Source organism: Hemitrygon akajei, chromosome 1, assembly GCF_048418815.1.
Source record: "Hemitrygon akajei chromosome 1, sHemAka1.3, whole genome shotgun sequence".
In the NCBI taxonomy this organism is placed as follows: Eukaryota; Metazoa; Chordata; class Chondrichthyes; order Myliobatiformes; family Dasyatidae; genus Hemitrygon; species Hemitrygon akajei.
This window is the reverse complement of record NC_133124.1, coordinates 200330545-200402633: the sequence shown is the minus strand read 5'-3', so window position 1 is coordinate 200402633 and position 72089 is coordinate 200330545. Positions and strand designations below refer to the sequence as shown.

General features: G+C 47.0%; 1 protein-coding gene across 1 annotated transcript; it reads right to left on the bottom strand.

The window, feature by feature from the left end:
- Positions 1-43898: 43898 nt before the first annotated feature.
- LOC140729082 (matrix metalloproteinase-21-like) lies at positions 43899-67263 on the bottom strand. The gene is made up of 7 exons (XM_073048459.1): positions 67120-67263; positions 65539-66211; positions 59015-59154; positions 53646-53787; positions 51612-51869; positions 49509-49681; positions 43899-44195 (listed from the first exon to the last, which is right to left on the bottom strand). Exons 1-7 carry the CDS (start codon positions 67261-67263, stop codon positions 43899-43901), a joined length of 1827 nt encoding a protein of 608 aa, XP_072904560.1.
- Between the last annotated feature and the right edge of the window lie 4826 nt (positions 67264-72089).

The window sequence follows — 72089 nt, the reverse complement described above, 5'->3', positions numbered from 1 at the left end:
AATTGGCTGGCTGACAGGAAACAAAGAGTAGCGATTAACGGGTCCCTTTCGGAATGATAGGCTGTGACCAGTGGGGTACCGCAAGGTTCAGTGCTGGGACCACAGCTGTTTACAATATACATTAATGATTTAGATGAAGGGACTAAAAGTAACATTAGCAAATTTGCTGATGACACAAAGCTGGGTAGCAGTGTGAAATGTCAGGAGGATGTTATGAGAATGCAGGGTGACTTGGACAGGTTGGGTGAGTGGGCAAATGTATGGCAGATGCAGTTTAATGTGGATAAATGTGAGGTCATCCACTTTGGTGGCAAGAACAGGAAGGCAGATTACTATCTAAATGGAGTCAAGTTAGGAAAAGGGGAAGTACAACGAGATCTAGGTGTTCTTGTACATCAGTCAATGAAAGCAAGCATGCAGGTACAGCAGGCAGTGAAGAAAGCTAATGGCATGCTGGCCTTTATAAGAAGAGGAATTGAGTATAGGAATAAAGAGGTCCTTCTGCAGCTGTACAGGGCCCTGGTGAGACCCCACCTGGAGTATTGTGCGCAGTTTTGGTCTCCAAACTTAAGGAAGGACATTCTTGCTATTGAGGGAGTGCAGCGTAGGTTCACAAGGTTAATTCCCAGAATGGCGGGGCTGTCATATGTTGACAGTCCTGCACCTACTGTCTATTGTCTATTGTCTAGTGTCCCAGATGGTGAGGGTGCTTGAAGATGCGTGCCTCCTTTCTGAGGTACTACATTTTAAAGATGTCCTTAAAGGTCAGAAGCTTTGTGCCTGTGATGGAGCTAGGCAGCTCCAAAAGCGGGAAGTGGACTGTTGACATTTGGGGTCAAGGCCCTTCATCTGGAGGATCCAGCCCAAAAGTCCTTTGGTGGTTCTATAAAAGCACCATGTCCCCCCCTGCATCTTTTCAAACAAAGCTATTAATGTCCACTGTGCCTGAGATTTGATTGAAGCCAGAAGGTTATACAACCAAGCCACACACTTAAAGAACATGTTGTCATCTGGGCTGCTGTTGGTTTAAGAATCAAACACTGGGTAGTACTGAGAGAGAACTGCACCATGGGGAGGCAGTAATGAGTGAGAACTGAATAGTGAGTGGGGCAATAGTGATGGCACACTGCAGCGCGGACAGGGAGTACCGAAGGAGCTCTACATTGTGGAAAAGGCAATACTCTGGGAGCACTGCAGTCTGGGAGTGGCCATAGTGAAAGAGAACTGCACAGTGAGAGGGACAATACTGAGGTGAGTGTGCAATCTAATACTAGCAGCACTAAGAGAGCACTTTAGGACGGGCAGTGCTGAAGGAGCTCTGCATTATGGGAAGGGCGGTGCTGAGGGAGCTCTGCACTATGGGAAGGGCGGTGCTGAGGGAGCTCTGCACTATGGGAAGGGCGGTGCTGAGGGAGCTCTGCATTATGGGAAGGGCAGTGCTGAGGGAGCTCTGCACTACGGGAAGGGCGGTGCTGAGGGAGCTCTGCACTATGGGAAGGGCGGTGCTGAGGGAGCTCTGCACTATGGGAGGGCGGTGCTGAGGGAGCTCTGCATTATGGGAAGGGCGGTGCTGAGGGAGCTCTGCACTATTGGAAGGGCGGTGCTGAGGGAGCTCTGCACTATGGGAAGGGCGGTGCTGAGGGAGCTCTGCATTATGGGAAGGGCGGTGCTGAGAGAGCTCTGCACTACGGGAAGGGCGGTGCTGAGGGAGCTCTGCATTACGGGAAGGGCGGTGCTGAGGGAGCTCTGCACTATGGGAAGGGCGGTGCTGAGAGAGCTCTGCACTACGGGAAGGGCGGTGCTGAGGGAGCTCTGCATTACGGGAAGGGCGGTGCTGAGGGAGCTCTGCACTATGGGAAGGGCGGTGCTGAGGGAGCTCTGCATTACGGGAAGGGCGGTGCTGAGGGAGCTCTGCATTACGGGAAGGGCGGTGCTGAGGGAGCTCTGCACTATGGGAAGGGCGGTGCTGAGGGAGCTCTGCACTACGGGAAGGGCGGTGCTGAGGGAGCTCTGCACTATGGGAAGGGCGGTGCTGAGGGAGCTCTGCACTATGGGAGGGCGGTGCTGAGAGAGCTCTGCACTATGGGAGGGCGGTGCTGAGGGAGCTCTGCACTATGGGAAGGGCGGTGCTGAGGGAGCTCTGCACTATGGGAAGGGCGGTGCTGAGGGAGCTCTGCACTATGGGAAGGGCGGTGCTGAGAGAGCTCTGCACTATGGGAGGGCGGTGCTGAGGGAGCTCTGCATTATGGGAAGGGCGGTGCTGAGGGAGCTCTGCACTATTGGAAGGGCGGTGCTGAGGGAGCTCTGCACTATGGGAAGGGCGGTGCTGAGGGAGCTCTGCATTATGGGAAGGGCGGTGCTGAGAGAGCTCTGCACTACGGGAAGGGCAGTGCTGAGGGAGCTCTGCACTATGGGAAGGGCGGTGCTGAGGGAGCTCTGCACTACGGGAAGGGCGGTGCTGAGGGAGCTCTGCACTATGGGAAGGGCGGTGCTGAGAGAGCTCTGCACTATGGGAGGGCGGTGCTGAGGGAGCTCTGCATTATGGGAAGGGCGGTGCTGAGGGAGCTCTGCACTATTGGAAGGGCGGTGCTGAGGGAGCTCTGCATTATGGGAAGGGCGGTGCTGAGGGAGCTCTGCACTATTGGAAGGGCGGTGCTGAGGGAGCTCTGCATTATGGGAAGGGCGGTGCTGAGAGAGCTCTGCACTATGGGAAGGGCGGTGCTGAGGGAGCTGTGCATTACGGGAAGGGCGGTGCTGAGGGAGCTCTGCACTATGGGAAGGGCGGTGCTGAGGGAGCTCTGCACTACGGGAAGGGCGGTGCTGAGGGAGCTCTGCATTACGGGAAGGGCGGTGCTGAGGGAGCTCTGCACTACGGGAAGGGCGGTGCTGAGGGAGCTCTGCACTATGGGAAGGGCGGTGCTGAGGGAGCTCTGCACTATGGGAAGGGCGGTGCTGAGGGAGCTCTGCACTATGGGAAGGGCGGTGCTGAGGGAGCTCTGCACTACGGGAAGGGCGGTGCTGAGAGAGCTCTGCACTATGGGAAGGGCGGTGCTGAGGGAGCTCTGCATTATGGGAAGGGCGGTGCTGAGGGAGCTCTGCACTATGGGAAGGGCGGTGCTGAGGGAGCTCTGCACTATGGGAAGGGCGGTGCTGAGGGAGCTCTGCACTATGGGAAGGGCGGTGCTGAGGGAGCTCTGCATTACGGGAAGGGCGGTGCTGAGGGAGCTCTGCACTATGGGAAGGGCGGTGCTGAGGGAGCTCTGCACTACGGGAAGGGCGGTGCTGAGGGAGCTCTGCATTACGGGAAGGGCGGTGCTGAGGGAGCTCTGCACTACGGGAAGGGCGGTGCTGAGGGAGCTTTGCACTATGGGAAGGGCGGTGCTGAGAGAGCTCTGCATTATGGGAAGGGCGGTGCTGAGGGAGCTCTGCACTATGGGAAGGGCGGTGCTGAGAGAGCTCTGCACTATGGGAAGGGCGGTGCTGAGGGAGCTCTGCACTATGGGAAGGGCGGTGCTGAGAGAGCTCTGCACTATGGGAGGGCGGTGCTGAGAGAGCTCTGCACTATGGGAGGGCGGTGCTGAGGGAGCTCTGCACTACGGGAAGGGCGGTGCTGAGGGAGCTCTGCACTACGGGAAGGGCGGTGCTGAGGGAGCTCTGCACTATGGGAAGGGCGGTGCTGAGGGAGCTCTGTATTATGGGAAGGGCGGTGCTGAGGGAGCTCTGCACTATGGGAGGGCGGTGCTGAGGGAGCTCTGCACTATGGGAAGGGCGGTGCTGAGGGAGCTCTGCACTATGGGAGGGCGGTGCTGAGGGAGCTCTGCACTACGGGAAGGGCGGTGCTGAGGGAGCTCTGCACTATGGGAAGGGCGGTGCTGAGGGAGCTCTGCACTATGGGAGGGCGGTGCTGAGAGAGCTCTGCACTATGGGAAGGGCGGTGCTGAGGGAGCTCTGAACTATGGGAAGGGCGGTGCTGAGGGAGCTCTGCATTACGGGAAGGGCGGTGCTGAGGGAGCTCTGCACTATGGGAAGGGCGGTGCTTAGGGAGCTCTGCATTATGGGAAGGGCGGTGCTGAGGGAGCTCTGCACTATGGGAAAGGCGGTGCTGAGGGAGCTCTGCATTACGGGAAGGGCGGTGCTGAGGGAGTTCTGCACTACGGGAAGGGCGGTGCTGAGGGAGCTCTGCATTATGGGAAGGGCGGTGCTGATGGAGCTCTGCACTATGGGAAGGGCGGTGCTGAGGGAGCTCTGCACTATGGGAAGGGCGGTGCTGAGGGAGCTCTGCACTACGGGAAAGGCGGTGCTGAGGGAGCTCTGCACTACGGGAAAGGCGGTGCTGTGGGAGCTCTGCACTACGGGAAAGGCGGTGCTGAGGGAGCTCTGCACTATGGGAAGGGCGGTGCTGAGGGAGCTCTGCACTATGGGAAGGGCGGTGCTGAGGGAGCTCTGCACTGCTGGACGGGCAGTGTATGAGAGGCAGTGAGAAAGGCAATAGTGAAGGTGCACTGTAGTCTCTGAGGGGCATTAGTGAGTGAGCACTGCATTGTGGGAGAGGCAGTGCTGAGGGAGCTGTGCACTGTGTGAGAGGCTGTAATGAGGGAGCACTGGTGTAGGAAAGGCAGTGCTGAGGGAGCACTGCATTGTGGGAGAGGCTGTAGTAGGGGAGCACTACACTGTGTGACGGGCAGTCATGAGGGAGACTGCACTGTAGAAGGGGCTTTACTGAAGGAGATCTGCACTGAGGGAGGAGCAGTACTGAGGACCAAGACGTCATATCTGTAGCCCCATTGCACAGTCAAATGTGAAACCCAAAGAAGCATCAGCATTATTAAAAGTACTACTAGCTGCAAATCAATCAGATTGTTAGACACCTCCAGAATCACTCTTCTACTCCATGAATAACACTCACTCCCTGTTTAAAAAAAAGCTTATCCATATGGTCAATGGTTTCACCCCTCTCTCCATCTCTGTAAACTGTAATCCTGCAAGTTCTCCATTGAAATTCTGGTCAGTCGTTCATTCCCACATTTACTCCTCCACTCTTGGTGAGTGTCCTTTTTAACTTCCTGGATGCTGAGCTCTGCAACTCTCTCTCTTTCTCTATCTCTATCCCAATCCCTCTCTCTATCTCGGTCTCTCTACCTCTCTATCTCTATATCTATTTCTCTCTCTCTCTATCAATCCGAGTCTCTCTGCGTTTTTCTTTCTTTCACCCCTCCCCCTCTCATTCTCTTTCCCTCTTTATCACCCTTTCTTTCGCTCCTGCCCTCTCTCTTTCTTTCTCTCTATCTCTCTCTATGTCCTACCCTCTCCCTCTCTCTTGAAATCTGCAACTGACCATGTCCTTTGTCAAAGTTATTGGTCTGTTAGTGTCTAGACAAGATAGGATTTTGGGCATAAGTAGGCGTTTTCGAGTACAGTTGACAATCCCATCTTAATCACTACAATAAAATTTGTTGCTAGTCCCTATGCTCTGTACAGGGCTAGCAAGTACATACTTGGTAAAGAATGCTAAGGAATGTGGAATAAGGACTCCAAATCTTGTGTTCTCGATATGCATTGCTTATTTTTTCTCTCTCTTTAGTATTTGCACAGTTTGTTGTCTTTTGCACACTGGTTGTTTGTCCGCCCTGTTGGGTGTGGTCTTTCATCGATTCTGTTATGGTTCTTGGATTTATTAAGTATGCCCACAAGAAAATGAATCTCAGGGCTAGGTATGGCAACATATATACTCTATAATAAATTTACTTTGAACTTTGAACTTTCTGAACTTCCTGATTTAAATGAGTTATTTAGCTTGTCAAAACACAGGCTGAAGGTTGGGTGTTAAGATGGTTTTATAGAGAATTCTAACAAGGCCTTGCCAATAAAAAAAACTCCTTTACCCAGAGAGCAAAGAAGACAGAGAACTCATGCCTATAAGGAAAGGGTAAGATGAATAGCTCAGATACATTTAAGAGGAAATTGAATAAACAGAGGAAGATGCTAATGGAACGTGGATCTAAGTGCAAGCTCAAAGTTCAAAGTACATTTATTTTTAAAGTGCGTATGCAGTATACAACCTTGAGATTCAACTTCACAGAGAGCCACGAAACAACGAAAACCATGGAACCAGTTCAAAGACAAACATCAACCCTCCCTCCCCCCAGTGCAAAAAAAACAAATTGCATTAACAGCAACAAGAACATCAAACCCCCCCATCTAGTGCAAAAAAAAGAATTGTGTAAACAGCAACAAGAACACCAACCCCTCACACAAAAAATCAAATCATGTAAACAGCATCAAGAAAGATCGAGCAAAAATACAGAACATAAAAACACAAAATCGAAAGAGTCCAATCCACAATCTGCAGACCCAGAACTTCGATACCATCCTCCGACAGCTCAAAGTAAGTTCAAAGTAAATTTATTATCGAAGTATCTATACCATATACAACCATGAGATTCTATTTCTTGCTGGTTCCCACTGGAAAATAAGGAAATCCAATAGAGTCTATGAAATATCATACATAGCAAACACTGACACATTCCCAATGTGCAAAGGAGAACAAATCATGCAAATAATTTTTTTTAAGTAATACTAAGAACATGAGCTGCAGAGTCACAGAAAGTGAGTTTAGAACCAAGGCGAATGAAGTCATCCACTCTGGTCCAGGAGTCCAATGGTTGTAGGGCAACAACTTTTCCTGAACCTGGTGGCGTGGGACCCAAGGTTCCTGCACTTCCCACTCAATGGCAGTAGCAAGAAGAGATGGGACGGGCTCAGGTGCACGATCTTGGCTGGCACAGAGTAATGAGGCTGAACACCAGTTTGTTGTCTGCTCTCGGGCCTTGATACTTTAATCTGGAATGAGGTCCACCCCAGTGCCCTTTCTTCCGGCGTTGGCCAACTTTTGTCCACTTCAACATGCCGTACCTGCATTCCTGAGAGACAGGTTCACCGAATCTTTCAGGAGATCGTAACGTCACTACTTTGTTCAGATAGTTCGAAAGTTCATTTATCAAAGAGAGATTACAGGAATCATAGTTCAGACAAAGTATATCTAGAAGTTTTGTGAGCTGCCTGCATAACGTCACCGTATATCACCATCTTGAAATAGAATGGTGTACAGGCAGTCTTGTGGGGAGAATGAATGCTAACATGGATCAGAAGGGCTGAATGGCCTTCTTCACAGTAGATTTCTGTTGCCTCTCAAGATTGTGGGGAGTTATTAAGTGAGCTTCCCCTTTCTTTACTGCATCCCGCTTAGTTCCGCTGGAATTCTCCCTGACTTGGGAGGTCTGCTATTTGTTCAGTTTTCTGAAGAGGAGAGGAATTGCTCATTTGAAGTTTTTTGGTTTATTTAGATTATGCAAATCAAAGATTAGAATCAGATCCCTTTTCCTCTCCGATCGTGCTGCCCCACCTCTTCCCTGGTTCTGACCCAGATTTGGAATCTCCGCCTTCTCTCTCCCTCTGTCTTTGTTAATATTTGCAGGCACCATTTCCCACCCTCAAATGCTCTGAGGAATGGGCTCTTTCCCTTTAAATGGAGTAGCTAGTTGATCGGGGAGATGTCTGAACAGGCGTCCATAACGTAAAGTAATTGATATTGTTTGCTTTCTTGTCAGCAGTTTATTGAGTGGATCGTTAGTAACAGGGTTATGGGTTCTGCAAGATGGTCAGTACCTCCAAGCTCCTCATTTTCTATCTGGATAATGACACTGCACATACATTTGGGTGAAAAAGCACCTTATTTTCTCTCCAGCCACTTTTAAACCTTCAGGTCTTCGTATTTAATGTAATTATTTAAAGTTACCTCTCCATTTTCTACTCTCTGCATAGAGATGGCTGTATCCTTCAGCTGCATTTGCCCCTCCCTTCATTTCTGCCTGCAAATTGTCAAATTTTAAAGTAACTGTTATCTGGACCACTGTGTTCTATACCTATACAGGCACACCCTTTGTTTACTCAACCCCTCTTATTTTCCATCCTTCGCAAAGTGGCCTTTGACTTGAACCCACTGATGCTGCCTGACCTGTAGAGCGTTTCCAATGTTCTGTACCTCTTTCTTGGATTTCCAGCATTTTTGTTCCAAATTCGTGGAGAGAGGTGGATTCAAATGTGGCCCTGAAAGGAAACGCCCTTCAGGCTGATGTATTGGCACATGAACTGTGGTCATTTTCTTGCCTCTGAACTGAAAGCAGGTCACACTCCTGCGATGCAGTTGCAAAATCTTACACTACCTGCTGTCATTTCAGAGAAGTGGATTTTCACTGCAACTTGCTTTATGTCTCCAATGTGATAGGCGTGGTGGAGAGCGGAGCGTTGACCTCAAACGCCACCTGCTGGCCAGTTATCATACTGCACCTCTGTCCCGCTGAAACGTTGTCTGTCTGTTCGTTTCCGTAGATGCTGCCTGACCTGCTGAGTTCCTCCAGCATTTTGTGTGTGTTGCTCTGGATTTCCAGCATTTTGTGTGTGTTGCTCTGGATTTCCAGCATTTTGTGTGTGTTGCTCTGGATTTCCAGCATTTTGTGTGTGTTGCTCTGGATTTCCAGCATTTTGTGTGTGTTGCTCTGGATTTCCAGCATTTTGTGTGTGTTGCTCTGGATTTCCAGCATTTTGTGTGTGTTGCTCTGGATTTCCAGCATTGGCAGTCTTTCCTTATGTTTATAAGAAAGAGTTGCATTTCTCTAACGTTGTTTCACGGCCTCAGTTTACAGCCCACAAAGTAATTTGAAGTGCAAGTCATAGAGAGACACACAAAAAAAAAAATCAGGCCATTCGGCCCACTGAGTCGATGCTGACCATTAAGCCCCCATTTAGACTCAGCAATTTTATTCTTCCCACATTCTCACTAAACCCTCCTCAGATTCTATTACTGACCTACATAATTTACAGTGGCCATTTAACCTATCAACACACATGCAGGGAGAAGCTTGAGGAACCCCTTGCGGTCACAGGAAAAATGTGAAAACTTGATAAAGAAGTCAGGATTGAACCCAGGTCGCTGGAGCCTCGAGGCAGAGGCTCTCCCAGCTGTGCCACCTTGATTTTTCTTCAGTCTCCAGTCGGAAAAACAGCTGCCAATTTGCATGCAGCCAAAAAGATAAAGCAACGTGATAAAGAGCAGACAATTTGTTTTGGTGATGTCTACTGAAATAAACTTTAAGTCAGAGTCGAGTTTATTGTCATATGCACGAGTGCACGTGTGCCCAGGCGGCAACGAAAAACTTACTTGCCGCAGCATCACAGGCGCCCAGCATCAGATAATCAACGGTCACCAGGATCGCAGGGAGAACACGCTGAATATTCTCTTCTCACTCCTGCCTTCCGGGAGGAGATACAGGAGCTTTAGGTCCCACACCACCAGGGTCAGGAAGAGTGGGATCTAAACCATTAAACTCCTGAACCACTATGAATAACCTCACTCACCTCAAATCTGAACTGATTCCACAACCTACGGACTCACTTTCAAGGACTCTACACTCATGTTCTCAATGTTATTTATGTCCTTTTTCTTGTATTTGGATTCTGTTTGGGTACCAAAGGTCCACAGGTTCATTTTATCATCGGAAGTGTGGACACTAAATACAACTCTGAGATTCGCCTTCTCCAGATAGCCATGAAACAAGGGAAAACCATGAAGGTCCCCGAGAGACATCAACACCCAATCCGCCGCATGAAAAAGGAAAAGGGAAAAAAAACTCACAAACCCGAAACCCCTCCAACCGCTCCCTCACACAAAAACTAACAGATCACCCACCCAGACACGGCAGCTTAAGCACGAAACCCCCAACACCCAAGCCCATCCCATGCAAAATAAAACACAGTGACAAGAACATCAAACCCCTCCTTCACCAATACCATTGTCCAGTGTAGTGTGTAAATCTCTCCCAGAAACCAGAATACCAACCACATTTACCTGGGAATTCAATCTCATAGAGTTCCCTTGATGAGAAATGGTCGCTCCCGGGATAACCATGTCTAAATATTGTTGTATTTGTACATTTGCGTCTTTGACCGCCACTCTTAACCTATCCATCTTCCCTCTGACCCCCATCAATGAACCTCTGATTGTCCCAATGCTATTCACCCCAAATCAAGTCTACAGCCACTGGTCCTTTGTGATTTCACCCCTTGCCCCCAACTGACCCAAATAACCTCCCCTGAAATCAGCCTTGATTGAGGATTAGCAGTCGAGATGCCTGTTCAGCTGCGGTTTGTGTTCTTGGGCCCCGGCCATCTCAGTCCATTGCTTAATCTAGTCGTAAATTCAATTACTGCAGCAGCAGGTTCACAGCAGCCAAGTAATGTTGTAAATTCTGCAGCCCACGGTTACAATGCCTCTATAACATGATCACATCTGCTGATCTAAAAATATTTCCTGACGAAGACTTACTGCAACGTTGTGCCAGAGGTGCAGGCGTTGACAGCCACGTCGAATCATGAAGAAGGAACGCCAGCAGCTGTACCTCATCGGGAGTTTGAGGAGATTTGATACACCCAAGACCCAACCAGATTCCTACAGATGTACGGTGGAGATCATTCTGTCTGGTTTCATCAGTCATGGTATGGAGGCTCCATTGCCTCGGATTGAAAGAGCCTGCGGAGAGTTGCCAACTCTGCCAGCTCCATCACAGGCACAACCTTCCCCGTCAAAAGGTAGCACCCATCGTTAAGGACCCTCACCACCCAGGACGTGTCCTCCTCTCGTTACTACCATCAGGGAGGAGATGCAAGAGCCTGAAGACCTTCAGTGAGTGTTTGAGGAGCACTTCTCCTCCTCCGCCATCAGGCTTATGAACAGTCCATGAACACACGGTCCTTATCTCGTCATTAGCCTTTCGCACTACTTTAATTGTGACTTGTAGTAAATTTTTAAATGGTTTTTAATGAGCACCACAGACCCACTGTCCAAAGACGTGTAGGTTAGTTGGTCATTGTAAGTTGTCCCATGATTAGGGTAGGATTAAATCATTGGGGGGGGGAATTGATGGGCGGTGTAACATCGACGGGCCAGAAAGGCCTATTCGATACTAGTAGTAGGCCTCCGTTAGTCTCGATAGACCATGGATTTGCACCTTGGAAAGTTTTCCAGGGCACAAGCCCGGGCAAGGTTTTTTTTATGGAAGACCGGCAGTTGCCCAAGCTACAAGTCTCCCCTCTCCACGCCACCGATGTTGTCCAAGGGAAGGGCATTAGGACCCATACAGCTTGGCACCGGTGTCATCGCAGAGCAATGTGTGGTTAAGTCCCTTGCTCAAGGACACACACACAAGCCACAGCCAAGGCTCGAACTAGCGACCTTCAGATAACTAGACGAACGCCTTAACCACTTGACCATGCGCCAACACTTCCATACCATATGTCAATAAATCAATAAATAAATCAAAAACAACAAACTTCACGGCATATGTCGGTGACGATAAACCGGATTCTGATTCCAATCTTGGTTTTGTTTTGAGGGGGCAGGCACGGGGCATTTCCATTTTCATGTGGCCCTCTCCCATGGGATGGAAACCTAGGGAGCAGTGGAGGATTCAGGAGAATCTCTCTCTCTCCCGGAGAGCACCGGGAATGCGGGACTTGTTACCATGGAGAGCGGTGCAAATGGCAGATGCACTTACAGGGAGGCTGGGTGAGGGAGAGGAGAGAAAGGGGTCGAATAGAGAATTAACAGTGATGCTGAATAACCTGATTCATGTGTTTCCTCTGCTTCTGTTCAGCACCACAGCCCCTTCAGCAAAGGTCCTGTTCCACTGCAGATCACCGCCGGCAGCCCCTGCCTCTCACCCACCCAACAATCTGCTGCCTCTTTCGTTTATTGGATTGATTTCAGTCCCCGTACAATTTTCCATTTATCAGACAAATGCACTTGAGGGAGCATTAAAAGACAGCACAGGCATACTGCATTGCTAATGTAATTTGTGAAATGGCATTAGTCTGGGCTCAGTAATAAATGCTTGCCTCTTATTAATGAATGATGGTACTGGGTCACAGGCTGTTTCTTGGATTCTACAGTGTTTTACGATGCAGGTCTGCAGGGGGACAGTGACTCAACGGTTTATCGCAGGCCGGCAAATGATGAAATCTTAAAGGCACCGTGCCTTGCAAACTTCCAACTAAGCGAGCAGCTCTCCCAATCAGCAGCCTGCGGGCCCACGCCACTAATGGGCCCATCTCTGCTCCCTCTGGGGAGAGTAACTTAATCTGATTGACTGCGCTCTCCTGCACTCCCCTTCCGCTGTGAGGGAGACAGCCGCCTGTTAGCAGGGCGGACCGCAGCCGCTGTTCAGATGCTGAGGGAGGGGCTTTGCTCACGATCGATGAAGATGGAGAAAGGAAATATTGTTCAGTCAAGGCGTTGATGACCCGACATGTCATTCTCAGCACAATTTGGGAGGAAGCTTTTCTCTTATCATCGTCCCAAAGGATCCCTAAGCCTCCAACCCCCCCCCCCCCCCACCACCACCAAACCTTGTGCAGTTTTATCTTGATTAACGAGGAGAGACAGAGTCTTCAGCTTTGCCCATCTCCAACTTCCATTCTCCTGCAGTTGTGAGGTTGTGAGGGGGGGGGTGGCGGGGGCTAGGATGGGTTCCCATACAGTGACCAGAATTTGAATGAGTTAGCCATGGTGTCTTCAGTTCATCCTGTAGACGCAAGACACCGTGGATCCTGGAGTCCGGAGCAAAGAAATAAACTGCAGGAGGAACTCAGGAGGTCAGGCAGCATCTGTGGTGGAAGATGAACAGCCGACATTTCGGGTCAAGACCCTTCATCTGGACTTCTCACTTTTCAGATCTATTGGAATTGGTTTATCATTGTCACATATACCAAGATACAGTACAAAGCTAGTCTTGCATATGGTTTGCACTGATCAAATCATTACACAGTGCATTGAGATACAGTAGAACAAGATAAAACAATAACAATGCAAAATAAAGTGTAAAATCCAACAAGATAAGTGCAGTTCAGGTAAATATAAGCAAAAGTGCAAGAGGAAGTTTGTGTGGTCAACTGTCCATCTTATCGTACAGGAAGTCCATTTAAGAGTCTATTAACAGTGGGACAGAAGCTGTCGTTGACCTTGGTGGTACATTCTTACAGACTTTTGTACCTTCTGTCCAATGGGAGAGGGGAAAGGAGGGAATATCTGGGATGGTGTGGTCTTAGATTGTGCTGACTGCTTTACTGAGGCAGTGGGAGCTGTAGACAGAGTCCACAAAGAGGAGGCTGGTTTCATGAAAGTAAGCGTTCAGCACGGACTAGAAGGGTCGAGGTGGCCTGTTTCTGTGCTGTAATTGTTATATGGTTATATGGAAGTATGTCCGAAACTCTCTGCAGTTTCTTGCGGTCACGTACAGAGTAGATGCCATACTTCACCATTAAGCATCCAGTCAAAAAGCTTCTATTTCAATAAAGGACTCCATTTTGCGTTTGAACACCAACCGTTCCTCCCAACTTGTAGGCGTTGCAAGTAATGGAGCCCAGATGATGGATCTCAATCTGAAGTGTCACTTGAACACTTCCCTCCACAGATGCTGCCCGACCTGCTGAGTTCCTCTGGCGGTCAGTTTATCCTGTCCGTGTTCTGTCCGTACATATCTCCCTTGCCTCTCGGTGAACCTCTTCACCCGATTGCAAGCTGCCACATTGCCAGTCCGACATTTCTCATTACAACACAACGAGGATCATCACGCTCACAGAGAAAACATTTTATAATCTGTGGGCTCCACATTCCCATCAACCGCAGTGGTGTAGCGGTTAGTGTGGCACTGTAAAAGCTCAGGACATTGGGGCTCGGAGTTCAATTCCAGTGCCGTCTGTTAGGGATTCTCAAGTTTTCTCAATGGCTGCACGAGTTTCCTCCGGCTGCTCCGGTTTTCTCCCACGATGCAAAGGTGTATCGGTTAATGGGTTATTGGTCATTGTAAACTGCCTGTGATTAGGCTTGGGTTAAATAGGTGGGTTGTTAGGGTTGTGAAGGAAGGGCCTGTTGCACACTGTATCCCTAAATAAATTAAAATAAAATAAATCCTCACCCCCCCCCCGATTCCATACTCTTTTACTCACAATAAACCTTTTGACTGTCTTGTCTTTGGAATATTGGGGGGAACCTGTGGTCACAGGGAGAACGTGCAGACTCCACACAGACAGCTCCGGAGCTCAGGATTGAACCAAACCCTACTCAGCCGCTGTGCAGCCCTGTGTCAGGCACGGCCTCGGGCCATCATTCCCACTGGGCAGAAATCCTGTGTTCTGCACCCACTGAATAACCGAGAGGCTTCTGCCTCAGCTCTGATGGACTGCTGTGGCTTCCGGCCACGCCCAGAGCCTTTAGCACTGAAGTCTAGAAATCTCTCAGTGCAGTGCTGAGGGAGTGATGCGTTCTCAGGAGGTGTTCTCAGCCGAGATCGGTTCAAAAAAATGCTCTCCTTCCTACACACCTCCTCGACCTATCACCCCTCAGCTTCTTCCATCACCCTCCCCTCCCCACTCACTCACTTTCCCCTCACCTATCCCCTGCCAACCTGTGCTTCTCACCTTCTTATTCTGGACGTGGGGTCAGCGCAGATAACTGGGGCTGAGGGGGGAAAGCTGCCATAATCCTAGCACACCAGACTTGAAGGCCTAAGCTTTAGGTTCCTCTGACAGATTTCCAGACCATAAGGATGTCCCTTTAGAAGAGAGCTGAGGAGGAAATCCTTTCGCCAGAGGGCGGTGGGTAAGTCTATAGAATTTGTTGTCTCGGATGGCTGTGGAGGCCAAGTCATTGAGTATATTCAGACATCCCACCTCTCCCGGAAGTTCCGGGTGTCTCCCGCATATTGATAGTGGCTCCCTGACGCCCGCAAATTATATACAATATCCCGGAAATCGATTTTTTTTGAGAGGGAGAGGGAGAGGAAGAGGGAGCACCCTGATTGGTCTCTCTTCGTGCTAAGTAGACCTATCAGTTTTCTCTGTGGGCGGGCTTTACAGTCGACCTCAAAAATAATGACAGTGTTGCTCGCTGCACTGTTTGCAACAGTGACTTTTCTATTGCCCCTGGTGGGTTAAATGACTGTAAAAGACATGTTGAGGTGAGTTTAACAGGTGCCATTCATTCATTAGCATAGCTAACGTTATTTAAACTAGCTGGCTAGCTGCTAAGGAGCTACTGTATTGATGTCCTACGTGATGAGGCCAAACTCCCTGTCGACTTCCTTAAAGACAGACAGACAGACGTACTTGATTGATCCCGAGGGAAATTGGGTTTTGTTACAGCCGCGCCAACCAAGAATAGTGTAGAAATATAGCAATATAAAACCATAAATAATTAAATAATAATAAGTTAATCATGCCAAGTGGAGATAAGTCCAGGACCAGTCAGGCTGTCTGACACTCCGAGGGAGGAATTGTAAAGTTTGATGGCCACAGGTAAGAATGATTTCCTATGACGCTCAGTGTTGCATCTCAGTGGAATGAGTCTCTGGTTGAATGTACTCCTGTGCCTAACCAGTACATTATGGAGTGGATGGGAGATATTGTCCAAGATGGCATGCAACTTGGACAGCATCCTCTTTTCAGACACCACCATCAGAGAGTCCAGTTTCACCCCCACAACATCACTGGCCTTACGAATAAGTTTGTTGATTCTGTTGATGTCTGCTACCCTCAGCCTGCTGCCCCAGCACACAACAGCAAACATGATAGCACTGACCACCGCAGCCTCGTAGAACATCCTCAGTATCGTCCGGCAGATGTTAAAGGACCTCAGTCTCCTCAGGAAATAGAGACGGCTCTGACCCTTCTTGTAGACAGCCTGAGTGTTCATTGACCAGTCCAGTTTATTGTCCATTCGTATCCCCAGGTATTTGTAATCCTCCACTATGTCCACACTGACCCCTTGGATGGAAACAGGGGTCACCGGTGCCTTAGCCCTCTTCAGGTCCACCACCAGCTCCTTAATCTTTTTCACATTAAGCTGCAGATGATTCTGCTCGCACCATGTGACAAAGTTGTAATAAAATAAAAAATGACTCCATGATAATATAAGTACATGTTTTAATGTCACATTTTCTGCATCTACCCAACCTGGTTTACAGATTAGACAAAATCACTAAACAAAGTACTACATACACCCTTGGAGGTCAACCGGTGGAGGGGGGGGGATATGGGGTAGCGGGAGGTGGGGGTCCTCCCTCCCTGAAAGAGTTTTTGCAGGGTGGGATGTCTGTATTTTTAAAGTGGGTGTAAGGGTGTCAAAGGTTACAGGAAGAAGACCGGAGAATGGGTTTGAGAGGGACAATAAATCAGCCACGATGGAATGGTGGAGCAGGCCCGAATGGCCGAATTCTGCTCCAATGTTTTATGGTATCATGATCTTATTTGAACTGTCTTCTCTGCCCCCAAGCACCTGCCCTGGGCTCTGTCATTTATGGGGATATCTGTTTATTGTAACAGCCTGCCCTAACCACAGAGCCTTCTCTCACAGGCAGGGGTTAATGCAGGGCCCATCCCTACAGCAGCAACCCCCCACCCTCCCACACTGGCTAACTCACTGCTGTCTCAGGGCTGCTCTGTGCCCCTAAGCATCACCCCATCCATAGCTGCAGAAATGCACAAAGAACGTGTTGCGGCCTAGAGCAGGTCAGCCATGATGCTATCGTATCGCGGGGCAGGCCTGAAGGCTGAAGTGGGCCATTCCTGCTCCTATTCTGATGCCCTCTTGTGACTCCAGTCTGCAAAGTCGTTCACCAAGAACATCATCAGCCGAAATTTAACCGAAGCCCTGGAGAGAATGATGCGGCCGAGTGCAGGCTTGAAAGATTTCTCCTTCTATAGGTGCGGAGTGTCAAAGTTCAAAGTAAATTCATTCCCACCATTTTCCGCTCCAGTTTCAGATTTCCGGCTTCTCATGTTCTTTGATCTTGAAGGGAGACTGAGGCTGTGTCTTTTGTGATCAAGGAGGCTGAGGTGAGATTGGAATGAGGCACTACACATGATGGGAGGCCAAGACAAGCAGTAAAGCCAAAGTCAAATCACAAACAAGATGCTGGACATCCAAGCAACACACACAAAATGCCGGAAGAACTCAGTAGACCAGGCAGCTTCTATGGAAAAAAGCACAGAGGTAATGTTGCAGCTGTATAGGACCCTGGTCAGACCCCACTTGGAGTACTGTGCTCAGTTCTGGTCATGTCACTACAGGAAAGATGTGGAAACCATAGAAAGGGTGCAGAGATTTACAAGGATGTTGCCTGGATTGGAGAGCATGCCTTAGGAGAATAGGCTGAGTGAACTCGGCCTTTTCTCCTTGGAGCAACGGAGGATAAGAGGTGACCTGATAGAGGTGTATGATAATGAGAGGCATTGATGGTGTGGATAGTTAGAGGCTTTTCTCCAGGGCTAAAATGACTAACCCAAGATTGCACAATTTTAAGGTGCTTGGAAGTAGGTACAGAGGAGATGTCAGGGGTAAGTTTTTTACGAAGAGAGTGGTGAGTGTGTGGAATGGGCTGCCAGCGACGGTGGTGGAAGCGGATACGATAGGGTCTTTTAAGAGACTCCTGAATAGGTACATGGAACTTAGTAAAATAGAGGGCTATGGGTAACCCTAGGTAATTTCTAAAGTAAGTACATGTTCGGCACAGCATTGTGGGCCGAAAGGCCTGTATTGTGCTGTAGGTTTTCTATGTTTCTATGTTTTGGGCCAAGACCAGTCTGGTTAGCCTCCAAACTAATGGCAGGAACATTGATTTCTTGAACTACCAGTAATGCCCCCCCCACCCTTCACCATTCTCCATCACCTTTTCCCTCTCTCACCTTATCTCCTTGCACCTCCCTCTGGTGTTCCTCCCCCCTTTTCTTTCTTCCATGGTCTTCTGTCTTCTCCTATTAGATTCCCCCTTCTCCAGCCCCGTATCTCTTTCACCAATCAACCTCCCAGCTCTTTACTTCACCCCTCCCCCTCCGGCTTCACCCACCACTTTGTGTTTCTCCCCCCCACCCACCTTTTAAATCTACTCCTCATCCTTCTTCCTCCAGTCCTGCCGAAGGAGTCCAGCCCGGAACTCTTTTCCACAGATGCCGCCTGGCCTGCTGAGTGCCTCCAGCATTTTGTGTGTGAAGCCAAAGTCAAAGTTGAGCTTATTGTCACGTGCTCGGGTGCAAGGAGAAACTTCCTTGTGCCCAGTGAATGGAGCCCTTCGGTTTAAGGTGGTTGGTTGGGTTTTCCAGATGGTGCCAGAAGATTTGCAACTTTCCGTCTGAAAACGTGCTGGTAGATAAACGGACAGGAACTGGCCTGTCAGAAAATGGGATCAGCCTTAACTTCTGTTTTTGGGCAGCATGGACAAATCTAAAGCCTGGTATCTGGAGCCACACATGCAGAATGCTGGAGGAACTCAACAAATCAGGCAGCGTTTATGGAGAGGAACAATTCAAATGCAATCTCTTGTGCCTTGAATCTGGAGCTTGCTTCTATCCGTCAAAGCACAGAGTTCAAGAGTCCGAAAGCTATGAGACTCCATTTAGGCTACATTACTACGTTCAATTCTGGCCGTCCTTTAGGAAGGATGTGGCAGCTTTAGAAATGGTGCAGAAGAGGCTTACCAGAACTCCGGCCTGGACTGGAAGACAAGGAAAGTTTGGACAAACTTAGGTTGTTTTCTCTGGAGTGGCAGAGGCTGAGGGGAGAGCAGATAGAAGCTTATGAGTACCATAGATAGGGTAGACAGCCAGCATCTTTCTCCCAGGGTTGAAATGATTAATATGAGAGGGACTGCATTAAGGGGAGAAGGGAAAAGTTCAGAAGAGATAAGTTGGGGTAGTTTTTTACACAAACAGCTGTGGGTGCCTGCAATGGTGCTGAAGGCAGATACAATAGAGATATTAGGGGCTCTTGGCCAGACACATGAATGTAGAGATTGTGGAGAGATATGGACCATGTGCAGGCAGAATGAATCAATGCAATTAGGCATCATTAGCTTAATCATTTTGTCACAACATCTTAGACTGAAAGGCCTGTTCCTATTCTACATTCTACGTTCTTGTCATGGTCCTGACTGAACAGCAGCAGGCATCCAGGTTATGGCGCTCCAGTTCCCCAGAGTAAGATTAGCGGCCACTGTCCCTTTAAGACTCAGACTGCCGATTATTGCCCGCCACCTTGCTTCATGGAAAGTCTCTACTTAAAAAGGCCTCGTGCGGAGTAGTTGGTGCTCGAGCGTAGGAGTTTCATTTCTAGTACTACTGCTTGAGATTTTGCCTTTCGAGTGTGCCTGTGTTGTCTTCTTGTGTCTGAGTCTAAATTTGATTCATCAACATCCATAGCTCTCTTGCTGTAGTTCCATGTTCTGGAGTGAAGCCCAGGAGTCATTTCATCCAGAAATTTGATACAGTGTCCCTTGCAAATCTTGAGTCTAAATTGGTCCATAATATTAACAGGTACCGTAGGTAGGTGGAGCTGGCACGATTTCATTGAATGGTAGAATTGGTACGAAGGGCCGAAAAGCCTCTTCTAATTTTAAAACCATTCTGTGGACTAAATTTTTCCATTTTTGTGTGGTGACAATTTGTTCTTGATATTAGAGAAAGCTAACAGTTTTATTTATATAGCCGTTTATTACAAAAGAGAAACACTTTGATTAAGGGTGTTTGTTCCTTCTGTGAGTAATTTGAATATAAATCTGTATAAAAATTACCTTTAAAGAAAAATGTATCTGTTCCATTGACTGGACTCACTGGGACACAGGATAAATTAATTAGTTGGACCACAGTATCGTATGTGCACTGACAAACTTCAAGGGCGACAAGAAAAAAAGGTTCACCAGCTTCATTGCTTTAATTTATAGTTTTTTTTCCAAATTAATACTTAAACTGACAACAAAAGTTGCTGGAAATTTAACTTCAGTGAAATAAAACGGGGGCAACGCTGGAAACACACAGCAGGTCAGGCAGCATCTACAGAGACAGGAGCTGGTTCCGTGTTTTGAGTTGATGACCTTTCATTGATGTCTTCAAAAAATGAACTGATCTTGTAATATTAGCTCCATTTCCCTCTCCATAGACGCTGACTGTCCGGCTGTCCCATACTCGTCCACTTGTATTTCCGTGGAGACCATTTATTTCCTGTCACCAACCACTAGACCCCAAAGGAACAGAGATTATAATGGGCAAATTCTCCGTATTTCATTACTGCATTGAAGGAGGCCATTGGGCCCATTGGGTTTATACAAGCACTTGGCAATTCACAAGAATTTTTTGTGGATGCTGGAAATCTTCTCTATCACGCACACACACACACACACACACACACACCACCACCACCACCACCACCACCACCACCCAGAGCACTGGAGGAACTCATCAAATCAGGCAGCATCTATGAAGTGAACTCAACAGTTGACATTGAGGGCTGAGACCCTTCATTAGGACTGGGATGAAATCCAGATGAAGTCTCTCAGTCTAAAATATCGACTGTTCATTTGCCCCCATGAGTGCTGCCTGATCTGCTGTGTCCCTCCAGGATTCAGAGTGTGTTGCTCAACCAGCCTCGAGTCAGCTATGCTCCTACAGACTGGGGCCAATTAACGCACGAACACATACGAATTGGGGAGGTGGCAGGAAACTGGAATGCCCAGGGGAAACTCACGCAGTCACGGGGAGAATGTTCAATCTCCACATAGTGCCCAAGGTCAAGATCAAACAAAAACCAAAGACTCTTTCAAATTTCTACAGATTGTGCAGTGCAGAGCATGCTGACCGATTGCATCACCATTCGGTATGGAGGTACCAATGCACAGGATCGGAAAAAATCTGCAGAGGGTTGTAGACTTAGCCAGCTCCTTCGTGGGAGCTAGCCTCACTGCCATCAAGAACATCTTCAAAAAGAAATACCAAGGAAGACAGGATCCATCATGAAGGACCCTCACTCATCCAAAACATGTCATCTTTTTATTACTGACAGCATCTTCCCCTCTACCATCAGATTTCTGAACGGTCTGTGAACACTACCTCACTATTTTGCTCTCTTTTTACACAGTAAGTGGAGGCTGGTCCTGAAATCACTACCACAGTAAGTCCGTGTTCTCCCACCCAGTTGAGCTGGCCCTCCATAGCCACACACTTTCTGGAACTTCCTGGGAGCATTCTGCCTTTGATCCAGAGTCCATATTGTTTTCTGAAAACTATCGGGGTTTCTGGGAGACATGCCACTCATCTCCTCTCCTCTATTTAAACAGGCACTTCCCTAGCCACCACTTACTGAGGACCCCAAATGCACAGAGTATCTTCTGAGTTCTTCTGTAAAGAAAATGTTTGGTTTAAGAATTTTTGTTTAATGCTTCACGTATTTTCCTTATGCTTTACTTACAGTAATTATTCTTATGTAAAATATAATTCAGTCAAATATTATTCCTAATGGATGAATCTAGCCTAATATTGTGAAACATTTGCAATGAAAAATGCATTGGAATTGATTTATGGAAGTGAATGGAAGCACAATGTAAAATTTTTGCATGACTTTAGTTAAAAACCACAAGCATATTTCACAGCACCTCTTGTCTGTTGTAAATTCCTGCAATATGTGAAAGTGAGTGATAAAATCTAGGGAGGTTTAATGAGAATGTAAGGATAATTAGGTAGATTTAGTGTAAATAGATGGTTGACGATTAGCATATTCTCGATGGGCTGAAGGGCCTGGTTGTACACTGTATTCCCATTACGGCTCTCTCTTTTTAGAGTCATAGAGGACTACAGCACAGAAACAGGCCCTTCAGCCTATCTTGTCTGTGCTAAACTATTGTTACGACTAGTCCCACCGACCTGCATGGTCCTCCATATCCCTCCCATCCAAACGTTGAAATCGGACCACATCCACCACTTCAACTGCCAGCTTGTTCCCTCTGAGTGAAGAAGCTGTCCCTCAGGTTCCACTTAAGTATTTCACCTTAACCTATGACCTCTATCTCTGGCTTCACTCTACCTCAGCGGGAAAAACCTGCTTGCATTTACCCTATCTTTATGATCTCTTTATTGATCTTTCCTCTCCGTTTCCCCCAACTTCTTTCTTTCTCGTTTTCTTGACCGCTCTCCTCCTTTTCCTCTGCGGCTCCCTCCGCTCTGTCTCTGCCCCACTCTCTGTACTCAAATGCTCACCCCTCCCTGGGTTGTACACCAGCGCCCTCCCGTGGCCACTGGTTTAATCAATGCTGCTGGATTCCGCTGACATGGAGCAGTCAAGACTGGGACTGCCGGAAAGATTCTGCGGGTCTAGTGGCATATCCACAGAGAGTGGAAGTGTGTTAATGCTTCAGCCTGATGATCTTTCATCAGACCTGGCTCCACTGACCTGGTTATAAAGTCAGTTTCTTTCCGCCTCATTTTGACTCGTGGAGACACAGGAGACTGCAGATGCTGGAATCCGGAGCAACAAGCAATCTGCTGGAGGGACTCGACAGGTCGATTGTCGGGTGTAGGTGGTGGGGGAGGAAGGAATTGTCAATATTTCAGGTTTAGACCTTGCCTCAGGACTGGATACAGAGTTTCGACCCAAAACGTCAGCAGCTCCTTTCCCCGGAAGGATGCAGCGGTGCACACGGAATCTGTGTCAGGAGCATACATTGTGAAATTTGTGCTTTTGTGGCAGCAGATCAGTGCAAGACGCAAAAAAAAATGACTAAGTTACAAACATGCGAACAAACAGACAGATAAATGGACAAAATAAAAACACAAAATGCTGGCGGAACTCAGCAGGCCAGACAGCATCTATGGGAGGAGGTAGTGACAACGTTTCGGGCCGAAACCCTTCATCAGGATAAATGGACAGATGAATGACCGAATAGACTAATAATTAATTAAATAGATAGATACATGGGTAATGAATAAATAAACAGACATATAAATGAATTGGGTGATGGGCTGGAGATACGTCTCTACCAGAGGTGAAAAGGCACTCCTTCCTTCCACTAGCCTGCAGGTCACCCTTGGGCAAGGTGTAGCATCTGCTTAGTCCCCCCATCTGGGTCACGTGGACCCCTTGGGGGCAGGTGGGGGGTGGTCCTACGAGCAGCTGGTGCGTGTCCTGGTTATGCGACCTCTGACACCGGGCAGACAATCTCTGAAGAAGATTGATAATGGCTGGGGGGGGGGTCACCCGTCTCGTAATGACGCTGTCCAGAGATGGAAAAACCACTTCTGTAGGAATAGTTTGCCAAGAACAATCATGGTCAAAGACCGCGATCGCCAACGTCATACGACACGACACACACTGATGATGATGATAGATAAACAGATGAATAGATCGCGCGAGCGAGGAATAGCAAGGTAGTTTTCATGGACATTTTGGAAATCTGGTGACGGATGGGAAGAAGCTGAGTGTGGGTCTTCAGGCTCCTGTACCCCCTTCCCAATCGTAGTAGTGAGAGGCGGGCATATCGCATACGGTGAGGGCCCTTACTGATGTCGTCTTCTTGAGGCACCGCCTTGTAGAGACGTCCATTCTGGTGGGGAGAGTTACGTCTGCGATGGAGCTGGCTGAGTCTTCAAACCTCCACAGCATCTTGTGATCCAGTGGCTTTGGGTCCTCCATACCAGGCTGTGATCAGCCAGTCGGGGTGCTCTCCATTGCCGTAAATCTGCAGAAATGTGCTGGAATCTTTGTTAACACACCAAAGCTCCCTATTGTATACTATGCCATAAACTCGACTTTTGACTTTGATCTTTGAGTTCCATTATACCCTCCTGTGGAACACAGTGCCCCAGCCAATAGTTTATACCTGACCTCACTGTCTCAGCTGACAAAGGCCCACAGTTACGAACCACCCTTCCCTTCAGGGAACAGAGGACGTGCGCCCTCCTTTCACCCTGTTCAACACTGATCAATGTTCTCCCATATCTATCCCACTGTCACATTTGACCTCCCCAGACACATCATAGGGTGAAGGGTCGCATCCTTCAATTATTAGGTGGCCTGTTATCTGTAATGAAACACAGACAACCTACAGCACAATACAGGCCCTTCGGCCCACAAAGTTGTGCCGAACATGTCCCTACCTTAGAAATTACTAGGCTTACCCATAGCCCTCTATTTTTCTAAGCTCCAATGCACCTATCCAAAAGTTTCTTAAAAGACCCTATCGTATCTGCCTCCACCACTGTTGCCGGCAGCCCATTCCACCCACTCACCACTCTCTGAGTAAAAAACTTGCCCCTGACATCTCCTCTGTACCTGCTCCCCAGCACCTGAAACCTGTGCCCTCTTGTGGCAGCCATTTCGGCCATTAATGGGAAATACTAATCTCAAGACTTGTGGAGAATGACAGTAACACTGGTGCTTATGGGATGGGTCCATTAATACAAGGACCAGAGACTCTGTTGAGATTTTCTTTTATGCTCCCACTCAGTTCAGCTCATCGGTCCGATGCCATTCGTATTCCTCTCCGCACTGAAAATCTGCCTTGGTCTGGTTGGTTAGTCTTTGAGTGTTTGTCAGCTGCAGCGAAGAGGGCCGAGCCCTCCCTCCTCTGTGGCAGGAGTTTGTGGTTCAGGGACTTGAAGATCTAGGCTGGTGCTACTGGCTCAGGACTGAAGAAGCACTGCCTGTATCTTCAAGGGAGGTTTGGGGTTCAATTCCTGCCCGTGTCTGTAAGGAGTTTATATGTCCTCCCCATGACTGCGTGGGTCTCCTCTGGGTGCTCCAGTTTCCTCCCACATTCCCAAGATGTACAGTTATGGTTAGAGTTAGTGAGTGGCCGCCAGACACTCGCGGGCTGCCCAGCACAACCCTCGCGGATTTGATTTTACACAAACTACGCTCTTCGCTGTATGTTTCCATGTACGTGTGACAGATAAAGCTGATCTTTAACTAGAGGGGCTAACTTGCACATGAAACAAAACGGAACCTGCATCTCACTCGCTGGAGTGTTCAAGATTCCACAGCATGGTTCTGAAAGGCAGGGTATCTCCCTGGTATTTTCACCAAAGCTGAACCCGCTCTCAATATCACTTTAAATAGGTGAGTTGCTGGGCGGTTTCACGTCCATGATTGAATGGCGGAGCAGACTTGAAGGGCCGAATGGCCTCCATCTGCTCCTATATCTTGTAGTCTAAAAAAAAGAATCTTTTAGTTCTTGAGATCTTGCTGTGTGCAAATTTGTCTGCTGTCTTCCCTTTCCACTTTAGAAGTGCCTTTCCGCCTGTAAGTCTCTGACTCGTCATGAAACAGATGGGAGTGGTGCTGCAGGAATCCAATCATTCCTTATTCACAGGCAAAGCAAATCATTTAGCAATGATAACTGTTGGCAGTGAAGTGCTTTAAATCATTCATAAACATTATTATTTCAGGTCGAAGAGCAAGCCTTTTTGCACACTGTTTTCTAAATCCGGCTGCATCATTTATTTAATTGTTGTGCATGTTTCGTTCCCGTCTGAAGTTGGGAGACACGTTTCATGCATGAATTTAAAATAGGTACTTCTATTTGCAATTTCTTGCTCTTTACAGTATAATTTGCAAAAACAACCCAGCCTGGCTCTCAGTGTTAAAGGTCTGCCTGGCTAAAGGGCTGTTTTAAACCGTCATGCGAAATAATGCTTCCCGGGACTGAGTGATTTGGAAGATCAGTCACAGGGAATTGTGAGATCACGCTTTCTTATTGCTCATTTTTGCGATCTTGACTCGCTGGCAAGGCAGCATTTATTGCAAATCCCTAATTAGACCATATCCAGTATATATAGGAGCAGAATCAGGCATTCAACACATCGAGTCTGCTCCACCAATCAATCACGATTGATTTTTTTTCTCTAACTTGTTCTCTCACCTCTCACAGTAAGCCTTAACCACTTTACCAACATAATTACTGTTTATTTAGTGATACAGCACGCAATCAGCCCTACGCCCAGCAGCTCACATATTCAGCACCAGCATAATCACAAGACAATTTACAAAGACCAATTAACCTACTAATTGGTACGTCTTCGGACTGTGGGGGGAAACTGGAGCATCTGGAGGGGTTACAAATGGTCACGGGGAGAAGGTACAAACTCCTCACAGTTCCTCACAGTGGAACTGCAAACTCCGATACCCCGAGCTGTAACAGTGTCGCGCTAAACATTACACTGCCATGGCGCCCAATCTAGAGCTTCGCCTGGAACGTGCCCTCTGGGGCGGTGGTGGAGGCAAATACAGGAGGGGTATTTAAGAGGCGCTTAGATTGGCACATTGATGTGCAGGAAATGGAAATGGAAAGATATGGACATTGTGTAGGCAGGAGGGATCAGTTTAGATCCCAAAGATTGGGGGGGGGGGGTGTGCTGTAGTAGTCTGGAGGACTGGCCTCTACCTTGCTGAGGCCAGGTGACAACTCTCAGACACCTCCTCTTACTTACCCCTCAAACAGGACCCCACTAAGGAATAACAGGCCATTGTCACCCACACCATCACAGACCTTATCAACACTGGGTATCTCCCACCACTGACACCAACCTCATAGTTCCCTTACCCCGCACCTCCCATTTCTACCTCCTACCCAAGATCCATAAACCTGCCTGTCCAGGTGGACCCATTTTTTCTGCTTGTTCCTGCCCCACCAGGTGTATACCTGCATATCTCGACTCTGTTTTATCCCACCCCCTCCCAGTTCAGTCCCTTCCTACCTACATCCGTGACACTTCACAGACTTCAGATCTTTTCAATGTTCCCTGGCCCCGCAGGTCTCATTTTCACCATAGATGTCCTGTCCCTATACACCTCCATCCCCCAGCTCCACTGCTCTCTAGACAACAGACCTAATCTGTTCCCTTCCACCACCACTCTCCTTCATATGGCAAACTTGTCCTCACTCTTAGTAATTTCTTTGGCTCCTCCACTCCCTTCAAACCAAAGGAGTAGCCATGGGCTCTTGAATGGGTCCCAGCGATGCCTGCCTTTTTGTTGGCTATATGAAACAGTCTATGTTCCAAGCCTACACCGATATCACATCCCAACTTTTCCTGCACTACATCGATAATTACATTGGTGTTGTTTCCAGCACCCATGCTGAACTTATCAACTTTGCCTCCAACTTTCACCCTGCCTTCAAATTTACCTGGTCCATTTCTGACACCTCCCTCCCCTTTCTCGATCTCTCTGTCTCTATCTCTGGAGAAAGCTTATCTACTGATGTCTATTATAAACCCATGGACTCTCACAGCTACCTGGTCTATACCTTTCCCCACCCTGTCACTTGTAAGATCACCTTTCCTTTCTCTCAGTTCCTCCGTCTCTGCCGCATCAGCTCTCAGGATGAGGCTTTTCATTCTAGAACTAATGAGATGTCCCCCGTCTTCAAAGAAAGGGGTTTCCCTTCCTCCACTATCAATGCTGCCCTTACACACGTCTCTTCCATTTTGTGCATGTTTGCCCTCACCCCCAAGCTCCAACTACCCCAGCAGGGATAGGAGTCCCTTTCTCCTCACTAACCATCTTGTCTTGTCCATACTGCACCAACCGCTGCCACTGGGCTATAAACGTGCAAGAGCAGTGTGTGGTTAAGTGTCTCGCTCAAGGACACACACGCTGCCTCGGCTGAGGCTCGAACTAACGACCTTCAGATCACTAGTCCAAAGCCTTAACCACCCGGCCACGCCCCAACACTGTCCCACTAGCCTCCGCACCCAGCATATAATTCTCCATAACTTCCGCCATCTCCAATGGGATCCCAGCACTAAGCACATCTTTTCCTACTACCCTCCCCCCCCCCACCACCACTTTCCACTTTCAAGAGACAAAGCAAAAGCCCTTACTCTTCCCAACATAGCTCTCTGGGTCATTGAGACAGGCCTCCAAACCCAACAACAAGGTTGTGGTCCTCTTGGAGGGTTTTTGCATGTACTTCACCATTAACCTGCTGATTCACACGTCCTTGGAATGTGCGAGGAAACCGATGCTCTGGGAGAGAGTCACAGGGAGAATATTTAACCTTCACATAGTCTATGACAGTGGTCAGAATTGAAGGGTCCTACTGAAGGGCATCAGCCCAAAACATTGACTAGACTTTTTGCCATAGATGCTGCCCGGCCTGTGTGTGTTAGTCAGGATTGAACCCAAGTCTTTTGTGCTGTGAGGCAGTGGCTCTCCTCACTGCATAGGCTCCTATGTAAGTTCTCACCTTAAAATCCTTGTATCATCACCAAATCTGGGGGCAATATGCCTGGTCGCTTCTTTAATGCACCTGATAAGTAGCTAGTGTTTGTCCCTGTGGCACTGACCGGACTAGTTACAAATTGCAAAACCAAATCTGAACCGCGCCCTGTGTAGCCATGGCAGGGGCCTGGTGTGCAGTCCTGGGACAGATAGTGACAATAGGACAAGCCCTATTATTCAGGATAGCTTGGTCACAGTTGTTCCAGAGGTACAGGTTGAGGTTTAGTACAAAGACAATGATCTTATCAACCTAGGACAGAAGTAGGAACACAGGCTTTAAGAAGTCAGCAACACACACAAAATGCTGGAGGAACTCAGCAGGCCAGGCAGCAGCTATGGAGAAAAGTACAGTTGACATTTCATAAAGGTCTCGGCCCAAAACATCGACTTTGCTCTTTTCCATAGATGCTGCCTGACCTACTGAGTCCCTCCAGCATTTTGTGTGTGTTGTTTAGATTTCCAGCATCTGCAGATATTCTCTTGTTTGAGAAGTCAGCGTTAATTTTGTGTTTATTATTCTCCAACGAATGGAAATCAGAATGTTTCATTTTTCTGCTTCGCTTCATTCCGCCTTTCAGCTCAGTGAGGGGGCAGAGTGAGACAGATCGAATTACTTGAAAGGCGCATTCAGGAGCTGGATGAATCGACCCTTTCTTCAAAGCTAATGTCACCAATTTGTAGGAGATCAATTAAGGGAGGCTGAATAAAAGAGAGAGGCTGCCTTACAAATGGCTCCAGTCACCTGAGGAAGCCCGGCTGGTTACAATCCATACAGCGCAGCAGCTGATAACTGGGAAAGAGGACACCATTTGAAGGAGCACTTCCCCCACATGCTGAGCAACGAGGGCATTGGTGCACATCCCGCCCAGGACCAAGATCTGTTCAAAGCTGAAGGCAGGTACAGAGCGAGGGGGCAAGAGGGCATTAATGTAACTAGGTTACACTGCACCAGCTGATTAAGTCAACCCAAGACAATCTGCTTTGTCAGAAGCAGCACAGTAGTTTAGTGGTTAAGGCAATGCTGGTGACCCGGGTTCAGTTCCTGCCCTGTCTGTAAGGAGGTTGTACGTTTGTCATGTGACCGAGTGGGTTTCTATGGGCGCTGTAGCTTCTTTCAACATTCCAAAGGCATACGGGTTAGTAGGTTAATTAGTCACATGGGTTCGTCGGGCCAGAAAGACTGTTACCGTGCTGTGTCTCTAAAATAAAAATAGCAGCTAAAGAAATCCAAGTCCCTGGACCTGGCTTTCATCTTATTTTTTTTCTTTCTTTCCATAACAATTTACTGCGTCAGCATTGATCAGAACCACGGAAAGCAGAGAGTTGGAATTAGCAGGTCCTTCACAGATTGGAAGAATTACAGCCGGGACAAGCCGTTGATGCTCAGAGATTTACCGTTTATAGTCAGATCTGCGGGCAAAAGGCAAGGTGACCAAGCTGGTCAGTGGCACAGGCAGAGGAGGAAGGGAAGGTGTGACGAAGAGATTGTGACTCTGCGGTGGTATTGGGACAGATCAAGTTAAAACTTGCCAGTTTAATGTGGGAAAGTGGTAGGTCAGGCATTTCGGTGGAAGAAACCAAAAAGCAAATTACTGTCAAAGTGGGGGGAAAAACTGCCAAGAAGGGGAGTGTCCTCTGGGTGTTCTCCGGCAGGAATTGCAAAACGTTAGCAGGCAAGTAAAGTAAGTAGAAAAGAGGGCAAATGGTATGTTGGCCTTTATTGTGAAGGAGTTCAGGAGTTTAGAAGCAGGAAATATAATTGTATAAGGCATTGGCAAGGCCACACCTCTGGCCCCTTTATCCCCTGGGGATACAATGGCATTGGAGACAGTCCTAAAGTGATTCATGGGTCTATTCCTTAGATGAGGGAACTAAGCAGTTTGGAGTTAGAATAAGCTGTGTTTTTTTGAAATTACTGAACGCAGGTTGGATGTCTGGATACAGCACAAAGATTGACCCTTCAGCCCACAGCATTCACGCAGACCTACTTGCTCAACTAACTAATCCCATTTGCCTGCATTGCGTGCTATCCTTCAGTGCCTTGCCTATTTAAATGCTGCAATCTATCTCTTAAACTTAGTGACTGTAATGGATCCTATCGCAGTGGGGTGCAGGTCCCTACCGCTCTCCCCGTTAAATACCTTCTCCTTGGATCACCTTTATAACCCCTTCCCCACCAAGCTGCACTGCTTCCTGTGTTTTCCAACCCCTGCCAGGTTAATTTAAACCCTCTCCGGAAGAATATTGGGCCCCCTCCGTTTTAGGTGTGACCTGTCCATTTTGGTACGATCCTTCCCGTTCCAGAGGTGAGCCCGATGATTGTAACAAACGATGGGCCAGGTGGCCTACCCATGCTCCGATTCATTTGTATTCCCCCACGCGGTAACGAACCCCACGGTGACACAGCACCCCTGGATCATTTCCCCGTGGGCTTCCTGGCCTCCACTCAGCTACAGAGAAGAGTTCAGGGATGAGCAGGGTAGCAAAGGGCAACTCCAGTGTCCTGGGGGAGAGTGTAAAGTGAGAGGTGACGGGGACAGTGACCAAAGTGGAGCTACGGGAAGTTGCAATAATGGAAGTGGTTGGCATGGTAACATTGTGCTTAGCTTTAGGCTATTGCAGCATTAGCTGTAAGCCCAGGGTCCAATTCCCTCCACTGTCTGTAAGGAACTTGTACGTTCTCCCCGTGACCACGCGGGTTTCCTCTGGGTGCTCCAGATTCCAAAATCAAAGATGTATGGCTAGGGTTAGTAAGTTGTCAGCGTGCTACATTGACACCCGAAGTGGGGTGACACTTGTGGGCTGCCCAGCACAATCCTCGCTGATTTGATCTGACACGAACAACGCATTTCACTGTATGTTTCGATGTCCATGTGACAAATAAAGCTAATCTTTCATCCTTAATGAGCTACTTGATGTTTGCCCAACAAGAGGTGATCATCACGGCAGCTGAATGCACCAGTCTCACATTCCAGGCCAACTGGCGAAATGCAAATCGCCCCTGTCAGTTCACCATCTCAGTATTCCCGGGAGCGTCTATCTCTGTCCATCTTACCCTTTCTCTTCGGGGATTACAGGCTAAAGATGCTTCTTCCTGGGCATTTGCATTTTCGAGGGAGTGATTGCCTGTGTCAGCTGTGGAGTATTGAAAAAAAATCTGAACCGGTGCTCCTGCGTCTAAAATTGATCTTTAAAAGCATGCTACTCAACACAGCTGCAAATCGACAGTAATCCAGGGTAGAATTTTAAGACCATAAGAAATAGAAGCAGAATTAGGCCATTCAGCCCATCAAGGCTACACGGCCCCTCATAATTTTCAACCCCATTTTCTCACCTTCTTCACGTAACCCTTAAACACTTTTCCAATCCAGAACCTATCAATCTCTGTCTTAAAAACACCCAAAAATTTAACTTAAACAGCCCAATGTGGCAGTGTACTCGACAGATTCTCCATCTTCTAGCTGAAGAAATTCCTCCTCATCTCTGGGATGTCCCTTTGTTCCGAATATACTAGACTCTCCAACTAATGGAAGCATCCTCTCCACATCTATCCAGGCCTCAAGTGTCTGATAAGTTTCAATGAGATGTCTCCATATATCCATCTCCCTTTCCCTTTTGCTTATTCCTTGGGAGCAGGATTGTCCTCTCCACTGAACCACATGTCTTGTCCAAACAGCCCAGCACATCAGCACGACCAGCCTAACCAGCATCCAGGACATATACACAGAAAAGAGACAGTAACATCGTGAAGAAACCCACACACCCTGCTCATGAACTGTTTGTCCCAATCCTCTCGGGGAGGAGGCTATGTAACATCCAAGCCAGGACCACCAGCCTCAAAAACAGTTTCTTCCCACAAGCAGTAAAGCTGATTAACTCCTCTACCCACTAACCCATCCCTCCACAGCCCCCCAACCACTATTTCCTGTCAGTCACCTTATGTACAGACACTCCTGTGCCTGGTGTCACTTTATGGACTTACAGTCAATCTATCTATATAAGCTATCTTATGTATTTATATTTATTGTGTTTTATTAATGTGTTCTTTATCTTATTGCATTTTTTGGTGCTGCATCGGATCGGGAGTAACAATTATTTCGTTCTCCTTTACACTTGTGTACTGCAAATGACATTAAACAACCTTGAATCTTGACTTGCTATTGAACTCAACAGCAGGTATAGCAAAACCATCCCAATCCAAACGTATAGGATTCCCATCCAGCGAATGGAGGAGGTCCAACACATGGTGGGCTGTGGACAAACCCTGGATAGCTGGTGTGTTTCCCCTTTTTGATGTGTCATTGAAGCTGGAAATAGCCCAGAGGACATTTACAAAGATGTTGCCAGGACTGAGTTAGGGAGAGGTTGAGCAGGCTAGGACTTCATTCCTCGGAGCACTGCAGAGTGACCGGTTCTCTTTTAGAAGTGTATGAAATCATGAGGATAAGTGCACACAGTTCTTTGTCCGAGGTTGGGGGGATCAAGAACTGGAGGGCATACATTTAAAGTGAGTGGGGAGAGATTTAGAGGAATCTTGGGGGGGGGGGGGCAACTTTTTCACTGAGCGGGCTGTCCCTATGCGGAATGGGCTGCGGAGGAAGTGGTTGAAGCAAGTACATGAAGACAGCCAATCAGGAGTCAGTGAGCTCCACTGGAGGTCGGGCTGGAGCTGGTGCCGCCCCCTAGTGCTCACTCGGCAGAAGACAAGCTGTATTGTGTTTGACTGCAGACTGCTGCACCATTCATGGATTCAGGAGCTTGGACTATATTTTGTTTTGTGTGACAGTATTTTACTGATATCTTATCTGTGTTTGCTATCTTCTTATGTGCTGTGTGCGACTTCCAGGACCTGAACCCGTGACAGAGGTATTTACTTCCAGGTCTATTGGTATAAGTGTAGTGTACAGCCTGGTGGTATTGCCATGTGCTGGCTGCCCTTGGTAAGGGCATAACTAGGTGCATTGTGTAGGCAATGTGCACTTCAGCCTTTGTGCAGTGATGCTGGAGAGAAGAAATGTTTAAGCTGCTACACACTGAGCTCGTTAAGCATTGTTGGAGTTTCACTCATCCTGGCAAGTGAGGGAACATAGACCTTAGACATAGCACCTAGAACATACAACATTACAGCACAGTACAGGCCCTCCAGCCCACAATGTTGTGCTGACTTTTTAACCTACTCCAAGATCAATCTAACCCTTCCTTCCATTTTCTTTTTATCCAGATGCCTGTCTAAGAGTCTCTTAAATCTCCCTAATGTATCTGCCTTTATCATTGCCACTGGCAAAGCACCTACCACGCTTTGTGTAAAAAACGTACCTCCGACATCCACTCCCCCCTCCTGTACTTTCCTCCAATCACCTTAAAATTATGCCCCCGGTGTTAGCCATTTCCACCATGGCTATCCACTTGATCTAAGCCTCTTATCGTTAGTTGAGAGATTCCTTGATCCTCCTGACTTGTGCCGTATAAATGGTGGAAAGGCTTTGGGGAGTCAGGAAGTGAGTCACTCACCACGGGATCCATCATATTCATGAGGTGGGCTGATAACGGTGGGGGTTCAGGTCAAATCCTCCAAAACCTCAACTCAGCAGCACAGCACACCAAACATGACTCAGTTTGATGTACAATCTGATTCTCAGTCAGGGCAAATCTGAAACCTCCTGCAGTTATCCTAATATCTCGTTGTGTGGCTAGGTGCCAGATTTGATAGAAACTCCTGTCTGGAGCCTTGTTGAGTTTAGGTAGCTATATTATTGTTGTACTCTAATGATAATGACCCTAAAATATTTCTCTACAACACTTTCCAAAGACATGGTTGGGCAATGTGTTACCTGGTGTAATACTCAAGCAAAGGGACTGAGAGTAAATGGGGGACTATGGCATTACCCAGTGGCAGAGATCGTCCCTCGAGGAGACACAAGAGGGAGGAAGATGGGATGAAGCACCAAATTAATTCTGGATGGATTTCACATCTGGGAACGATAGATGACTGCCTAAGACATCTCTTCACTTCACTTCACTGGGCTGGCTGTTAAGGAGAATCACTCAACTCTATCGCTGCTTAAACAGCGTGGGGACATCAGGCACAGTATGTGGTAGACTCCATGCACTGCGTTTCCGTTCACTTTGAGTGTTAATGTTGCTGTGCCTCTAGCTTGTAGCTATGAGGAGAGAGAGCTGAAGGTGATACAGCACATAGAGGGATAGCCAGATGTGCTGCCTCTCCTCTTTCTCTCTCCCTCTCTCTTTCTCCACTTTCTCTCTTTCTCTCCATCTCTTTCATCTCTCTCTCTCTCTCTCTCTCTCTCACTCTCTCTCCTCTTTCTCTCGCTTCTCTCTTTCTATCTACTTTTCGCTGCCTCTCTTATTCTCTGTCCCTCTCTCACAGTCTCTCCTTTTCTCTTTATTCCTGATTCTCTCTCCTTCTCTTTTTGCATTTCTCTCTTATTCACTCTGTTCCTCTCTCCCTCTCTCTCCCTCTCCCTCTCCCTCTCCTTCCTCTCACCCTAATAGTGTGGTTCTGTCTTTTATTATGGGAGGTTGGATTTCATATCTCCGGCCTTATTTCAGAACATTGGGATAGGGTTACATAGGCTTTCAGTTTCACTTGATGAATTTCATAATTAATAATCTTTCCTTGAAGAAAAAATCCATATTGCCTTAGCAAAGCTGCCTGACCTTGCCTGCCCTCACTATATCTACAGCCTTAAGCTAGGTTCCGCTCCTCAGAATGGGTATCGAACCTGACCTGCTGACAGGAGTCTGAAACTATAAAAAAATGCGACTCAACTTACTCAAGGAATTGAAATAGCCAAATGAAACCTTAATCCCTGGGTTCATAGATATATATCTGTGATTCCAGTAATTGCTGTTTCTCAGTTTTGCATTTCCTGTTGTGGTTGAGCAGAAGGAGAATGGATCTGGAAATTGAGGGGGTGCGATCTCTCAGAGTTCCAAGTGCAGGTCAAAGGAAGTGTCTGAGTTTGGGAAAAGTCAGAAAGATGCTATTCAGTTGTAAAGTATGCAATATTCCCCCAAGAAGCTGGCTGTAACTCAACAGACAGGATTATCTCAACAGTCGTAGATGTCAGCCTGACATCGGTGGTGGGGAAGATGCTAGAGTCCATTATTAAAGATGAAATAGTGGCATATCTAGATAGCAGTGATAGGATTGGGCCGAGCCAGCATGGATTTACCAAGGGTAAATCATGCTTGACTAATCTGTTGGAGTTTTTCGAGGATGTAACCAGGAAGTTAGACAGGGGAGATCCAGTGGATGTAATGTACCTCGATGTTTAGAAGGCATTTGATAAGGTCCCACATAGGAGATTGGTGGGTAAAATCAAAGCTCAGGGCATCGGGGGGAAGACATTGACATGGATAGAAAACTGGTTGGCAGATAGAAAGCAAAGGGTAGCGGTGACTGGGTGTTTCTCGGAATGGCAGGTGGTGACTAGTGGGGTGCCACAGGGCTCGGTATTGGGACCACAGCTGTTTACGATTTACGTCAACAATTTGGATGAAGGCATTGAAAATAACATCAGCAAATTTGCTGATGATACTAAGCTGGGTGGCAGGGTGACATGTGATGAGGATGTTAGGAGAATTCAGGGTGATTTGGATAGGCTGGGTGAGTGGGCAGATACTTGGCAGATGATGTTTAATGTGAATAAGTGTGAGGTTATCCACTTTGGGAGTAAGAACAGGAAGGCAGATTATTATCTGAACGGTGTAGAGTTAGGTAAGGGAGAAATACAAAGAGATCTAGGAGTCTTTGTTCATCAGTCACTGAAGGTGAATGAGCAAGTGCAGCAGGCAGTGAAGAAGGCTAATGGAATGTTGGCCTTTATTACAAAGGGAATTGAGTACAAGAGCAAGGAAATCCTCTTGCATTTGTACAGAGCCCTGGTGAGACCACACCTGGAGTATTGTGTACAGTTTTGGTCTCCAGGGTTAAGGAAGGACATCCTGGCTGTAGAGGAAGTGCAGCGTAGATTCACGAGGTTAATTCCTGGGATGTCTGGACTGTCTTACGCAGAGAGGTTAGAGAGACTGGGCTTGTACACGCTGGAATTAAGGAGATTGAGAGGGGATCTGATTGAAACATATAAGATTATTAAGGGATTGGACAAGATAGAGGCAGGAAATATGTTCCAGATGCTGGGAGAGTCCAGTACCAGAGGGCATGGTTTGAGAATAAGGGGTAGGTCATTTAGGACAGAGTTAAGGAAAAACTTCTCCCAGAGAGTTGTGGGGGTCTGGAATGCACTGCCTCAGAAGGTAGTGGAGGCCAATTCTCTGGATGCTTTCAAGAAGGAGCTAGATAGGTATCTTATGAATAGGGGAATCAAGGGATATGGGGACAAGGCAGGAACTGGGTATTGATAGTAGTTGATCAGCCATGATCTCAGAATGGCGGTGCAGGCTCGAAGGGCCGAATGGTCTACTTCTGCACCTATTGTCTATACAACACCAAAACAGGCCACTCAGTCCACGCCAACCACTGCATCCTCTCTTGCTGATCCAGGACCCAGCGGAACCACACTCCTTCCAACAGTCTATGATGCTTTGCTGAAGGGAAAAGGGAAAGTGAGTCCCTCCTACAGCAACTGGGCAAACTGGTGTGGCAACCATGGGAAAGGAACGATGCGGGGAGGAGAGAATGAGAGAGAGAGAGGGAGAGAGAGAGAGAGAGAGAGAGAGAGATAGAGAGAGAGAGAGAGAGAGAGAGAGAGAGAGAGAGAGAGAGAGAGAGACAGAGACAGAGACAGAGACAGAGAGAGAGAGAGAGGGAGAGACAGAGAGAGGGAGGGGGAGAGAGAGCGGGAAAGAGAGCTGGCATCCTCATCAGTGAAGCAAATGCTGAAAGGGGTGGCGGTTGTATTAACTGGGGAAAGAGTGCAGGGCTGATTGGGACAAGAGGTGTGAAATTCAGAAGGGCCACTATTAGGAGTTGTTTGAGTCAGAGAGTTATAGAGAAAACTATCATGGAAGGAGGCTATTCAGCCCACTAGCCCCACACTGACAACTTAAACCAAGCCCATTTTATTTATTTTTATTTAAGGGTAGAGCATGGTAGCAAGCCCTTTGGCCCAGTGAACCTGCAGTATCCAGTTACACCCATGTGGCCAATTAACCTAGCGACTGAAACATCTTGATTATCCGAGGAAACGGCGTAGTCACAGGGAGAGGCAGTGGTGATATAGAACCAGACTCACTGTCACCGCAGTGGCAATACGCTAACCACTCCCTTACCAAGCCACACACTCACTACGCACTCATGCCACTCACGTCCCCATCAGCTCCCATGGATTCTACCACTCACCTGCACACACGGTGCGTTTTTACCGCAGCCCGTTACCCTACCGACCGGCACATCCTTAGGGTTTTCGAAGGAAACTGGATCCGCCATCGGGAGCCCAAGTGTTCAAGGGAGAACGTGCAAACTCCACACAGTCAGTGCCGAGGTCAGGACCGATCCTGGATCCGTGAGGCAGTGGCTCCACTGGTAGTGTTGCTGTGCTTCCCTCCCCTCCTCTCCACGTGTGAGGTTTCCTCATCCACTTCCTCTCAGCATAAATAAATGTGACCTCCTCACAGTAGACGCGGGGAAAGATGGAAAGTGATTGTAGCGTTCAAAGTTCAAAGTAAGTTTATTGTCAGAGTACGCATACGTCGCCATACACTAGCTTGAGATTCATTTTCTTGAGGTGTTCACAGCAGAACAAAGAAATAGGATAGAACCAATGAAAAACTACGCACAAAGACTGGCGACCAAATTGCAGAAGAAGGTCAACTGTCCGAGAACAAAAACAAGCAAACTATCCAATAACACTGAGAACATGAGCTGTAGAGCCCTTGAAAATGGAATCAGTTCGATGTTGAACGTTCAGAGTAACTCAGTGACATGCCTTCCTGTCGAGGGTGAAGAATCACTGGGATCCCCTCCCCTGGTGAGTTATTGAGTCTGGTGCATGGTGGGGGGGGGGGAAACATAGAACCAAGAAGTATGTTTAGAAACTCATTCAAGTTGATGTGGGCTTCACAGACTGGGCCACCATTTAAATGACAGCCCCAATTTCCCTTGAGAAGGTGGTGGTGAGCTGCTGCCTTCCTGAACCACTGCAGTCCTTTAAGTGCGGGCACATCCAGAATGCTGTTAGGGAGAGAGGATTCTGACCAAGGAGATAAACGGTTAAAGATCAGGCAACTGATGGCTTTGAGGAACTGGGTGAGAAAGACTGAAGCAGCCTTCATCTCTTCTGTAGCTTCCAGTCGGGTCTCTCATCATCAGACCAGAGTACCTCCAGCTAGCGAGAAAGCCCAGACCACTGAGACCACACCGCAATGCTGTAGGTTGCAGTTTTGAGCCATGAGGGGAAGAATTGGAGGCTGAGTAAACAGTATGCTTCTGAACCCAGTAGAGGTCTGATACACTCCAGAGAGCCACACGCAGGTCTCCTGATCCAATTTCCCAGTGTGTACCATACCACTCGGAACTGTTCACTGGGTGAAGCAATTGGTGCCTAAAACACATTTTCAATCCATTCTCTCAGCAAATATCTCATCCAAAATACAGCAGCACCAACAGGGCAGCATAGACCTCGGGAATTCAGTCAGGACCTGACAACAGTCTCAGCCCGAAATGTTGACTGTTTATCCTTCACCATAGATAAATTATGGAGTTCAATCCGGACAAGTGTGAGGTGGTGCATTTTGGAAGGACAAACCAGAAGACTGAGTACAGGATTAATGGTCAGTTACTTAAGAGTGTGGATGAACAAAGGGACCTTGGGGTTCAAATCCATACATCCCTCAAGGTCGCTGCACGGGTTGATAGGGTAGTTAAGAAGGCCTATGGGATGCTAGGCTTCATTAACAGGGGGATTGAGTTCAAGAGTAGAGAGGTCATGTTGCAACTCTACAAATCTCTGGTGAGACCGCACTTAAGAGTATTGTGTTCAATTCTGGTCACCTCATTATAGGAAGGATGTGGAAGCTATGGAGAGGGTGCAGAGGAGACTCACCAGGATGTTGCCTGGTTTGGAGAACAAGTCATATGAAGCAAGGTTAGCAGAGCTGGGACTTTTCTCTTTGGAGCGTAGAAGAATGAGAGGGGACTTGATAGAGGTCTACAAGATTATGAGAGGCATAGATAGGGTGGATAGTCAGTACCTGTTTCCCAAGGCACCAACAGCAAACACCAGAGGGCATATGTACAAAATTAAGGGAGGGAAGTTTAGGGGAGACATCAGGGGTAAGTTTTTTACACAGAGGGTTGTGAGTGTCTGGAATGACTTGCCAGGGATGGTGGTGGAGGCTTAAACATTAGGGGTATTTAAGAGCCTCTTGGACAGGCACATGGATGAAAGAAAAATGGAGGGTTATGGGGTAGTGTGGGTTTAGTACATTTTTTTAAGGATTATATGGGTTGGCACAACATAGAGGGCTGAAGGGCCTGTACTGTGCTGTAGTGTTCTATGGTTCTATGGTTCTGACCTGCTGATTTCCTCCAGCGTTTTGTGCATGTTCCTCTACACATCCAGCATCTGCAGAACCTCTTGTGTCTAGAGCGTTCAACCTGTATCTTGTGTGGAATCTGGAGTATTGTGTTGCCTCAATAGGAGGGATGTGGAAACTTTAGAGAGGGTGCAGAGAAGGTTTACCAGGATGCGGCCTGGATTAGAAAGCACATCTTATCGGGAGAAATTGAGCAAGATAGGGCTTTTCTCTTTGGAACGAAGGAGGACGAGTGGTGACTTGACAAAGGTGTGCAAGATGATAAAAGGCACAGATTGAATGGACGATCAGCATCTTTAACCCAGGGTAGAAATGGTTAATACAAGGGGGCATAATTTTATGGTGATTGGAGGAAAGAGTAGGGGGGATGTTAGAGGGAAGTTCTTCACAGAGACTGTGATAAGTATGTGGAACGCACTGCGGGGGTAGAGGTAGAGCTGGATACATTAAGGAATGATGATAGGAAAATGGAGGACTACGTAAGGGGGGGGTTAAATTGATCTTAGAGTAGGTTGTCATAGCATTGTGGGCTGAATAGTCTGAACTGTGCTGTACTGTTCTATATTCAGGTGACAAGGAAGTGAGCTTCTTAGGTCTTTGTAAGGAGTTTAGCTGAGGCACGTCTCTTGCAGTGTTGTACATCACAGACCCAACTCATCTACGCCAACTAAAGCCCCATCTGGCCTGTATTCCCCCTAACAAGTGTTTCCTATCCACGTGACTCTTGTGAACACCAAGTCAAAATCAAGGAAGCAGTTAGTTGCTAACACTGACGGAGAACAAAATCATTTTACCCCCCCCCCCCCAAGCAAAGAGGGCCCCCCCAAATTGTCAGAGGGGGAGGTTAACAGAATAACTCATTGATTCGATCAATCCTTAAGTGTTCGACCCCGCTGAACACATCACCACCCACCGTGCTGTTTTAGCAAAAATGCGGCAGTCCCAAACACGCAGCAAGATGCAGATTGTGCTAATGGGACATTTAAAATTAGCAGGCGTCAGCAGGCTGGGGAAACCTGTTGTCTTGACGCAACAAGAGTACAAAATGTACAAAAAAACATCAACAGTTGCACTCTTCTGACCGGTGGTCGGGTATCGGGAGTATGAGCTGGAAGAGCTTCAAAGCAGCCTGCTCAGATTTCAGCCCTCGTCCCATGGGATGCTTTATTTTCTGTTTGGGAACCAGATGAGAGAAACTGAGATTGCTCTGTTTCAAACAGGAAAGGTGAGGAGGAATTTTAATGCTGATGTTCTGAATTCCGTTGGACTAAGTGTATAAACGCTCTTCCCCCTTTACAGGTTGGCGGGGGGGCGGGGGGGATGAGGAGGGCCAGTCAGAAGCAACAGATCTAACACACGCAGAGAGGACGTGCCCCACACAGTGGGTTAATGCAGCCTCGCTCAAGAGGGAGCGGAAAAGAAATTGAACGTCGCTGGCCTCTGATTACAGACCCTCTTGTTACAACACATTTCCTTCACTGTTCCCACAGAAGCCCTTCCTACTTAGAGAATTTCCATAAATTTTCCCTTATCATTTTCTGCTTCGGCTGGAACAATCCCAGATTTTCGCATCTCCCCACTATCCAAACTCCCACAATCCCAGTAATTTCCTGCTGAAACTGTCCCTCTGGGCTATGTTGTTCTGGACAGTAAAGGTCAAACAGACTCACTTACCCAGACACTACACGTTATTCATGATGTATAAAGTGAGATTATACGTAACTACCCGTCTAAACTGGTGATTTGTACCAGTTCAAACATTGAATTCTACAAGTTTAGGTAAACGGCACCCGCTCTGACTCTCTTCTCTCTGTCCTTATCTTATCCCATATCTCTGACTCCCACCCCAGCAGCCCTTTGTTCAGTTTTGTTCCATTCCATCAGCCCATCACCCACACCTTCCACTGGACGTCCTTCCCCATTGTTTCTATCAGCCCGCCCCATCTTCATAATTTGATTCCATGCCCTGCCTTCTTTTCCTGTCATTTTCCATCATCTTCTCCCCCTTACCGTCTCCACCTATCACCTCCCAACCCATCGTGATTCCCACTCTCCCCTCCTCCATCTGCTTTTTGCCCCTTTGCACCTGAATCTTTCCACCTGTTTCCTCCCAGCCCCTGTCCTGATTCCCACTCGTCCCTCCTCCATCTGTCTATCACCCCTTCTCACCTGGACCCACCTATCGCTTGCCAGCTATCGCTCCACTCCTCCCTGTCCCCTTCACTACCTCCCCTCCTTCTCTCAGTCCAGATGAAGGGTCTTGACCTGTAACATCATTTCCCTTCATAGATGCTGCCTGACCTGCTGAGCACCCCCCCAACATATTGTGTGTTGTCTTTCTTCAATGCATTCTGTGCACAACTGTAACAAAACAACACAATGTCACGATACAAACAGCCATCATGGGTTGAAACTTCTACGATTAAGAAGGAATCACGAGCACTTTAATTTCTTTTTCAAACCAGCATGGAGTTAGTGTGAGTCTCGGATGTAAGGTAGCACTTTCCCAACCAATGGACTCACTTTCTTCGTCTCATGTTCTCGGTATTTATTGCTGCCTTAATATTATTATTTTGTTTGTTTTTGTTTCCTTTTGTATTGCTGTCTCTTGTATATCGGTCGTTTGTCTGCCTTGTTGTGTGGGGCCTTCTGTTGTGTTTCTTTGTATTTACTGTGAATGCCCGCAAGAAAATGGACCTCAGGGTTGTACTGTATATGGTGGCATATATGTACTTTGATAATAAATTTAGTTTGACCTTGACTGTAATTTTCTGAATGCATACTGTCTCTTAAAGCAAGCTGCAACCTTGGGATAGTATGCCATCAACATTGCTACCGGGAGTCACACTATTCTCTGTTCTCAATCCTCATTTGCAGCTTAATTTGGAAAGTGGCTGCCACAACAAAGAGTTGTGTTTTACTGAACATTCTGGGTGTGAATGAATAAATGCGAGTGAGACCAGGAGACCAGTGCAGAGAAACCCGCAATACACAACAGATCTGATAAGTGTAAATGTTTACCAGGAAATTGCAATCAACAGGAAGCTGATTTGACAATTCTAGAGCATGACCTTCTGTTACTGAGCAAAATGCATCCCACTAGGTTTGTAAGATGTGTTGAGCTACACAAAACTGTAATAGTTTTACTAATACATACGTAGCATCTGTGCCACCAACTTACCCCCATTCACCTCGGGTGAACCGCCGTCACCTCGCCAATAGTGCGATACTTCGGTGTAAATACGGTGGAATGCCCCCCCAGTACACGCTCGCAACACAAATATCAGACAACACACTAAAGGTGAGTAAATAATTGCACTTTATAGTTATTTCTTAGTGATGGGTTAGTAGAAACAGATAACCTAAAGGCACCAAATCAGTCAGTTTATCAGTTTGTGCACATAATATTTTAATACGCTCACGCCTCCGGTTCCATCCACAACAACCTTCCGAGTCTTCGGCCACTGTCCGAACTGCCGACGACCGGTATCCGCTGCCCTGGAACCGCTGTCCACTCCTCACATGTCCGTCCTCCTCGCTCGCCTCCCGAAAAAGACCACGTACTCCCGGTCAGCTTACACATACAAGATAGCATAACCATTCTCCATTGGTTAGTTCACCCCCCATTATCCGCAGTCATAACCCAAACATTCCAGACATGGAAACCCATTACAGCATGAAATAACAGAGAAGCCATTTCATTATAACAATAGAGAGAAGCCATTTTGTTAGCCTGAACAGTTACTACCACAGGTACTGGTACTGAGAGCCCTACACGTAGAAGAAGAGTATATGACCATGTGTGAGGGTCACAAGGATTCCAGCAAGGTAGCCTGCCTACTAGTACAATAAAATGGCCCTTCTAACTCATAGCAAGGAAGAGTCAGTGAATTCCAGCACTGCGCAAACTCAAGTTACAATTGGGACATTAGTAGGGTAGTAAGAGTCATTCAATTGCGAGAAACTCAAAAATTATATATGAATTTTGTTGTAATATTCTACTAGAGGCATCTCCAGGGATAACAGACCAGACCAAAGCCTTGTGAGTTCAGTGCAGCAGAATGCTCCCTTCACTCCATGAAGTTCAAAAGTACAAAGAGCTTAGGGAGGTCTCCTCCTGGTGCTGCTTTTCAGGAGTGGAAATGTAAGAATTATAGTTCATCGTTCCCTCGGTGTCTCTTTGCACCATCCTTCTCCAACGCTGTCCTGGTGGAGTGGGTCTCTGGCTTCATGTCAGGGTAGACGTGTGCACGTTGCAGATATCCAGCCACTGCTCACTGACCTTACGCTTGGGCCAGAGGCCGTTGTAGGGCAGGCTGGGGTTGGTCAGCCGGTCGCGCCTGTTTATCACCCTCCAGAAGTAAATACCCTTGAGGAAGAAGATGGCCCGGTGGGTGTAGGAATAATACACAGCGTCCAGGTTGCCTAACGGATGATCTCCCGGGTCCACAGGTGGGAAGACATCAGTGATCCTTTTAGGGAAGCCAGGGACCCTCAGGTTAGCGTTGACATTAAATGCAGTGACCTGTTGGAACCAGAGCATGGTGGAGATCTGAGAAGATTTCTATTGACGATGACAGAGAAAAAACACAGAAAATGCAGGAAATACACCCCAGGTCAGGTCACCTCTGTGGGAAGAGAAACACAGCAAATATTTCAGGTCAAAAACCCTTGGTCAGAACCACCCAGACAAAAGAAGATTTTTAGCTGCAGGGAGCTTGGGGAGGGGGGGGATGTGTCTGATGGGGTAAAACCGGGGCAAGCAGGAGGATAGCGGTAAACAAAAATATCGGGATAGTAAGTGAATGGAAGCAGTTACAGGGTGAGAACATAACAAAAAAAAATAGATTATAAAGTGTCTCAGCCCAAAATGCCAACTGTCCATTTCCCTCCACAGATGCTGCCTGACCCGCTGAGTTCCTCCTGCTTCCTGTATGTTGTTTCAGATTCCAGTATCTGCAGACTCTTGTGTCTCCAATGAAAGGACAGTATGAGTTGTAACCGGCAGAGGAGGAGGACATACCCAGCAGGGAATAGGCAGGTATTAACCTGCCCTTTGCTGAGTTGTTGTTTAATTGTGATTTGAATAAATTTGAAGCTTCATATTTTCCTTCAGAAGAAACATAATTCATCTCCGTGATTTCTGGCTTTGCGAACCAGCGATGCTGTTTAAGTTCCATCATTGACTTGAACTCATCAGGTACCAGCGACCATACTGAATGGTCACCAGCCAGGAGTCAATGGAAGCCCCACTGTAGAACAATTCCTCTTGTGCTCATAAGGTACTTTGACCAAATTACTCTTTCCAGGAATTGTTTAGATTGCCATTGGGTGTTGAAAGGAGAGTTGCATTTATGTACATTGGTCATATTTTCATTCCTATCAGAATGTCCCCAAGCATTTTGAACTGAAGTGTGGTTAGTTGTGAACAGGTTATCTAAGAAAAGATAGATAGATAGATAGATAGATAGATAGATAGATAGATAGATAGATAGATAGATAGATAGGTATAGAACTAGACAGATACTTTATTGATCTCAGAGGTGTGCTGGCATTGGAGAAGGTCCAGAGGAGGTTCTCGAGAATGATCCTGGGAATGAATGGGTTAACGTATGGGGAATGTTTAATGGCTCTGGACCTGCTGGAGTTTGCTGGAGTTTCGAAGAATGAGGGGAGGGCTTCATTGAAAGGCTGAGATAGAGTGGACATTGAGAGGATGTTTCCAGTAGTGGGGGAGTCTAGGACAGAGGGAATATCCTCAAAGTACAAGGAAGTCCCTTTAGAACAGAGATAAGGAGGAATTTCTTTAGCCAGAGGGTGGTGAATCTGTGGAATTCATTGCCACAGGCAGCTGTGGAGGCCGTCTTTGTTTAAAACAGAAGTTGATAGCTTTTGATAAGTAAGGGCATCGAAGGTTACATGGAGAAGACAGGAGATCGAGGTTGTGAGGTCAAATAAATCAGCCATGATGGAAATGCAGCGCATACTCAATGGGATGAATAGCCTGATTCTGCCCCTATGTCTTATGGTCAGTGTTGTAGTGTGGGAAACAAGGCAGCCACTTTGCCCACAACAATGTAATGCGGTAATGTCCAGGCAGTCTGTTCAGTGATCGAAAAACAGAAAAACAAATGCAGATGCTGGAAATCTGAAGTTAAAACAGAAAATGCTGGGAACACTCAACAGGTCAGGCAGCATCTGTAGAAAAAGAACCAGTTAATGTTTTAGAACAGAGACCCTTCTTCAGGATTGAGAAAGAGGAAAAACAGTTAGTTTTGAGCAGTGGAGAAGGTTCAAGTTTAATTGTCATTCTACCATATAGGAATGCCCATGAATACAGTTAAACGAAACATCGTTACTCTGGGGCCAGGGTACAAAACAAGATACCAACAGTCATACACAGCACAAGGGACATACTTGTATAAGATAGCAGTAAAATACAGTCACACAAAAAAAATAGTCCAAGTCCCTGAGTCCATGAATGGTGCAGCAGTCTGCAGTCAAACACAATACACTTTCCCTTCTGCTGAGCGAGCACTGGGGGCAGCTCCCACTCTAGCATGGACATGCCACACCACCTCTGGCACTCCGGGAGAGCACCTGACACCGACACCTCTCCCTCTGCGGCTGCAAACACATGACATTGCAGCTTGAGACCCAGTTCTCACTATGACTGAGGTTATCCAGCTCCCTTGCCATCCACACCCAACCATCCGCCAACAGACCAATGGATTGCACTTGCAGTATTCCACATCGCTATCGTCCAACAGAGTTCTGCGATCGGAAGAAAAGCGACTAAGGTGATCAGTCCCGTTAGACTGCTTCATGCACTGAAGCCTCTCTGTCGCAGGCTGCATCACAGTCCGCACCAAGTCCAGCTCTGTCAGTTTCCCCACCAACAAGCAATTCGCTGATGGAGTAGACCTGCAGTATTTCAAGTTCTTAATGTCCAGCAGGGACTTGCATTCGTAAAACATTCATTTACAAAAGACATCAGCATCTCTGGTTGACCCTGTATCTAAGCACACAGCCATCTTACCAGAGAAGGTGAGGTCAAACAGCGGGAATATCTCTGATAGTGAGGTCGAACAGCGGGAATATCTCTGATAGTGAGGTCAAACAGAGGGAATATCTCTGATAGTGAGGTCGAACAGAGGGAATATCTCTGATAGTGAGGTCAAACAGAGGGAATATCTCTGATAGTGAGGTCAAACAGCGGGAATATCTCTGATAGTGAGGTCGAACAGCGGGAATATCTGATAGTGAGGTCAAACAGAGGGAATATCTCTGATAGTGAGGTCAAACAGCGGGAATATCTCTGATAGTGAGGTCGAACAGCGGGAATATCTCTGATAGTGAGGTCAAACAGAGGGAATATCTCTGATAGTGAGGTCGAACAGCGGGAATATTTTAGTGAGGTCGAACAGAGAGAATGTCTCTGATAGTGAGGTCAAACAGTCGGAATATTTCTGATAGTGAGGTCAAACAGCGGGAATATCTCTGATAGTGAGGTCGAACAGCGGGAATATCTGATAGTGAGGTCAAACAGAGGGAATATCTCTGATAGTGAGGTCAAACAGCAGGAATATCTCTGATAGTGAGGTCAAACAGAGGGAATATCTGATAGTGAGGTCAAACAGCGGGAATATCTCTGATAGTGAGGTCAAACAGCGGGAATATCTCTGATAGTGAGGTCAAACAGAGGGAATATCTCTGATAGTGAGGTCAAACAGCGGGAATATCTCTGATAGTGAGGTCGAACAGCGGGAATATTTTAGTGAGGTCAAACAGAGGGAATATCTCTGATAGTGAGGTCGAACAGCGGGAATATCTAGTGAGGTCAAACAGAGGGAATATCTCTGATAGTGAGGTCAAACAGAGGGAATATCTCTGATAGTGAGGTTGAACAGAGGGAATGTCTCTGATAGTGAGGTCAAACAGCAGGAATATTTCTGATAGTGAGGTCAAACAGAGGGAATGTCTCTGATAGTGAGGTCAAACAGCGGGAATATCTCTGATAGTGAGGTCGAACAGAGGGAATATCTCTGATAGTGAGGTCGAACAGAGGGAATGTCTCTGATAGTGAGGTCAAACAGAGGGAATGTCTCTGATAGTGAGGTCAAACAGCGGGAATATCTCTGATAGGGTGAGACCAACTGAGTTGATGTGGCAATTTTGAACCAGGTTCTGCTTTCTCGTCTGTTCGGTGTTGGTAACAGCAGAGCTGAAGCAGATGCCTATCTAGTCGGACTATTTTACCAGAAAGACCAAAACTGGCCCTAAATTAGAGAGGGACGACACTTATCCAGAGATGGATTGTGGGCAGAAATGGCCAGTTCTGATAGAAACGGAAAGGAAGTGGCGACCTGAAGTTGGCAAATTCAGTACTGAGGCCTAAAGGCTGTTGTGTGCCCAGACTGAAGTTGAGGTGTTGTTTATTAAGCTTGCGTTGGACTTCATTGCAACAGTGAAGGAAACCACATACAGAAAGAGAGGGAGGGGGCAGGAAACTCAAGTGACAGGTAACCAGAGGCTCAGGGTCACCCTTGCGGACTGAATGCAGGTGCACCGCAAAGCGATCTCCTTTCTTGAGGGGACTACACTGAGCACAACGTGCAGTCCACTAGACTTGCAGAAGTTCAGGTGAATCACTGCTTCACCTGGGGCCCTGGATGGTGAAAGGAAAGGACCGGCTGGAAAAATGGGCTGAAAAATGGCAGATGGAGTTTAATACAGACAAGTGTGAGGTGTTGCACTTTGGAAGGAAAACCCAGGGTGGAACATACAAGGTAAATGGTAGGACACTGAGGAGTGCAGTAGAACAGAGGGATCTGAGAATACAGATACATAATTCCCTAAAAGTGGCATCACAGGTAGATAGGGTAGTAAAGAGAGCTCTTGGTACATTGGCCTTTATAAATCAAAGTATTGAGGTTAGGGTAGAAAAAAACCAGAGGACATGGGTTAAGGCTGAAGGGGGAAAAGTTTAAAGGGAACATGGGGGGGGGGCTTCTTCATACAGAGAGTGGTGGGAGTGTGGAATGAGCTGCCAGATAAAGTGGTAAATGTGAGTTCACTTTTAACATTTAAGAAAAACTTGGACAGGTACATGGATGAGAGGTGTATGGAGGGATGTGGCCCAGGTGCAGGTCAGTGGGACTAGGCAGAAAAATAGTTCAGCACAGCCAAGAAGGGCCAAAAGGCCTGTTTCTGTGCTGTAATGTTCTATGGTTCTATGGATGGAAGGACATGTGTCGTATCTCCTTTTTCTTGCGAAATAAACATTGCCCAGGATTTCTTCACAATAATACCATGGGATCATAAGCCCATCTGACTGAGAAATATAAGCTTGAGACTAATGTCTTATTTAAAAGATTTCACTTTTGAAAGCACAACATTCCCTGTACAAGAGTATCAGCCTGGACTATTCCAGTCAAATCTACGTATTTTTATTATTTGGGCCATTAACAGAATGGTTGTTTGCTTTGTAATTGATGGATTAATTCTCTGCTAGCCAGATGTGCAAAAACAATTTTACAAATCAGAACATACAGTTATTTACTATGGATGTCAGTGTTAATGCTTGAAGTGTAACGAAGAAATGAATCATTGTTAATGTACTTCCAAGAATTAGGAGTACTATTAGGCTCAGAATTAAATCAGCTGCAGTGTATTACAGGAATTTACAGGAAACCCTTGCAGACCATGGTATCAAGCTAATTAGTTTTAATAGGTTTTTGCAATCTGGTAAACACTCATCCGTGTCGCAGCCAGTTTCCATTGACAGAGAGTGGAGAGAGGAAGGGTAACGTCAGTAAGGTAGTGAAGTAATGCTCACCATGCTGTCCTTGAAGAAGTAAATACCCTGGTCACGTCTGTCGAAGAAGGCTGCATTAATTGGACCGGTGATGCCAGGGAATCCACTGGAGATGAGCCTGGGATAACTCACACCATGCGAGTCCTGTGTGTAGGCCCGATCATTTACATTGTCGTACCTCCAGTACTGAGTTCCTGTCAAACACGTGAAGGAAGATTTAGGGTGTGTGTGTGTGTGTGTGTGTGTGTGTGTGTGTGTGTGTGTGTGTGTGTGTGTGTGTGTGTGTGTGTGTGTGTGTGTGTGTGTGTGTGTGTGTGTGTGTGTGTGTGTGTGTGCGTGCGCGCGCGCGCGTGCACGCGTGCGTGCGTGTGTGTGTGTGTGTGTGTGTGTGTGTGATGACTGCTCCCCAATAAAACTAAAAACTAGTTCTGCATCAACACAAGGGATTCTGCAGGTATTGAAAATCCAGAGCAACACATTCAGAGGAAGGGTCTCGGCCCAGAATATAACCTGATAATTCCTGTCCATAGATGCTGCCTGAACTGCTGAGTTCCTCTGACATTTTGTAAATAGTTCTGCATCTTATACACTTTAAATAATTTAAAACCTGGTTACGCCTGAGTGATTAAAAACTCTATTTTGAAGTACAATAATTGGTCAGGGACAAGATCAGACACATCAAAGAACACTGAAATTTTTTTTTTAAAATAACGAACACAGATGCTGAGTTGGTTCTCAGCATTGCTTTGTTTTAGCCTGACTTAAACCACTGAACATGAGAGGAAGTTTTTCCGAACTTTTCTGCACTGATAGTGCCCAAATAAACTGACATAGCCACCATGTTGTACTTCTGGTTAAAGAGGAGACAGAAGCCTGCAGGTGCTGGAAATCCAGAGCAACACACACAAAATGCTGGAGGAACTCAGCAGGTCAGGCGGCATCTGTGGAAATGAATGAACAGTCGCCGTTTCAGGCAAAGACCCTTCATCAGGACTGGTAAGGAATGGGGAAGGTGCCAGAATATAAAAGTGGGGGGGAGGTTAGGTGGACAAGCTAGAAGGTGATGGGTGAAGCCAGGTGGGTGGGAAAGGTAAAGGGCTGGAGAAGAAGGAATCTGATAGGAGAGGAGAGTGGACCATAGGAGACAGGGAAGCAAGAGGGGCAACAGGGGAGGTGATAGGCAGGTGAAGAGAAGAGGCAAGAGGCCAAAACGAGAATTAATTAAGAAGGAAAGGGGAGGGGAGAAGAAAAAAGAGGTGGAAAAATAACTTTGCTGTCCCCTTATGCTATACCAACTCTCTTTATGCAGCTTCCCCAAGGTCACCGAGTATTCCTGCTATTGGTTAAGCATCACGCTGATTCAAAATATTCATTGTTTTCAAACTCTTGTCTGGCATTGATCCCTTGTGTTCTCATTTCACAGGCCCCTGGCCTCTCTGCCCTCTTCTAGTCCTGGTCTCTAAACCCCTGAATTTAGTCCCTCCACAGCTGGAGGCAGTGCCTCGGCCACCTGGGCCCCGAGCTGATCTTTCTCCGGAACATACAGAGTCATAGAGCAATTCAGCACAGAAACAGTCCATTTGGCCCAACTCATCCATGCTGCCCAAGCTTCTTAACTAGCTAGTCCCATTCCATGAGCAGAAGATATAGGAGCAGAATTAGGCCATTCAGCCCATCAAGTCTGCTCTGTCATTCCATCATGCCTTTTCCCCATAATCTTTGATGTCCTTACTGAGCAAGAATCATTCACCTGGTTGTCAGCACTGTATCAGTAAGCTGAAAGGGCTGTTTTCCTGATAAAGGTCTTGAGGAATGGTCTCAGCTCAAAATGCCACCTGGTCTTTTCTCTCCATAGATGCGGCCTGACCTGTTGAATTCCTCCAACACTCTGTGTGTGTTGCTCAAGATTTCCAGTATCTGCAGAAGCTCGTGTCTGTTTCCCTGGTGTATGTTTCTGTCAGTCCATCTCAATGTTTCTTTATTGCATTTTCCTCCTTCAAACCTGCCTCTCCAAACTAAATTATTGTCTCCACGTGAGGCGCATCGTTGCATTTCATACAGACGAAGTGGTTTGGAAAGCTTTCCTACACAAAAGAATGTTACACAAACTGTTGCGTCCACTACCTTTGAAAAAGTAGGCGGCATCCTTGGACCTCGTGCAGACGTGCACGAAGGCATCAATGCCCGCCCCGGGGATGCCATGCCAGCCGGTGCAGATGGGCAGCGGGTCCCCGTACCGGGTCCGGTTGTTACGGTTCTCGTACATCCAGTACCAACTGTCTCGGAAGAAGTACGTGTTAAAGGCAACGACCAGTTTGCCATCTGGGCCCCTCTCTCTTCGGACCCAGTCGAAGACAGTGTCGAATGGCCCCTCACATACACCTGGTCACAGAGGGGAGAAGGTAAGTGGTGAAGGTCTCAGGAAAGGAGAGACATTCGCCCTGGTGAATGTCACCAGGAGAAATGAGATGTTCAGAGACAGGTGGAGTACGTTCAGTGACGTCCTGATCTCCTCCCCTTTTCCCTGCTTGGACAACATTATGACACTTTTTCTCATAACAGCAAAGAAGACCATTCAGCCCATCGAGTCAACACAGCTAGCAGTGACCCTGGTTCAATATGGCCTCCGGTGCAGTGGAAGAGGAGTCCGTACGTTGTCCCGGCTGCACTGGTTTCCTCCCAAATCTCAAAGAGGCGGGGTTGGTAGGTTAATCTGCCACTGTAAATTGATGCTGGGGTGTAGAGAGGCAGAAACAGGAGGAGATGGGAATGTGGGGAGCAGAGATTACTGGAAAAATTAGTGGAGGAACTGGATCGTCTGTAAGCCAATGAGGAGTCAATGGGACAAAGTAGGTTCCTTTATATCCAAAGGAAATAGTCAGATGGAATCAATAGCTCACACTCAGGTACTTCCCCGAAACACAGGGGTTCCACAGACCCCTCGGTTAATGGTCAAGGTCCACAGCATAAAGATTGGGTACTCCTGCCATAACCCATTCTCTCACACACCCATTCATACCCTCCCGGATTCTTTTGTCACCCCAGTGTCCGTGGAGTAATTTACAACAGACTATTAACCTACCAATCCGTACGTCCTTGTAATGTGGGAGGGAACCGCGCACCCAAGTTAGCCCATACATTCATGGGGAGAACGTGCAAACTCCACGCAGACATCTCCAGGGGTCAGGATCGAACCTGGATCTCTGGGGCTGTGAAGCAGACACACTGCTCGCCCTGTCGGAAGCACCTTCAACACAAGGCTGCAGTCCGTCTCCTCCATCACAAGGACACTCTGTGCTTGAACAACTACCTGGAAGGCTGAAAGGCCTAGAGAGAGTGGATGTAGAGAGGATGCTTCCATCAGTGGGGGAGCCTAGGATTAGAGGGCACAGACTCAGAATAGATGGACATCCCATTGGGACAGACTACTTACTGTCTGTTATACAATTGGTGTTTAGGACAGCAGCGAAGGTCCTCCATCTCTAGTGGTGTTCAGCGTCAGTAGCTCCGTTGTCACTACTGTCAGTCATGCAAGTCCTGGGTGCAGGCTCAGGAATACCCTCACACACAGGTGTAGAAGGATTCGTCATTGCTGTTACCACAACGGTTTTGTTTTGCCAGTCAGGGTTGTTAGTTCTGAGTTAAACCCCTGAACCTGGAGGACTGGTGGACCACTCTTAGTCTGGCCCCTACCCTTTGACCTGTTTGGCATGGGTGACCCTATTAGGGGCCAAAGCAAAAAGCCCTGGCTCCAGCCAACATAGCTCTCCGCGTCGCTGAGGCACGCGAGCCTCCAAACCACAACGAGGTCGTGGTCCTCTTGGAGTTTTAGAACAGAGATGAGGAGGATTTTTTTTTTTAGCCAGGGAATGGTGAACCTGTTGAATTCATTGCCACTGACAGCTGCGGAGACCAAGTAACTGGGTGTATTTAAAGCAGAGGCTCTTAAAAGGTTCTTGTTTAATTAAGGGGGTCAAAGGTTACTGGGAGAAGGCAGGAGAATGAGGTTGAGGGGGATAATGAATCAGCCATGATGGAATGGTGGAGCAGATTCAATGGGCTGAATGGCCTAATTCTGTTCCTCTGTCTTGTGGTCTAAAATAACTCAGAAGCAAGTTTCCAGTGCATGAGTTCCCGCCAATGAGTGAGATTGCTCACCGTACAGCTGCTGGATGGCTTTCCTGTCAGTCCCAGCCAGCTCCGCGTCTCTGCCCTCTGCACTGTAGTTGGGCTGCATCACTGACCCCCTGATGAACGTGTGAGGCAAGCCCAGGACGTGACCAACCTCATGCACTGCCACCTGAAACAACAAATGGCAGCAGAATTCCACCTCACGCTGGGAGTTAGGCCGAGAACCAGGGAACTGTTCAGCCGACAAGGGAGTGATTCAAAGCCAGAGGTCCTGCTCCGTGCTCAGAAACATGACCACTCGGTCACACTCATCGGTGTCATGTCCCTTCCCGTCAGACATTATCCTTCACGAGTTACTGTTCGTCTTTCTCCCTTGCTTTGCTGATGGTAACCACTTCATCTGTCCAGCTGTCAAAAATCTTCCTTCAAGTCACAGATCGTGGAACCGGGCCTTTCAGCCCAAATTGTCCACATGGACCAAAGTGTCCCCCTAAGCCTACACTTGGCAGAGTGGAGGATCAGAGGGATCTTGGGGTCCGAGTCCATAGGACGCTCAAAGCAGCTGCGCAGTTTGAGTCTGTGGTACAGTGTATTGGCCTTCATCAATCGTGGGATTGAGTTTAGGAGCCGAGAGGTAATGTTGCAGCTATATAGGACCCTGGTCAGACCCCACTTGGAGTACTGTGCTCAGTTCTGGTCGCCTCACTACAGGAAGGATGTGGAAACCATAGAAAGGGTGCAGAGGAGATTTACAAGGATGTCACCTGGATTGGGGAGCATGCCTTATGAAAACAAGTTGAGTGAACTCAGCCTTTTCTCCTTGGAGCAACAGAGGATGAGAGGTGACCTGATAGAGGTGTATAAGATGATGAGAGGCATTGATCGTGTGGATAGTCAGACGCTTTTTCCCGGGGCTGAAATGGCTAGCGCGAGAGGGCACAGTTTTAAGGTGCTGGGAAGTAGGTGCAGAGGAGATGTCAAGGGTAAGTTTTTTTACTCAGAGAGTGGTGAGTGCGTGGAATGGACTGCCAGCAACAGTGGTGGAGGTGGATACAATAGGGTCTTTTAAGAAACTCCTGGATAGATGCATGGAGCTTAGAAAAATAGAGGACTATGGGTAAGCCTAGGTAATTTCTAAGGTAAGGACATATTTGGCACAGCTTTGTGGGCCGAAGGGCCTGTATGGTGCTGTATGTTTTCTATCTTTCTGTGTTTGACCTATATCCTTCTAAACGTTTCTAATGGACCCCTTGCTTAATGGTATTCGTAATGACATAAAATGTTGGGAATCGCTGTTATAAACTTTTTCTATCCATGGTACTTATTCAAATGCCTTTTAAATTGGAATTGGACTCACTTTATTATTGTACCAAGCTACAGTGAAAAACTTGTCTTGCATACTGTCCATATAGATCTATTCATTACACAGTGCATTGAGGTAGAGCCAGGGAAATCAATAACAGACTGCAGAATAAAGTGTTTCAGCTACAGAGAAAGTGCAGTACCGGTAACCAGTAAGATGAAAGATTATAATGAGGTGGATTTTGAGGTGACAGGTCCTGTAACAGCAGGGTAGAAGCTGTCCTTGAACCTAGTAGTACGTGCTTTCAGGCTTTTGTATCTTCTGCCTGATGGGATAGGAGAGAAGAGAGAATATCCAGAGTGGGCGGGGTCTTTGATTACATTGGCTGCTTTGCTGAGGCAGTGAGAAGTGTAGACAGGGTCCACGGAGGGGAGGCTGGTATCCATGATGTGGTAAACTGTGTCCATAACTCTCTCCTATTTGTTTCAGCCTCAGGCAGAGCCGAAGCCATACCAAGTCTTGATTCATCCAGAAAGAATGATTTCTGTGGTGTGCTGATTAAAAACTGGTAAGGGTCAAGAAGGAAGTGCCAAATTTCTTTAACCTCATGAGGAAGTAGAAGCACTTAAATCTTTTATTCTTTAAATCTCCATTAAATCTATCCCCCCCTCACCTCACTTGCCCTGGGAAAAAGATTAGGTACATTTACCCCATCTATGGCCCTCGTGACTTATACACCTCTGTAAGATTACCCTTCAGTCCCCTAAGCTCCACAGACCCGAGGTTGCGGACGACTGTGTTAAAGGGAGTCTGGGAAGTACAGCCACAACTGCTTGGAGAGATTGCGGGAAGTCCACTGTGTCAGCATTCCTGAAGAACCAGAAAGCAGATTATTAGAGTTTCACTCTAATTCTACGTCAGTTACCTCTGATCTTTGAGGACTGGGTCAATATCTCCAGGCAGTGTGAAAACTCATCTTCTCTTCCTAAAGCAGAAACCCAGCCTTCTCCAGCTCTCCACTTAACGCTTAAAGGTATTTCTCCCTCTACACCAATGACTGCACCTCCTCCAACCCCTATGTGAAGCTTTTGAAGTTTGCAGGCGACACTACCATCATCGGACTCATCCAGAATAGTGATGAGTCTGCATATCGACAGCAGGTGGACCAACTGGTGCTCTGGTGCAGTCGGAACAATCTGGAGCTGAACACGCTCAAGACAAAGGAGATGATAGTGGATTTCAGGAGACATCCCCCCGCTATGTCTCCCTTCACAGTCCTCAGCAGCCCTGTGTCCACCGTGGAGAACTTCAGGTTCCTGGGAACCACCATCTCTCAGGATCTGAAGTGGGAGCAGAACATCAGCTCCATCCTGAAGAAGGCCCAGCAGCGGATGTATTTCCTGCGGCTCTTGAGGAAATACGGTCTGCCTCAGGAATTGCTGCTGCAGTTCTACACTGCAGTCATTGAGTCTGTCCTGTGCACCTCCATCATTGTGTGGTTTGGAGCCGCCACCAAGCAGGATAGAACCAGACTACAGCGCACAGTGAGGACTGCCGAGCGCATTATTGGAGCCTCCCTGCCCTCTATTGTGGACCTGTACTATTCCAGGTTGAAGAAGAGGGCGGGGAACATCATAAAGGACTCCTCCCATCCTGCGCACGGACTGTTTGATCTGCTTCCGTCTGGTAGGCGCTTCAGATCCCTCCAGACTAAGACTAATAGGCACTGGAGAAGTTTTTTCCCTACTGCGGTCACTTTGCTGAACAGTTAACTGCCGGTTAACTGTCGGCTAACTATTACTTGGATTGCACTACCTGTATGTATAATCTATATTTTCATTTATATTTATCATTATTATTGTTATGAGCAGAGAGACAACATCTGCCGGAAGTAAATTCCTTGTATGTGCATAGGTACTTGGCGATTAAAGTCTGATTCTGATTCTGATTCTGATCTTTCACGTCCCTTTGATTATGTACATTGGTATATTATAAAGTATTTATGTGTAGGTATGAGGTGATGAGAGGCATTGATCATGTGGATAGCCAAAGGCTTTTTCCCAGGGCTGAAGCTAACGTGAGGGGCATAGCTTTAAGGTGTTTGGAAGTAGGTACAGAAGGAATTTCAGAGGTAAGTTTTTCACACAAAGAATGGTGGGTGTATGGAATGCACTGCCAGTGATGGGGGTGGAAGTAGATACAATAGGGACTCTTAGATAGGTACATGGAGCTTATAAAAATAGAGGGCTATGCAGTAGGGAAACTCTAGGCAGTTTCTAGAGTAGGTTACATGGTCGGCACAACATTGTGGGCCGAAGGGCCTGTAATGTGTTGTAGGTTTCTAAGCTTCTATGTTCTATGTACACTCAGTGTCTACTTTATGAGATAACAGCTGTACACCCGCTCATTAATGCAAATATCTAATCAACCAGTCATGTAACAGCAATTCAAAAGCATGCAGACATGGTCAAGAGGTTCAGTTGTTATTCAGATCAAACATCAGAATGGGGAAGAAATGTGACATTGACAATTCAAAGACTGTTGGTGCCAGGCGGGGCGATTTGAGGAACTCAGCAACTGCTGATCTCCTGGGATTTTCATGCACAACAGTCTCTAGGGTTTACAGAGAATGGTGCGAGAAGCAAAAAACATCCAGTGAGCAGCCGTTCTGTGGGTGAAAACGCCTTGTTAATGAGAGAGGTCAGAGGGCAATTGTCAGACTGGTTCAAGCTGGCGAGAGGTGACAGGAATGCAAATTACCGTGCATCACAAGAACACCTCTCACTGCACAACACATCGAACCTTCAAGTGGATGGGCCACAGCAGCAGAAGATCACACCAGGTTCTACTATACCTAATAACATGACCACTGAGTGTATTAGGAAGATGCAGAAGGACTCAGACAGATTAGATGAATGGGCAAAGGAGTGGCAAATGGAATACAGTGTCTGTAAGTGTATGGTCACGCACTTTGGTAGAATGAATAGAAGTATATTCCATGTTCGAAACAGGGAGAAATTTCAAAAATCTGAGGTGCAAAGGGGCTTGGGAGTCTTTGCGCATGATTCCCTAAAGGTTAGTTTGCAGGTTGAATTGCTGGTGAAGAAAGCAAATGCGATGTCAGCCTTCATTTTGAGAGGACTAGAATATAAAAACAAGGATGTAATGAGGCTTTGTAAGGCACCAGTGAGGCCTCACTTGTATTGTGGGCTGTTTTGGGCCCCTTATCTAAGAAAGGATGTGCTGACATTGGAAGCGGTTCAAAGGATGGTCATGAAACGGATTCCCGGGATTGAAATGCTTATGGTATGAAGAGCATTTTATGGCTATGGGCCTGTATTCGCTGGAATTTAGAAGAATGAGGGGGAGCTCATTGAAACCTTTCAATGATGGAGTGGATGTGGAGAGGATGTTTCCTGTAGTGGGGGAGTCTAGGACCTGGAGGCACAACCTTAGAATAGAACGGAGATGAGGAATTTCTTGAGCCAGAAGTCAGAGAATTTGTGGAATTCGATGCCACAGGCGGCTGTGGAGGCCAGGTCATTTAGTATATTTAAGGCTGAGGTTGATGGATTCTTGGTAAGTCAGGGTGTTGAAGGTTACAGGAAGGAGGCAGGAGAATGGGGTTGAGAGGGAAATGATCAACCATGATCAAAAAGGCGCAGCAGACTTGATGGGCCAAATGGCCTAATTCTGCTCCAATATCTTACAACGGGCAATTTGCACACAGCACACTTCAGATAGTTTGTTTTAAAGAGATTGGTTGTGGATTAAATGTCTGACTGGGCGCTGTGACTGTAATCAGTTGTAATCTACGACCTTCTCTCTGTGGGGACTGCAGAATGATTGCACCTCACCCTTAACCTTTTCTCATCTGTCACCCATTCCAGGCGCTCTGCTCGGATGGTCATCACGGACCGAATGCAACCATGACTGTTCATTACTGTGGATAGGGATGACACTGTCACACTGACTACAGCAACACGGCTGGCTCACTCTTGCTTTCGGTTTTGCTTCTAACCCTTCTCCGCCCAACCCTCATCTTTCCCCTTCCACGTACTCCAGCCTGGAGAATCATCCTCCGGGAGCTCACCCTCAGCAGGTTGATGCCCTGGTTGCTGTTGGCAGCGGTGAAATGCTCATCGTCGTCAAAGTGGATGGCTCCATTCTGCCACGAGTGCGCCACCTCCTGGCCAGCCCCATCAAATGCCTGGGAGCAGCCTAGGTGGCGTCCTGAGGAAAAAAGGACAGTTTAAAATATTTCTTCCTTTCTCTCTCTGTCTCTCTTCCCCTCTCCCCTCTTCCCCTCTCCCCTCTCTCCCTCTCTCCTCTCTCTCTCTCTCTCTCTCCACTCTCTTTCTTTCCATCTTTCTCCCTCTCTCCCCTCTCTTTCTTTCCATCTTTCTCCCTCTCTCCCCTCTCTTTCTTTCCATCTTTCTCCCTCTCTCCCCCTCTCCTCTCTCTCTTTCCATCTTTCTCTCTCCTCTCTCTCTCTCACCGCCATCTCCTCCCTCTCTATTATTTCTTTCTCTCTCTTAATCTTTCTCTCAACCTTTTTCTCACTCTCTCTCATTGTTCTGTCATGTTTCAAACAGCTTTTTGAAGTTTGCTGTTTAATCTCACTTGGAGGAAAGTTTCAAACTTGGAAATAATGGCTGAAGTATCCTGATAAATGTGGTTTTTCTTTGCAGTAATGTGAAAGTTCATTCACAGGACATCTTCTGGCAGTGAGGATATGAGTACTGGGGCAGATCAGCCATGGTGATATTGAAATGGATAAATCTTGTTCCAATTGCCCTGTGTATCTCTCCAACCCCTTCTGAAACATCTGGTTGACAAGTTGAGATATCATTGCTGTTTTTTTGTCATTTTTCCTCTAAGTCCCGAAACAAAATTATTTATTTTGAGAGACAGCGCGGTAACAGGCCCTACCAGCCCAACGAGCCCACGCTGCCCAATTACACCCATGTGACCAACTAACCTACTGACCCGTATGTCTTTGAAATGTGGGAGCAAGTTCAGGGAGAATGTACAAACTACTTACAGGCAGTGGTGGAATTGAACCCGGGTCACTGGCGCCATAACAGCTTATACCAATGTGCCACCCCAAAGATTTGCTTCATTTGTCACATGTCCATCGAAACATACAGCGAAATGCTTCTGGCACCATCAATGAATTGACTTAATTTCTCACATCCTTCACATAACATGAGGAGTAAAAATCTTTATGTTGCATCTCCGTCTAAATGTGCAATGTGCAATCATAGTAATTCATAATAAATAGAACAGTGAATGTAATATAGAGTACACTCAAATCAGCATGAGTTAATCAGTCTGATGGCCTGGTGGAAGAAGCTGTCCCGGAGCCTGTGGTCCTGGCTTTTATGCTGCGGTACTGCTTCCCAGATGGTAGCAGCTGGAATAGACTGTGGCTGGGATGGCTTGGGTCCCCAGTGATCCTACGTGCCCTTTTTGCACACCTGTCCTTGTAAGTATCCTGAGTGATGGGAAATTCACAACTACAGATGCACTGGGCTGTCCACACCACTCTCTGCAGAGCCCTGCAATTGAGGGAGGTACAGTTCCCACACCAGGCAGTGATGCAGCCAGTCAGGATGCTCTCAATTGTACCCCTGTAGGAAGTTGTTAGGATTTGGGGGTCCATGCCAAACTTCCTCAACCGTCTGAGGTGAAAGAGGCGCTGTTGTGCCTTTGTCACCACACAACTGGTTTGTACAGACCACAGGAGGTCCTCAGTGATGTGGATGCCGAGGAGCTTAAAGCTGTTTATCATAGCATGCACACAACTCACTAATTAACCTTAACCGTACATCTTTGGATTGTGGAAAGAAATAAGACAACCCACACACTCACGGGTAAAACATACAAACACCTTACAGGCTGTGGTGGGAATCAAACCCCAATCTTAGAGCTGGTGCTGGTGCTGGTGCATTGAGCTAACCACTGCACTACCGTGGCCCCTATTTACGAGGAACTTTTATTTTCTTTTAGAGATGCAGTATGGAACAGGCCCTTCTGGGCCAACAAGCTGCATCGCCCAGCGACCCATCTATTTAACCCTAGCCTAATCACAGGGCAAGTTACAATGACCAATTAACCCTTACAGGTGCAGTCAGAATTGAACTCGGAACACCGATGTCCGGAGCTGCAATAGTGTTGCGCTAGCTACCACGCTACTGTGGTGCCTGCGATTCATTCACAAGATTATCTCTCTTGAGCCAAGTAATTTGCTGATCACTTATCGTGGTCCAGAGGGCCAGCCGGTGGTGTAGTGGCATCAGTACTGGACTCTGAGGTAGGTGGTCCTGAGTTCAAATCCGGCCGAGTCCCGACCTGGGCGGCCTCGGAAGAAAGGCCTGGCAATCTAATTCCGTATCTTACCCCAAAAGCCCTATGAATGCTGTAATTATGATTCATTCGTGACACGATGGTATTGAACAACAGTGAAGCATAAGTAATCACTTGATCTTCATGGGTGGGGGGGGGGGTGATTGATAAGTTTGTGGCCTAAGGTAGAAGGGGATGAGTTATACAGCTCTCGTTACATGCACATGCAGTTTAACTCTTTGAGTGATTATGCAGAAAGTTTGAAGTTAATAACTCATCAGGGGTGATCGATAAGTTCGTAGCCTAAGGTAGAAGGACATGAGTTATTAACTTAAAACTTTCTGCATAATCACTCAAAGAGTTGAACTGCATGTGCATGTAATGACCGCTGGACTAAGTGTGTACATGTAGGAGGGAACTATGTTGAAAAATAAATGTGCTAGATTTTCTAAAATTGAATCCTTCTACCTTAGGCCACAAATTTATCAATCACCCCTTGTATAACTTGAGTAAGATTTTCATAAGTAACCTGAGTTGGCGTTGGTCTTGCTGGAGGGGTCTACAAGTATCTGCAGGGTTGCTCTGCATCAGGAGATAATAATTAGGCTAAAAATCAAGGAGGTATTCATAGTTTTACCATCATTACAGCTGAAAATCTGGGACAATATTTCCAAATGAAAGGGCTAAGACAGTCCCCTCGAGCCCAGTGAAGACAGACAGACCCCTGAGAAAAGGATATCAATCAGATGAAGAATAGATTGTTGAAATTTTTACTGCTGCAGAGATCACTAGGCTCTTCAGGGCTGCCGTATTTTAGATGAGTGGTGAGCACCAGAACTCAGCTTCAGATTTAATTTATTTATCATACATACACCGAAACAGACAGCAAAAATCTTGACCCTGAGATGGATATTGCTGTGCGTACGCACAAGACCAAGACAACCTGCTTCTGCTTCTCGGCTACTGAATACTTTACGCTTCTGTTACCTCCATTCTCCAGAGCACAAGCACCTGCGCTCTGTTCACTTTAAATTCAAATTTGGTGCCTGTACCACCGAGTCCTGCTCAGTCTCCATGAATCTGAACTGCTCCCCATGCTGTGACCTTTGACCTATTCAACCCCTGTGACCCCTGACCCAGTCACCCCCATCCCCATACCACATCATCCCTGCCTCACTTCTGGTTAAGCAGCATGTCAGGCTCAGCCCTCAAATTCTTAGACATTGAGTAATAAAGGTCCTGGTAGAGAAAGGTGTGCCTTTCTGTTTTCTAAAAGATGTCTAGCAAATGAGTTTACACACTGCAGCAGAACCAAATAGCTTGCATTTATATAGATATCAGGTCAACTGTGTACAGCAAAGTACTAGGAATTAATGGAAAGTGATCAAGATATATACTTAGTAGCCACTTTATGAGGTACACCTGCTCGTTAATGCAAATATCTAATCAGCCAATCACGTGGCGGCAACTCAATGCATAAAAGCATGCAGAACTGGTAAGAGGTTCTGTTGTTGTTCAGACCCAAACATCAGAATGGGGAAGAAATGTGATCGAAGTGACGTTGACCATGGAATGATTGTAGATGCTGGACGGCATCAGTATCTCAGACACTGCTGATGCCCTGGGATTTTCACAACAGTTTACAGAGAATGGAGAATCTTTCAGTGACTAGCAGGGGTCAGAGGAGTATCACATCTGCACAGAGAGCTGTCACAGGAAAACAGCATCCATAATCAAGGACCCCCACCATCCAGGACATATTCTCTTCTCGCTGCTGCCATCAAGTAGAAGGTACAGGAGCCTCATGACTCACACCACCGGGTTCAGGAACAGTTACTGCCCCTCTGAAACAACTGGGGATAATTTCACTCACCCCATCACAGTGCATTTCCCACAACCTGTGGACTCACTTTCAATGACTCTTCATCTCATGTTCTTGATATTTATTGCTTATTTATTTTATTATTATTATTATTTCTTTTCTATTAGTGTAGTTTGCATGTCCTGCTGTATGTCTGTCCTGTTGGCTGCAGTCTTTCATTGAGTCTTGGATGTACCGTGTGTGCCCTCAAGAAAACGAATCCCATGGTTGTATATAGTGACATATATGTACTTTGATAATAAAGTTACCTAGAACTTTGAGAATGGCCAGACAGCTCAAGCTGACAGGAAGGCGACAGTAAATCAAATAACCACTGATAACAACAGAGGTGTGCAGAAGATCATGTCTGAATGCACAACATGTCGAGACTTGCTACAGCAGCAGAAGATGTTGAACATGGTCACTTTATTAGGTGCAGGAGCTATTTATTAAGGTGGCCACATGGGTGTAAACAATCAGAAGCTGCACAAATCCTGGATTGGTGTCAGGGCTTATTTTGTGTCTAGCACTAGCTTCCATTTATGTAGCACTGCCAACACGACAGAACAACCTTTCGGGCCAAGACCCTTCCTGACGAAGGGTCTCGCCCCAAAACGTCGACAGTGCTTCTCCCTATAGATGCTGCCTGGCCTGCTGTGTTCCACCAGCATTTTGTGTGCCTTGTTTGAATTTCCAGCATCTGCAGATTTCCTCGTGTTTGCACGACAGAACAATTCACAGGAGTGAAAGCAAACAACGGGCTGAAGGAGGGATTCCTTGAGCAGAAAACCCAAAGCTTAGTCAGAGAGGGAGCTTTTGGTGAGTGCTTTATGGGAGGAAAGCGAGGCCAAGGAGCAGAGAGGTTTGAGGGGAGTCCAGAACTTAGGTTCTGGGCAGATGCAGGCACAACATGCACTGGTGAGAGATGAAAATCGGGAATGATCAGAAAACCAGAAATGGAGGAGCTCAGAGAGGCTCAGGGTTGGAAGGTGTGAGTGAAAGAGGGAGAGGTGTGGCCACGGAGGGATCAGGAGGCAAAGCTGAGAGTATTCACACTGACGTGACTCGTAAGCAGAAGTGCAGCAGGAAACCAGAGAGGGAAGAGAGATGAGAGGGTCAGGGGTCACAGGTCAGGAAGAAGTTCAGATGTCATGAGGACTGGGTAAGATTTAGTAGAGTTATTGGGTTTGAATTTAATGTGAATAGAATGCTCTGGAACATGTTTCAAGTATGAAGGCAACAAAGGCATTATGTGTTCAGCAGCAGAGGAGCGGAAGCGGGTGATGTGGCAGAGATAGACCATAACTTACATAGTACTTACACCATGGCCACATGGTCTTCTTCTTGGCCTGAGTACATGCAACAACGTTCATCTCAGAGTCAAGAAACCATTTCTTGGAATGGTCTGCTTTTGTTTGATACAGATGCCAATGAGCAAGATGGAGTTGGTAGCTAGTGATGGAAGTTCACAATGGGACTGAAAACGGTAACTTTCTTCTTCTGATATTTCATTGGTGCAAGGTTCTCCTTGGCCAGAACAACTCCTGCCACAGTAAAGCAAAGAACTCCAGAGTAACACTGGTCTCTGTTCAGACTTCAAAGTCAAAGTCAAGTTATTATCTACGTACATATATGTCACCATATACAACCATGATATTTATTTTCTTGCAGGATTTCACAGTAGAACAAGGAAATACAATAGAATCAATGAAAAAATACACACAAAGACTGACAAACAACCAATGTACGAAAGAAAAGAAACTACGCAAACTCAGAAAATAATAACAATAAATAAATGCTGTAAATAATACTGAGAACGTGTGTTGTAGAGTCCTTGAAAGTGAGTCGATAAGTACTGGAATTAGTTCAGTGTTGAGGTGGGGAAAGTTATACATGCTGGTCAGGAGCCTGATGGCTCATAATTATATTTGCCAAATAAAGTCAATGAGTCAAAATTTGAGTCTGAATCAGAATCGGGTTAGACTATCACAATATATTTCATGGAATGTGTTGTTCTGTGGCAGACAAAAGAATTACCGTAAAGTTACAAAAGATAAATAGATAATGCAAATAGGGGTACAGTGTGGTAATATTCATGGACTCATGAACTGATCAGAAATCTGATCGTGGAGGGTAAGAAGCTATTCCTAACGTGTTTAGTGTGGGTCTTCAGGCTTCTGTATCAACTCTTCGATGGAAGTAATGAGAAGGGGGCATGTCCGGGATGTTGAGGGTCCTTCATCATAGATGACGCCTTCTTGAGTCCGGTCTTTGAAAATGTTCTCAGTGGTTGGGAAGGTCGTGCTCTTTAGCTCATCAAATCCACCCCAAACCTTCAATTCCCTAATCCTACGTAATCCCATTCTTTTGGTTTCAATAAGAGATCAGAGACCCACTGACCCCATTACCTGTTCCAAATCCCAACGTGATGTCCACAGCACCGACCGATGACCTCAGATCCTCCTCGAAGTCTATGGGTGTGACCTCGCTCCAGAGCCTGAAGGCCAGCCGGATGGCCGCTCGCTGCTCGGTCACTGACATTTGAGAGCTGTAACCCTCGCTCAGCAGCCGCCACCTCAGCCTGCGCTTGCCAAAGACCAGGCCAGAAACGTTGCCATCGGCAACCTCCATACGCCTCCCTCTGGACCTCTGGCCGTGAAAGAAGCGGCGCAGAAACCGTTTCTTGCGGACAAGTTTGCTTCCGGTCATGTTGGCCCTGCTCTCAGCTGCCTGGCTGATCCTGTCTGTGGCATGAGGGGACGCTGGGACATGAGGTGGGGTCTTCTGGTCTGGTACTCCACATCTTGGTACATTCATTGCCTCCCTTGTGGGCGCATCGACAACACCAGTAACTGACAGCCCATTGCTTTCCTGAAACTCTTTCAATGCCTCAATAAAAGCCGGGCTCGCAGCGCCTTGGTTTGGCGATGGCTCCATCTGATGCAGGACCTCAGTGTCTTCTCCAACAGTGCTCTTCAGGTCCGGCGGAGCCGGATCTTCATCTGCGGCTGCAGCCGCAACGTGTTGTGCAGCATCCTCCCAATCAACAGGCTGCATCCATCCATACCTGGAGAGGAACTTCTAATTGGGGCAGAGAGGAGGACGTTAGTTAACGCTTGAAGATCAAAAGAGAAAACACTGGAAGCACTCAGCAGTCCAAGTCACAAGCGTGGAAAGAGAGAAACAATTAGTATTTCAGTTCAAAGGCCATTCCTGAGAACTGAGAAGGAGAGAATAGATGAAACACTAACTGCTTTTCCATCTACGGATGTTGTCTGACCTGCTGAATTAGAACATAGAACAGAAAACATAGAACAGTCCAGCACAGGAACAGGCCCTTCAACCCACAGTGTCTGCACTGCCGAATTAAACTAAATCCCCGCTGCCCAACGTGATTCACATCCCTCCGTTCCCTGTATGTACCTGTGACTGTCTGACCGGCTCTCAAATGCCTCTGTTGTGTCCGCTTCCATTACTTCCCCTTAGCAGCAAGTTCTAAGTACCAACCACTCTCTGCGTGAAAAGCTTGCTCCCCGTCCCCACGCACACCCACATCGCCTTTAAACTTCCCCTCTCTCAATTTACGGTAAATGTATGTCCCCAACCTCTAGACGTTTCTAAGCTGTGGAGAAGATCCCAAGTATTCCTCTCTCAATTTTATGAACTTCGTTCAGTTCTCCCTTTCAGCTTCGAATGCTCCAGAGAAAACAATGCAACTTTATCTGACCTCATACCTTCTCATGTAGGCTGCATCCTGGTAACGTTTTCCAGCATTTTGTTTCAGAATTCCAGCTGGTTTTGGTGGATTCGTTTAATTATTTATTGCAATCCATTGAAACAACCGAAAATCAGTCAACAAAACTCCAACAAAAAACTCATACTCTAACATATATTAACTCTAGCTGCAGCATGCATTCAGTGCTTAAGAGGCTACAGACCTTGATTATCACAGATTTTGTCTCTGTTCTGTGTCAGCCTGTACGATTTACCTGTGCTGAACTCTCCCCAGCGATGGGGATCGCCCGGTGGGCCACTCTGATATCGGAACGGTCTCGGGAATGAAAGATTCTCTCCGAGCCGGCTGAGCTGCAGAGCATCCAAGCAGTGGCCAGGGAGACCACAAGGCGGTTCATGTCACCCTCGAGAGATGGGAGGAACGCAGTGAGGTGCCCCTGTTCGAGACTCCTTATGTTGCAGCCTTCATGCTTGGCTCCACCCCTTCAATATTCAGGCGAACAGACCATCTTTCAGTCAGGTCATCTGTGCAAGGAAAGAACAGAGAGAAGCATTATACTTGGAAGGTGCATTTGAGTCATTAATTTTCTTAGATAGTTCTTTCCAGTTGCATTGTGATAAGATACTTGAATTATGCAAGCAAATTGCCTGCCTCATTCCCTGCATTTCAATATTAATAGTCCATTTTGTACTTTGGGACATCCTGAAAGCCAAGTGCTGGTGTGGCTGATCTGTTAAAGAGAATAAAAGGTGTCATAATGCGGCAAAGGCTTAACCAGAACGCACAGCAGCTGAAATGGTCCAGTGCTGGGTGATAACTTTAATAATAAAATGCAAAATAACAAGCCACGAGGGGCCATGAAACATGAGAGAACAGACACTTAGCACGACAAGGCAGCAAGGTAACTGAAGGAGCAGTCCGGTTGGTTCGTATGAGTGAACAAGGATTGTGGATGAGAGTTGGGTTTAAATAGGCTGCAGGTGACTCATGTTAGCTGGGTGGAGGCTGGGAGTAGCTTGCACGTGCAGATCTGACACCATGGAAATGCAGTCCACACCAGCATATAATTGCACTTTTCACCACCCTTTCAGGGTGTCACAAAGCTCTAAATGAAGTATTAGTATTAAAATGCAGGAAATATAGCAGCCAATTTGCTCACAGAATATGATAACCACCAAGTGACCTTACTTACTTACTGCCCATTATGCCACTGGCTTTAGGGGAGCATTGAAGCCTCCGTCTCTAACTGCCCATACCATCGCACACAGATAGAGAAGGATTGCTGTTTCCATAACAATTTTTTTTTTGACCAGTCAGGGTTGTTAGCCCTGGGCTGAACCTTCAACCCTGGAGGACTTGTGGATCACTCTTAGTCTGGCCCCTACCCTTTGACCTCTTTGACATGGGTGACACTACCCAGAGCCAAAGCGCAAAGCCCTTACTCCAGCCAGCACTCGTAGCTCTCCATGTCTCCAAACTCTACAATGAGGCTCTGGACCCCTTGGAGGCACCAGGTAATCTCTATGTGTTTAATTGATGTTGTAATGAATAAATATTGTTTAAGAACTCCAAGGAAAACTACCCTATCTTTTACCTAAAACTCCTTTACTATCTATCTGAAAGGACATACCAGGAATTCAGTTTACTATTCTACCCGAAAGGTGCCACCCTGATGAAGCAGACAGCTTGGACTTCTGTTATAGAGTCACAGAGAGGTTCAGCACAAAAACAGACCCTTCAGCCCACTGAGTTCATACTAGCCATTGATCACCCATTTACACTAATTCCATTTTTCATTCTCCTACATTCTCATTCATGCCCCCCCCCCACAGAAGCCACCACTAGGGGGAGCTTACAGTGGCCAATTCACCTCCTGACCTGCAGGCCTTTGAGATGTGGGAGGAAACCAGAGCACCCAGGGGAAACCCACATGGTCACAGAAAGAGAACGTGCAAACTCCACACAGACAGAATCAGAGATCGGGACAGAACTGGGGTCACTGGTTATATAAGTTTATATAATTTCTCTTCACGTCTGTGATGGGACTTGAACCCACTGCTGTTTGAAAATGACTCGGAGGCAAGAAAGTTGCAGCTGGCCCAAGTCAAGTTATTAAACAATGAATCAGTGGAAATGTTGTTTGATCCTGATACTTTTACAATCCAAGGTTTCTTTGGAAGTTGAGAATGAGTCATTAATACTTCCTAATTTTGAGCGTTTTATGAAGTGTACAAGAACAAAGAGGATGATGGGAGAAAATCATGGAGAAAGTGAGAGAGAGAGAGAGAAAACAAAACGGAGGGGAGAGAGGAGAAGAGAGTACTTTCAAACTATCGCAGTCTTCTTATACAAGGCCACTAATAACAGAAAATTCCATTGAAATGCCAACAGATTGCAGTTAACCAATCAAATCAGCAGATTCAAGTACTGTGATACCTGCCACTGAAACAAAGAAATTTCCAGAAAAATAAAGGCATCAGTAACCGCTATAAAACTCACTGAACAATGCCTGTCTACGTGTGATTATATAAAAATACAATCAATCATAGGAAAGTTAAACTACAAGACAAATAACAATTCTACAGCCCAATCCAACAGCTGAAAGACTCTTCAGTTCTCCCTATGCGGTAAAATAATTCTCCACCTTTTCAAATGACTAACAGAAGCCAGATAGCCACAAAAGCATAGTGGTTAGTGCAATGTTATTACAGCACGGCGGGGTGGGGGGGGGGGGTGTTGGAGAGCAGAGTTCAGTTCTGGTGTCCTCTGTAAGGAGTCTCTATACATCCTGCAGGTGGAATGTGTGGGTTTTCCCCTCGCTCTCTGGATTTCTCCCACAGTCCAATGACATACTGGGTCAGTTTATTGGCCATTGTAAATTGTCCCAAGGTTCAGTTAGGGTTAAATCCGGGTTGTCGGGGATTGCTGGGGTATCTTTAATCGAAGGTTGGAAGGGCCTACTCTGTGCTCTAAATAAATTGAATAAAATAAAAATTTTCAAGTCACTTCTCTTTGCAAAGGGTCCCAAGGTGTTCCACAAGGGTAAACAAAATGTGATTGAAGCACAGAACATACAAAGTAAACTCAGTCAAACTGAAGGACCATTGGGAGGTGTAAGAAAGGAATTCCAGGACCACAGGTTGTATCATTTGACAATGCTTCAGCCAACATTGCAGTGATGTGAATCAGGAAATGCAAATGGTCTTAACACTGGGCCCACGGAGATCTCAGAAGAGTGGGATGTGGCTGCGAGGGATTTGAAAAAAAGGAAGCATTCCTTTCTGGATCTCAACCAGAAACATAGTCAGCTAAGCAATGGTGAGGGGGTGTGTCTGTCCATTGGTAACACACTGTTATGACTTGCACAAAGTTCCAGCCACAGAGTCAATGAATTTTCAGATTGATGACTGGTTGTCCATCGTAAACAATAGGATACAATAGGGTCTTTTAAGAGCCTCTTAGATAGGTGCATGGAGCTTAGGAAAATAGAGGGCTTTGCGCTAGGGAAATTATAGGCAGTTTCTAGAGTAGGTTACACGGTCAGCACAATATTGTGGCCCGTAAGGCCTGTAATGTGCTGTAGATTTCTATGCTCTAGGTATCTGGTGATGACAGTTTGAAACCTGCACAAGAAACTTTTAAAAATCTAGAAGCCATTGCACCAGGAAAGTTCCATTCCCTCGAACTTGGAAATCCAGGTCCAGTTGTACGAATAGTCGTCTCAACTTGTGTCTTCTTTGGTTGCAATGGATGATCGTCTCTATTTCCTGAGGAGACTGAGGTCTGCCGGACGATGCTGAGGATGTTCTACGAGGCTGTGGTGGCCAGTGCTATCACGTTTGCTGTTGTGTGCTGGGGCAGCAGGCTGAGGGTAGCAGACACCAACAGAATCATCAAACTCATTCGTAAGGCCAGTGATGTTGTGGGGGTGAAACTGGACTCTCTGACGGTGGTGTCTGAAAGGAGGATGCTGTCCTTGGACAATGACTCCCATCCACTCAATAATGTACTGGTTAGGCACAGGAGTACATTCAGCCAGAGACTCATTCCACCGAGATGCAACACTGAGCGTCATAGGAAGTCATTCCTGCCTGTGGCCATCAAACTTTACAACTCCTCCCTCAGAGTGTCAGACACCCTGAGCCAATAGGCTGGTCCTGGAATTATTTCCACTTGGCATGAGTAACTTATTATTTAATTATTTATGGTTTTATATTGCTATATTTCTTCACTATTCTTGGTTGGTGCATGTGTATGTCTGTCCATCTGTCTGTCTGTCTGTGACTTCTTCTGCGACTTGCCATGCCCTTTGTCCTCCACAAAACGTTGCAGAACCACCTTCCTGGCTGCTGGACCTCACTGTCGATCTCATTTGCAGGAGCTGACTTTGCACGCTAGGACAGGCATGTCCCTACCTCCCTGGGGTATGAGACCTGCCAGCTGCCCACATGTCGAAGCGGTGTACCGGGATGTGGCCGCTGTCGCATGCAAACAGCTACTTGGAGCCACAGGTGAGAGCTGAGTGTCCGGTGGGGACCAAGGGTGAGTGAGCTGCTCCAGAATAGACACAACAAACCCCTTCCCTGGACACCCAAACAATCCAAGTTTTTGGATTAATTACTCAGCCAACCATCTCACAGCTTAATAGCCCCAATTCCCAACTGAGCAATGTGTTAATCAACAGCCAGTCAATCACATTTGCCCAAGAGATAAACTATTGATAGTAAAAATGGAAATGGTGCAAATGTTCAGAAGGTCAAGCAGCATCCGTGGAGGGAGAAGCATAACTAACGCCAAGTTCCTGGCTCTGAGTGATCGGAGATTTCGACAATTTCAACCTGAAACTCCACTTCTTGTGCCACTTCTGAGCAACCCCAGCATTTCCTGTTCCTATTGCAGCACCTGCAGGATTTTGCTTTTGTGCTAATGAACAATGAAAAGAGAGTGAACTGGAAATCGGAAATACAAGTGGAAAGCCTTAGTGACACTCCTCAGGCCAGGCTGCAAAGCTCAGCTCGAAGATCCTTCACCAGAACACTTCAGATTCCCAGGAAGTGTTATGGTCCTTGTGACGCTGAGCCATGTTCTTAAAGTGCTGTCTTCTTTCTAACAAAGGGCTGTTAGGAATCAAATCTAATGATGATGGAGGATCTACATTGTATTTCCGTCAGGAGCATGTGTAACTAGGATGGGATTACACATAAGGAATTTGAACAGCATTTC

Excerpts from the sequence above, each read along its gene's own strand:
- LOC140729082 (XM_073048459.1), bottom strand. The coding sequence starts at position 67,263 with ATGAACCGCCTTGTGGTCTCCCTGGCCACTGCTTGGATGCTCTGCAGC. Across the intron at positions 66,212-67,119 it reads CTGGGGAGAGTTCAGCACAG|AAGTTCCTCTCCAGGTATGG; the intron begins GTAAATCGTACA and ends TGCCCCAATTAG. Across the intron at positions 59,155-65,538 it reads CACGTTGGGATTTGGAACAG|GACGCCACCTAGGCTGCTCC; the intron begins GTAATGGGGTCA and ends TTTTTTCCTCAG.